Here is a 72,089-nt window from a genome sequence, read left to right as displayed (position 1 = left end):
GTCAAAGTCTTTAATGCTTGAGAAAATAGGATAAACAGGGATAAAGTTTTCAACTTCCACAATTTCTTTTACCTTATTTTTGTTGTTCTTCTTTATCCTTTCCAATACTTCTTTGCTTGGAGGCTTTACAGCATTGTAATTTACTTTATTCTTTTCACATATATCAAATGAAACATGTTCTCTTTTTATTTTATCATTCTGTTTCTTCATTCTTGGTGTGACTGGTGGATACTTTGAAAGTTTATCAACTGATTCTGGTTTCTTGTATTTTCTTCCTCTTTCAGTAGCTTTGATTTCCTCATCAGTGATTTGATCAGTTAAATCACTCAAGTCATCTTGATTCAAATCATTTAAATCAAAGTCATCTTCAGAGACTTGAACTCCAATTGACTTTTCATCTTTCAAATCTTTCTTCACAATAAACTCTCCTTCTTCACTCACCTCAACATTCTTATACAAATCCACAAGTTCTTCTTTGTCTTGAAAAACATTTTTGAATTGTTGTATATAAGCATTTCTTTTCTCTTTATCAACTTTTGGCATAAAGTTGTTATTGAAAGGTGGTGGTACTGCTTTGTACTTGTCTTCTTCCTTAACTTGGTTTAGAATTCCACAAATATTTCCAGTGGAGACCAAGTTCTTCAAGAATTCATTATCAGCTTGCAGATTTGTGTTCTGCACATTTTCTTCTATAATCATTTTCTTCAACCCATCTATTTCAGTTGTGAACCTTTTCTGTGCTCTGTAACTGTTTACACAGTCTTCTTCCAAACTTTTCATTCTTTCTTCACTCACTAGTTCACTTGCCTCATATGCATTAATGATACTTTGTTTCTTAAAACACTCACTTTCCAGCTTGCCTACTTTCATTTTTAGTTCATTGATAACTTCAGTTAAATCAATAGTATGAGCAGAATGTACCTGAGATGATGATCCAGTTTCTTTCTCAATTATAGCCATGAATGCCACATTTGCTTTCTTGATATTATCTGCAATGTCCTCTTCATGATTGCTCCAATCAAAATTTCCTTCATGTTGTGTAGTCACTGCCACATTTCCTTGATTTCTGATCTGGTTTTGGTTGGTTGGAACAGTGTTGTTTGAAATATTTTGAAGGTTTTGGTTGTTGTTTCTCTGAAAACCTTGATTCTTAGGTACTCCTTGATCATGATTGTTCATTTGAGGTTGGAAGTTGTTGAAGTTAGGATTATAGTTGTTGTTGGGAGTGTTGTTAAAGTTGGTGTTGGGTCTCTGCTGATATTGAGGCTGCTGTTGATATTGAGACTGCTGATTTCTTGGTTGGTTCTGAAATTGGTTCACTTGGAAGTTTCTTGGCATATTACATTCTCTTGCAAAATGACCAGGCTGTTGACAGTTATAGCAAACGGCCTTTGACTTGTCAAAACCAATTCTTTCATTTGGCCTTGATATGAGTGACCTACCAGTCCTGTTATACAACCTTTTGCTTCTGAGAGCCAACATAGCTGCTTGCCACTTCAAATCCATATCCTCCAAGTCATCTGCATCTATTTGCTCAAGATCATCTTGTACTACATTTGTGTGAATTAAATTCTTTGCAACAAATGCATTATATGACTCAGTAAACATTGAAAGCAATGCCTGTTTATCACTACTTTGACCATTTCCACCACTAGTGTGAGGAACATTCCCACTTGCCATAGAGGCAGAATCAGTGTCATAAATCAGCTGCACATTGAATCTTTGTTGGTTTCCATGATTACTTGTGCTACCACCAACAAATGATTTTGGAGTATCAAAATTAAGTTCAACAGGTTCTTTAATGATAGGAATCTGCTGTTGATTCTTGGTAGTCAAATTACCCATAGGTGCAATCAATGCATTTGAAACATTGAAGCAGGGTCTTTCCTCCTTAATCATCTCATTCTCTATCATCTCTATCTCTGCAGCTTGAAGAAAGCACACTACATCATCCAATTTCAAGTCATTGAAGTTGTGCTTCTGAAGGATGAATTTGCAGGCAGTGTACCATTCCTTTGGCATAGAGTTGAGCAGCTTGGTATTAAGGTCAAAGTCAGTCATGACATAGTCTGTGGTTCTGAGATCATTCACTATTGATAAGAACCTCTCCAGAATAGACTTCAGCCTTTCTCCTTCTTTATACTTAAATCTTTCTAGCTGCTGCTTCAATCTCTGCTTCTTGATGTTTTTAAGCTCAAAATTTCCCTCAAACATTTCAAGTATTGCATCATACATTGCCTTGGCATTGGGATGATGTGCAACCTTGGTAAGTATTTCCCAAGACAGACCTAGCTTCAACATAGCTAAAGCCTTGTCATCTACTTTTCTCATCCTTTCTCTCACATCAGCAGTTGCTGCCGGATTTGCACCTTCTTCAACTTCCCCTTGTGGACCATTCTTGATGGAATTCCACATATCAACATCATTGTAGCATACGGCTGCTTCAAACAAGACCTTCCATTTAGTTAAATTTTCTTGTCCATACAGTCTAGGAATCTTGTTAGTAGACATTTCTTGTTCTTCGTAACCAGACATTTTAAGAAATCAAAAGTAGTTTATTTGTAAAAACAGAGTTCGAAAAATAATCAGATCTGAAAACCGGTTGTTCAGATCTCAGTTGTCTGATACGATTAGAACAAGATTTATATGTAAAAATTAAAACTTTAAATAAAGTAAGGAAGAGAAAACATCAAATGATTGTAGATCTGGAAGAAAAATGAAGAACAGAGCTGTTGACGTCACTTTTCAATGTAACAGTGGTCTGCTTACGTCATTCTTCTTCAAATCTTCAATCAGCAACGATCTTTCAAAAATAGCAGCAACAAGCTCTGATACCACTTGTCAGGTCCTCGATTTCAGCTAGATCTTACTTAATCATGTCATAACTCACACAAATAGATGTGTCGACAAGGGAGTTAATGACGGATTGCTATATTTAGAAAGATTTCCGTTTGTTAAAGGCGGAATCAATAACAAACATACGATTTTTTAATTAATATTCAAAGGTAACCAACACAAACAAGATTCACTCAAAAGAATTCCATTTATATAATATTAATCATACAAACGATAATCTATTTAGGGTTTCTTGAAGGAAGGTTTATCCGTACGAATCCTAGGACGGCCGTCACTTTCAAGAAAATATTCTTTCTTATCTGAAAAGTGTAAAGGCTCAAATCCGTAGTTGGTCTGTAGGCGGCGTACCCTAAAACATTCTATTTATAGGCCTGCCGACCTAGGACAGTTTCCATTCCTTCTAGAAACCCCAAACATTAATACATATTCACATTACATAATCACAAAATATTCTAAGTGTAAAACAAGTCTTCCGGATAGACTTTGCATTAATCTTCATTCTCCTAGTAGGCTATGTACTCTGCCATCCTTCACAACTTGGTAACATAGAAGTGTGCCCGGGATCAGTTTCCGGGTAGACTTTACTTGAAGAGTATTTTACCAAGTAAAATACTCACCGGGTAGACTTCAGTCTTCTTGACTTTGTCAGACTTTGCCCGACAAACCCTTACGAGCAACCTAGTTCTTCAATGGTCCATCTCAACTCCTTGCTATGAAATAACTTATTAGCAAAGTGTACTCGACAGTACTGTTCCTTGCTTGAGTTGAACCTTGCCCGATATTACTTAAGGATATTACATTAAATCATCAAGCTTGTTCGGACCACTATTATTAATGAATACCTTGCCCGGTCTTCCAATCACTTGGCTTCATGGACTTGGTTAGCCAACAACTTACTCGGGAGTGAACTTTACTTGGCTATGAAGAACAGACTTGCTTGATAAAGTGAACCTTGCCCAGATTTACATAAACTAGTGAACCTTGCCCGGCAATGCACTAATTTGCAAACCCTGCTCGGATATCCACTAAAGAAGACTACTTGAAGATAACCTTGCCCGATAGACAAAATATAGTACCTGGCTAAGTAAAAGCTTGCTCGGAGGTCCAAGGTGTGCCCGGATCCATACTTAGCGAATTTTGAGGAGGTTGAGAAGATTTCAATCTTCCATATACTTCATTTTGGTTAAATCTTTGACTCAACAATCTCCCCCTAGATTGGAACACCTCAGCTGACCCAAAACATTTCTAAGGTTACTTACACTTAGTCAAAATACACATCAAATAAATTACATATTCAACAAAACATAAACATATTACATAATCAGAATTCTGTCCGAAGACATTACTTCACAAAGCCTAATCTATTAATCTTGTCTCTTCCTTGCATTATGGGTGGCTTGACTTCGGTTGACTATTTCTGATGAGGCTTTCATTTTAAAGATATTAAGGATTCGGTAGTGAGTATGACTTTCTGGTATAACCAAATCCCTTATATCCATCAGATCCTCAACATGCAAATAAGTCAAGTCTTCATCTTTCTTGATAATCCCCAGTATTTTTCTATGAGAGTTTCTCAGCAAGTAATGGTCATCATTTTCTTTGTATTCCACTTCAGTTATAATGCAATTTCTTTGTACTGTGTAGTTGGGGCGTATCATTCTTCTTCCTAGGCTTATGCATGTGTTCATATTTGACAATGGATTCCTGCCTCTGACATTCATCATATAGTCTCTTTCAGCAATGTCCATTCTTCTCAATTTTTCTGTCCTTTTTGACCTGTGAAGTTGAATCATTCTCCGACTTCTCTTTTCTTTTAAGAACTTGAATCCTTTGTCAGCCTCGTCTTTCAAAAACTTTGACAGATCATTCATCTGCCTTCCAGCCATCTTGTTTCTATTTCTGTAGTCATACAAATTAAGAGTGGCCATTCTTTCCAGTTGCTCTTCAGTATATTCACGAAAGTCACTTCTGACAACAATTTCTCTCAGTTGCATAATTTCCATAATCACCTTCAGTGACTCAGTTACATAATCAAAGTAGATTTCTCTTGGAAGATCCACATCAGATTGTGGTTTTATTGTTCTTTGTTGTGCAGATCTACTTGATTCACCTCTTCCACCTTGTGGATGTCTTTTTGAAATTGGAGGCCTGAATGGAATGGACTTCTTTGGTTTGCTAGGCTCCAAATTAAACGTTTTGATGTATATTGAAGTTACCATTTCAGGTGGGAGATTAGCCAACTCAACAACATCCTGTCCTGCTTGTTCTTTGAGAGCTAGCAATATCCTAGCTATCCCAGGACTGTTTGACAGTCCTGCAGGAACAAATCTTCCTTCAACAAAGCTTCTAGGGTTATCTCCCTCCCTCAAAGCTTTCTCCCAATTAGCCTTTTGTATGTAGAAAAGATCTTTCAAGTCTTGCTTCTCCAAGGCATTGAATGAGGCTTCATCCATCCCCCTTTGATTAATCATTATTCCCCTCAGAATGTTTATCATCTCTTCATTTTCCTAAGGGACAATGAGTTCATCTTCTGGTTCAGGTTTGACTTCTTGTGGGGTTGGGATATCATCTGATCTAACTTGTTCTTTCATTTTCTCCCTCAACATCTGAATTCTTCTTTTCTTTTCTTGAGGTTCATCAGATGGTTTAGATTGTTTGGTAGACTTTTCAGGTTGTGCCCTTTTCAGTTTTTCCTTTCTCTTCAACTTGTTGTATTGATCCTGCACAGATTCTCTTGACAGGCTTTCTACAACATCATGCTTTAACCCTCTCTCTAGTAAGTAACCACACATACCTCCATACTTTTTCTTCAAGGCTTCAATCTTTTCAAGCTCATCATTTTCTTTGACATATTTTTCTTTTACTTTCTCTGTTTCACTGTTGTAGAGTTCTTGAAGCTGGTCAAAGTTGAAGTGTGTAAAGTCCTTCTCTGAGTAGTTATGTTTTCTTAGATATTCTCTGAACTTCTGACTATCTCTATTCTTTTCTTCCATCTTTTTCTTGAAACCATCCCTCTCCTTGTCAAGTCTCTTTTGCAACTGATCATCATCAAGATCAGCTGAAGTTTCAAAACTTATGCCATACCTTCTCAACTTTACAACCAATGGATGACTCCTTTTGGCTTCCCTCATACTTAACTCAATGTTGGCTCTCTGCTCATCAGTCATTTCAAGTTGTGGAGACTCAACATTAACAGCCTTGGCATTCTTTCCTTGATCACCATCAGGATTATCATCATCATCCGAATCTTCAGACTCATCCTCCTCTTCAGATAAATCATTTACAGCATCAATCTTAGGTTCATCAGAGGGTGGATGCTCTGGTTCACTTCTGATAGACACATCAGGAACACCTGGAATCTGTTGACCTGGTTGCAGTGTTTGTAGTGGAATTTCCCTGATTGGACTACCATCATTATCATCATCATCAGGAGTCTCAATATAGCATTTATTCTTTTCATCCCATCTCCCTCTCTTTGTTTTCTGATCATCTTTTATGCCCTGATCAGTGGCTTTCGTCTTCCTTGGGTATTTCTTCTCAAATCTTTCCACTCTTTCATGTATTCTTGAGGCCTTAGCCAACATTTCTTCAACAGATTCTTCATTCTCCTTTTCAGGATTCCTTTCAGGCTCCTGTTGGTGTTCTTTTTCAGGTTGACTCTGTGGTTGAAACATGCTAACCACCATAGCCAACGAGCTTTCTACTTCCTCATCCCTTTTTAACTTACTCAAGGCATCAATTACTTCTTGATCAGCCACATCATCAAAGATTTCTTTTGCAAGTTTGGCTTGTTTGATCAAGGCTTCCTGTTCTGTCATTTCTTCAGAAGTCAGGGATTGGGCTAGAATTTCCCTATCCCTTGTTTCTCTTAGAATATTCTCTTGTTCTCTTAAGGCAGCATCAGCAGCAATAGCATCATCTTTAAACAACACATCTTTTTCTGGATATACCTTCATAGGCTCTTCTTCTGTAACTTTTTCCTTGCCTTTATCCATTCTTTTAGTCACTTCTTCCTCATCATCATTAGATTGTCTATAATCATCAATCTCCTTTTCAAGTGCTTCTAACTCAGGGTCATACTCTACCCTCTTGGAGCTTTCTGGTTGTTCAGTTTGAGTGATAGGCTCCTCAGTAGCAGTATTCGCTTCATTCATCACGTCAGTCTCTACTCCAGTTTGAATGTCAGTTAAGACATCAGTAGTTATATCAGTAGCAGCTACATTCTCTTCAACATTTGTCTTATCAATTCCATCCTCTGTCTCAACATTCTCTTCATCCCTTTTCACATTTACTATTTCATCATTGTAATCATAGTCCTGTTCTCCAACATCTGATCTATCACCTGCATATTCATCATCCTCAATTCTCCTTTCCTCACTACTCTCCTCTCCATCATCATAAACATTCATAATCAATTTCAAACTGTCTGCAGTCTCTACAACTGTTACAGTTTCAGTTTCAATATTAACACCAGAGACAGTTGGTATACTTTCATTCTCCCCCTGTTTTGGGGCAGCTGAGGTCTTCTCAACCTCCTACTCCAGGGATTTGATTCTCATTTCAGCTTGTACCAACTTCTCTATCAACATCACATTCTCCATTGTCACCTCCTCATTCCTTCTCTTTAGTTCAGCATTTTCTTTCAACAAGGTCAACAAGTCAGTGTCAGTAGGTGGTGTTGTAGGTGGTGATGTAGAAAATTGTTCATATTCAGGTTGTTCTGGGTTTGTGGTGTGGGTTTGGAATATGGATAGTGGTGGTGATTGTATATGAGGTGGGCTTGGAAAAAAAGGATTTGAGTGAATTGGGCTGGATGTTGGTGGTATTTGTGGTGTTGGGGATACAAGTGTTGATGTTTCAGGTTGGCTTATGGTTAGGGTTTGTGGTGTGGATTGAGTGGTTTGATGTGGTGGAGTTTGTGGTGGTGATGGTATAATGGGTTGGTCTGGTTGCTCTGGTTGCTCCCCCTGATCTTATGTACCAACAATCATGGCTCCTCCAGGTCCTCCATCATCATTGTCATCACCTCCATCAGATTCATCACTTTCACTTCCGGCAACATCTTCTCCTCCTTCCTCCTTTGAGCTTAACTCAGGCACTGGCATCATATTCAATTCATGGTCCAACAACCATGGCAAGATCTCAAATGGGACATTTGAGTTATACATATTAGCAACACCCGGATTTCTGATTCTTCTGCATGTGTCAGGATTCTGCAGTAGGTGTGTAATGCCAACAGTGGGTAGATCTTGTAATTCACTGTTGAAGATTATCTGTAGGAACCTTGGATATTGTAAGAATCTGTTCTTCTCGGCCTTCCTTAAGTTTCCTACTAATCCTTCAAATATCATCTTTGAAAAGTTGAAGGGTAGATCATACATAATCCAACAGTGGCATTTGCCAAATCATGACTCATCAAAGTCCATGATCCTTTCCTTGGGGAAAACCCATGTATCACATGATGGATAAGAAACCTATACAACATAGGGAACATCCCTTTTTGAAACTGTCCATCATGTATAGTTCCTTGATAACCCATCGTCTGCTCAAATATCCTCATCAAGTTAGGTGTGTTGAAGTTTATTGAGTTATGATCATCATCATTCAACCGCAAGCATCTTCTTATCATTCTTTCAGTTATGTGTATTTCTTGACTTGCAACAGTTGCTTCGATTCTCTTTCCATTTATGTCTTCAACAAGTTCTGCAGATCTCCAGAAATCCAGTGAATGATTTCTGTAGATGACAGGACATTCAGTGAAAGCAAAGCTGACATTCGATCGAGCCATCCATGTAATCATCCTTGCCACCGGCTCGTTGTCAGGTGTGACTTGTAATAGTGCACACATGTTGTGCTTTGGCTCGAAGGCATATTCGGGTTGATCTTCTGCCATATCTGAACAACATAATTAAACATATTCAAAGTGAAGTTAGTCATAAAGCTCACAACTTTAAGTAATTTCAAGTTATAAAAATGAAGAAGAAAGAGAGTAAAATCATCAAGAACATGTTATTTGACAAGTTTATAACCTAAACACAAAAACAGAGTATTAGTAATCACATACATAATCAAATCCCGAATCTGGATCACTGCAGAAACATAACACTATCTTCGCGGGAATCAGAACACTTACGGGCTCGTGTATGACTGGGTAATCACTTTTCTGCCTATCATTCGAAAAGATGTATGTGGAGACATGCACAGCTCAAAATGACTCTCCACAGTAAATCGAGTAGATTTACTTTGTATCACTTCTACTTTTACGAAACATAGAAAGTTACCATAACATACAATGACTGTTCTAGAGTCTTTTAGGCCTAATTACTTCACCGGTTAGGCACACAAAATCAGTTTATCTATCACTTTCCAAGGTTGGATCAATTTTCATTTTAACACCAATATTGAAACTTCTTGCAAAGTTATAGACTGAAAAATTATATCATTTCCCTAAAAAAAAATTTATTCAGACGTCCCGATTAAGTCAAAGTCTTTCGGTGAACGGCTATCCTGAAGATCCAGTGGATCAGCCGGACCGACCACATACGAATATCTGTCCCTCTGATTAAGTATGAACGACTAATTTTAAGCGAAAGAATAAAAAACCCATCATAAACCGCCCCGGTCGCTTTCAGTCATCTGGCTAATGGCTATCCTTATAGTCTACACGTAGATGTAAGGACCAAACATATTCATGGAATATATCCTTCAAACTTGAGCAACTGACATAATTGTAAGCGATAATGATGATGTAACACGAGGGTGCGGAATCCCCTATGTATACGATACGATTGCTAAGACGATGAACACGTTAATGATAAACAAACAAACACGTATATAAGAGAATACTTGTTATATTGCAAGGGTAATAACCAAAGAACAAACACGAGACACACAGAGTCACCAAAAGCCAGCCGTCAAAAGTTATGTTGAAGTGGGCCGAAGTTACAATATTTATACCACGACAACTTCGCCCAACAAGCTAGGCGAAGTTGTCATAACTTCGCTCAATACAAGTTCGCTAAACATCAAAGTAAACCAAACAAGTTCAACAAGAACAAAGTAACGATTACAGACACAAATAAACACAAGATACTGAACTACTGGCATCATGCACCAACAAGGTTATTTATTACCCTTCACCTTATTACCAATAGGCTCCTTGTTCTTCTCCTCCGTCTTCTCAGCAGTTGCAGGGATAGGCCTCTTAGCAGCAGCTTGAGAAACCTTCTTAAAAGCATAGGGATTGGAAGGCACCTTCAGCGGTGATAGAGAAGGACTTCTGGAAAGCTTCTCCACACCTGCAGGAGGAAAGCCGATGATAAAAGCAACGAGAGAAACATCATCATCCAATTCAACAGGGTCAACAACATTGGAGCTTGGAGCAGATGTTCTTTTGAATCTCTAGCTACTCCGAGTAGGAGTAGAAGCAACCTTCCTAACGTTACCTTTGGGAGGAAGGCCAGAAGAGGTGGAGGTAGGTACATGATCACAAGACTGACAGAACTCCTTAGTATTTTCAACAACGTTGAGATGACATGGGGCAACCTTAACAGACACAAAAGTAGCAACGGAAAAATCTCCTAGTGAAAGAAACTCCATAGCACTAATCTCTGCAAATAGGGAAGGTGAAGGTCAAACCTAAATAGCAAAAGAAGCTTAAAAACAAACATGGCATACCTTTATCATCCATAAAGATCTTGGGTTCAGTGTGAGGATTGGGCCACTTGGTACTCAGGCTTAGGTAGACTAGAAACTCCTCCGGTAAAGTTCGAAGTTGCAACACACAGATTGAAGGTTCTTGAGGAAGGTATGACAAGCTCTTCGAACTTCGGCTCATGAGTGTTCAAAGTAAGATCATGCTTAATCCACACTGGAGGAAAAGATAAAATAGAATATGATATAAAAAAGAACTTATCTTTCCATGGAGAAGTAAGGCCAACGGTACTCGAAATTAACCCAGTCTCGCATCTGGTCTTCTCCACAGTAAACCAGTTCCCATTCTTCGCAAGCTGAAAAATAGCCAATACATGGGCAAGAAAGTTTCATAACCCAAAGAACAACACACAATCTCGAAATACATAACTCTTGCTACACCAATGGTAGCCAATTGTTTAAGGGAAACATCATGATACTTTAAAACACTCTGAAAAAACTTCGAAAAAGGATATTAAAGGTTTGATTGATCAAAGTATCGAGTGTAAAGAGCATTTTTACCTTTCAGACGGCTCGAAATGAGAGTAGAAGGGTTAGGCAGTTCAAGCTTCAACTCAGCCCCAATCCCGAAGTCCAAACATAATTGATCAAGTTCTACCTGATTTAATTTTGAAAATTGGGTAGCCATGTCACATTTGGAACCCGGGGTAGGAAAAACAAGGATGGAAGACGGTTACTTTGGAAAAAAGGAGAAGAAATTAGGGATCGTTGGATTAAAAGGGGAAGCTACAATGGAGGAATAAGGGGGAAAATAAAGATGAAGTGTGATTAATGGTAATTTTACAACTTATAAGATGATTTTTGAAATTCAAATTCCAAAAGATATGGACAGGTAAAGGTCAGGACTGAACTAGCCACAACTGTAACCGTCAGCCGTCTAATGACTTCCTGACACGGGGGTCTAATCGGTCAAATGCAGCAGACACCAGCCATCAAAACTGATAAAAATAATAATAACCTACAGGTCACTACAAAGTTTCCAGCTTCCACCCTGATATTTCACAACGAAATGATGAGGTTGTTTAGCTTCCAAATTCTTAACCAGAAGTCAAGAAACATTTTTCATCTCTTGGGCTTCCCCATAATAAAGCCTAACACAACAAAATGGGTAATGCTTGGGTCTATGAAGAGGCATGCCGCTGAGCCCAAACACATTAAACACCTAGGGGGAAACATAAAGAAAAAGAGTTGAGTCAAAAGCTTTCATCATTGCAATCTGAATACTTCTAAATGGGGGCTGATGACGTGGGTACCCTTACCCACCCATAAGCTTAACAATAGAAAAGCATCTCGCAAGCTAAGAAGCTTAGGAATAAAAGAGTAGCAAGCATAAGTTGTCATATGGAGAAGCTTGACACTTGCCCAACAAGATTTCTAAGTTGACCAAGAAGCTCATGCTACAGTAATGACTTAAAAAGTCATAACTGACCAAAAGATGACGCATGCCATAAAGTAAAAGTAACTACAAGAAAAAATAAAAGTTGAGCGCAGGTTACACGGAAATTACATATGTCCAGTCTGTGTGAGCTGAAAGGAGAGCTGACATTTTATACTTAAGAAGCTTCAGCTTCACCAGAGAAGCTTCGAACTGCCTATAAATATGACACTCCACCAAAGGTATCATTCATTCTCATTCACTCTATTTTCTCTAGATTCTCTCTTCATATTTATCAACCTAAATACCATATTACTTATTCTCACGCCGGAGGTTGATCGCAAGAGACCCCCTCCTGCGGTGAGACTAACCGGTTGTGTTTTCTTTGATTCTTTGTAGGATAGGAAGCTTCGATAGGATCATACTCTTGAACTGCCATACTATCATTGTTTGCTATACTCGTTGTAACAATAGTGTAATTGTGAAATAGATTACTATAATCAATCATGCATGTTTATACTCATTATTTAATTTGTGATTGTAGTCTCTAAAATTACTTTCATACAAAAAGAAGCCCTACAAAATTTTCACCTCATATTTAAAGCTATTATCTAGTTTGGAATTAGATTGGTCGCTAATAATCGATTTATGTCTAGGTTGATACTAAGCCGCAATTAAATTCCATTGCAATGATATTCGGTTAGAATCCCCTGAGTTTATGTTTATTTAATTGTTTTTTTCGTCTAAGCTTAAATGCCTAGCAGCACCGTATTCACTTACCACTAATAATTATTAAAGTTTATAAAAATATATATGTTTTTAATTCATCATCTCTCATCACCATACCTCAGGTCTCTCTACCTCACCACCGTACATCCATACCAATTTCTACAATCACAATGTTGGATCCTTCTCTTTCGTCTTCAAAGTGTCTCCTTATTATAATTGATTGCAGACTTCTATCAGCATATTGACTGAATACCATATGTTTTTTATGCTTAGCAAGAGTTGGTACACGGAGAATTGTTGAGGATGGTTCCGTGTACAAGGGCAAAAGAGGTGTAATTCATGTTGGTGGCTATTTGAAAGTTTACTGGCGTATTTGATATCTATAGGCAACTATCAAATAAATAATCTAAACTTTCATCTCCAAATTAAATCCACCAAGAGTTAGGGCATTTTTTTAACAATATTACCGGTATTGTCGGCGAGACCACGACGTTGAACAAAAGAAGCGGTTGGAAAAGCCGATATGGAATATTAAAAATGCAGAAAGCTTGTTGCTTGAAGATCCGCCGGAGTTGCCGTTGAACCTTTAATCAAAGTATGGTCGTTCATGGTAGTGTATTTTATAGGAGATGATGAAAATGAATTAAAAATAAAATATTTTTTATTTTAATAATTATTAACATGCTATTGTGTACATAAAATGGAGGGATTTAATGTGAAAAAACAAAATTGAAGGACTTATGTGAGAAAATATAGAAAGTAAGTTGGTTTTTAGTACTTCCCTACTTTCTATGTAAGGCCCCAAACCCGGACGCTCTATTTTAGCGTTAGATTTACTCATAAGCTCAGTGTAACACAACTGAAGCACATGCAATTTGCAACTAAAACTAAAACTTTTTACATTTAATTTCATTCTCTAAACCAAACTTCAATATGGGTAGCTTTGTATGCACTTCAAGCTCACCACGACTATCTACAATACCTACATGCATACTAAAAGTTAGTTATACGCTGAGTGAGTTCTACCTTTGCTTTCTTTACATAAATGTATCTTTCTACAAAATAACTCACGACACAATCGAATCCGAAGATAATTATGTCATTCTTTACTTACCTGCACATCCTTGTTCTTTCATGCCTTACCTTGCATCAATTTAACATGTACATACAATCGCATGCACTTAATATTTGTAGCATTCGTTAGTTTTCATACCCGAAACTCGACACATTTGAATTTTTATTATTATTAACTAGTGTTTTACCCGGCGCGTTGCGCCGGGCAGATTGGTGAAACTCGAACGTTGGTAAACCCAAGCATTCTAAATCTTGGCTTTGTGGCGGTATGTCTACACGAATTCGGTCAGTTTTGGTTATATGCGTTATGGCATCGAAACTAAAACAAAAAATAATTTAAAAACTGAGGTGGACCAATAGGGTGGTGTCGGTCAGTAAATGTGACAACTGCCAAATTTCAGGTTAACTTCGTTAACTAAACACAGTTAAATCTTGTTGACTATGTCTGTAAACTCAGTTAGTTCTGTTAACTATGTTAATGAACTCTTATACATGTGGGGTCATGTATATAAACTCTTGTACATGTGGTGTCATGTATGCGTACATTTAAGTTAATGTGTCATTGGTGACTTAAACAAGAATAAGTGGCTAATTATAACTAGAATAATAAACTTGTCATACATGTTATGATAAACGTGTTATGTAGCATGTACTGTATATGATAAGTATAATGTGCTATGTGATTAATATGTTATATTATGCTTGATATATAATTATGTGATTTGTAAGTAAGCTAGGTGATTAAACAAGTTACATTATATGTCATGTTACATGTTGGTTAATTATATGGAACCTTAGATTATAATACATAGAAAATGTTTATAAATTATGTAACATGTCACATATGGATTAATAAAAATAACTTAAGGTGTTATTATTCCATTAAATCATTAGTAAAGGATTTTTAATAACAAGGAGGTTACAAACTATTGGAGTTCAAAGCCTTTCTCTTTCCCTTCTCTCTCTCTTTGGCCGTGAACCACACACCCACACACACACTTTCATTTTGTTTTGCAAACCCTCTCTTTCAATATCATTTTCATACACAAAAGGTTTGGTGATTATTGGGAAGCAAGGGAAGTAAACATTTGGATCAATCAAGAGGGTAGGTATTTATGTTTTGTTGTATACATATGAACCTTGTATCCAAATGATTTGGATCATAAAAGGGGATGATCAAAGTTTGATGAGTCAAAAGAATTTGTATGTGTTTTGGTCTAGTATTTTGAGTCTTTTATAAATATAATTGTTTTTACTTTACTTATGAAATCAAATGGATAATATTAAGACATGAAATTTGATTGAGTAAGAATGATCTTTGATGATTTAGAATCATAGGGATGTAAAAAACCATGGTTTTAGTGGATTGTGGTTTGAATCTGCTTGCTGGCAGACTTTGTGTCTTGGATTGTATGGTGAATAACTTGATGATACGTTTGTGTTTTTGGTCTATTTTTGATTCTATGAACATGTATTGTGAATATAGTTTTCAGAAAGTCGGGAATCTTAATTTTTGGATTTTGTTTGAGTACTTTTTATTAATTTATAAAATCATGATGCAAATCTGATTTAGAGGTAAAGTTTCTGAGTTGTGTTATAAATTGCATAACTTTATGTTGAAAATAGATATGGATATAATTCTACTTCTGGAATGTTGTAAATTGAAATAGAAATCTAGTCCAATTGGTCTTGCATCAATTGGACAAGTATGGAATTTTTGGCAAATATTTGTTTACTGATGTGTTGAAATAGAGTTAAAAGTTAGATTGATGTAGTGTGTGAAATAATCTGTATGTTTTGGTAAGTTATAAAATTATGAGAAAAATATATGTTATACATAATACATGTGAGTATATGTGTGATTTATTTGGTAATTTAATTCCAAGTTTTGATTGATTAGAAAAATCGGTTTTTGAATGATTGAAATGTGTTAAGGGTGATCAATATATTGATTAGTTAAAATGGTTATAAATTGTAGTATATTGACTATGCTAATTGGAATTTTGACTTTGTGAGTCAACTTGGAACTATTTGACTAAGTGGTTAGTCTTACTTGTGAAATGTTGAAAGTATTAGGAGTTGGACTTAGTCATAGAATTTCATGAAAAGTGGCTAAGTGCATATTACTTGATTGTTGTTAATGTTATGACTAGGAACATAATAAAAACATTCTAAGTCTAACGAATTGGTCAAAAGTCATCAACGTGCCGTCGGTCCACATTTTGGTCAAAGGTCAACATTTTGGTCAACCAGTCAACAAAACTCAATTTTTAGTCTTCGGTCATCGAGACTTGGACTTTTTAGTCAACGGTCAACAACTTGGAATTTTTGGTCAAAAGTCAAACGAAAAGTCAAACTTTAGTCAAAGTCAACAAAAGTCAAACTTTAGTCAAAGTCAACAAAAAAGTCAAACTTTGGTCAAACTTCAAATAAACAAGAGAATTGTTTTGATACTAAGGATTCTAGGAATCGCTTAGCAAATACTTATAGTGCTTGTGTGATTTAGGCACTAGAACAACATTGATTTAAGAAGTTGACTTTCAATTTGAACCGCATTCGAGGTGAGTTTCACTACCCCGCTTTTTACTTACTCCTTTTGGGGGGAAAGCATGCAACATACAAACTTTTTGGATAATTGTAGACTTTTTAATACCTCATGGGTACATAGTGCACTTAAACTTATACTGAAGTCCCCCATGCACATTGGACCGTTAGCAATTGTATATTGGTTGGGTAATGAAAGGTAGTACTGACAAACCCCCTCGGGGCTCTCGGTTAAGGGAGTCACCGGGCGTCTCATTTACTAGAAACACACTAGTCTTTTATTAGACTCCGTGGGTGGCAACAAACTAACAAGTCAGCCTCGGTCACAATGGAACTCACACTAATGTAACATGATTGCTAACGTAATTAACTAGCGGTATTACTAATGCATACATTATCCGTACAATATCTATGCTTTACTACTACACTGTTTACTTACTAAATGGTTGGTTGACAAACTTGTTTTTAAACTCAAACTTTGAACTCACCAACCGTCGTGTTGACCCGTTTTAGCATGTCTTTCTCAGGTCGCTGATAGTGCAAGGATAGGAGTTGCATTCATGATCACCAATAGACATTGCATCTTAAGTTGGAATCTTTTATTTAATAACGTTATGGCTTGCGCATGTTTTGGGTGCCTTATACTATTTGGTTTTGTTTAGGGATGTTTTTCCGTTATGTTACGCTTCCGCATATTAAAACATTAAGACATTAACTCTGAATGGTTTTCCCCAAAATATGGGGCAATAAAGTATTTTAAAATATTTAGACGTTGTTTGTTGTAACTAATGATTGAGATCCTGGTTTGTCACGCGCCTCGCGGTAAAACCCCGCATATGGAAATTGAGGGTGTGACAGATTGGTATCAGAGCCATTAGTTATAGTGAACCAGGTTGCATTCTAGTTAGTGATAAGTGAACTAGGTTGCATTCCTAACTATGACTGTACTTGTTAAGATAGTTGCAACACACACATATTAGGTACTTATTCGTGCACCCGCCTATGTTGCAGTATGTCATCATCCAACCCCGATCGTGCTCATGGAAAGGAACCCGTCACCGAAAGCGACGAACCATTGTCACCAACTCATCCTTCATCGCCTTTGTTAGTAGGGAAGAAGAGGCACCGTACCGAATTACCGGAGGGAGCAACGTCTTTAGGTGAATCATCTCTCGAACGCTCGCTTAGGAAACAGATGACATGGGACTGGTACCCGAACTATGTTTCTAGTCTCGTCTTGAAGGAGCATGTCCCACCTATGCCTATTTTTACTAACCCTTCGTTACCTAATGATCCAACTGCTGAGCCTACTCTTCCTATACTTCCGTGTCATGAATTGCAAGTTATGGCTGCTGTGGTGTCTTCGTCGGAACGCCAGCGTAGTAAAATGGAAGAAAACAGTTTAGGGATATATTACTTGAGGAAAGGCTTAGATATAGCTAAGATCAGGATTTCAGAACTGACAGATAGGAATAGGCAACTTGGGGAATACCATCGTGGGATGGTACGAGCTTTTCACAAGGTGAGAACTGAGGTTGCTGAACTGGTTGGTAGAGTGCAGCATTTGACAGGTCATCTGGGTCTAGCAGTTGATCGAATTAGAGAGTTGGAGGAGCAGCACGATCCTGAAGAGGATCCTGAGGAGGACCCTGAAGAGGAACCAGAGGAGGACCCTGAAGAAGGGCCAGCTGATAGTGCCGGGTCTAGGGTGACTCACTGATGATGGAAGGATTTTTTTCATGCTTAGTTTTCATAAACCTAGATGGGGAGGTGAGTTTCACTACCCCACTTTTTACTTACTCCTTTTGGGGGGAAAGCATGCAACATACAAACTTTTTGGATAATTGTAGACTTTTTAATACCTCATGGGTACATAGTGCACTTAAACTTATACTGAAGTCCCCTATGCACATTGGACCGTTAGCAATTGTATATTGGTTGGGTAATGAAAGGTAGTACTGACAAACCCCCTCGGGGCTCTCGGTTAAGGGAGTCACCGGGCGTCTCATTTACTAGAAACACACTAGTCTTTTATTAGACTCCGTGGGTGGCAACAAACTAACAAGTCAGCCTCGGTCACAATGGAACTCACACTAATGTAACATGATTGCTAACGTAATTAACTAGCGGTATTACTAATGCATACATTATCCGTACAATATCTATGCTTTACTACTACACTGTTTACTTACTAAATGGTTGGTTGACAAACTTGTTTTTAAACTCAAACTGTGAACTCACCAACCGTCGTGTTGACCCGTTTTAGCATGTCTTTCTCAGGTCGCTGATAGTGCAAAGATAGGAGTTGCATTCATGATCACCAATAGACATTGCATCTTAAGTTGGAATCTTTTATTTAATAACGTTATGGCTTGCGCATGTTTTGGGCGCCTTATACTATTTTGTTTTGTTTAGGGATGTTTTTCCGTTATGTTACGCTTCCGCATATTAAAACATTAAGACATTAACTCTGAATGGTTTTCCCAAAATATGGGGCAATAAAGTATTTTAAAATATTTAGACGTTGTTTGTTGTAACTAATGATTGAGATCCTGGTTTGTCACGCGCCTCGCGGTAAAACCCCGCATGTGGAAATTGAGGGTGTGACAGTAAACCTTTGACTTTGGTAAAATTCAAGTTTTATCGATCCCGGGCGTTGTGGCAATGAGTCTAAACAAATTTGGTTGGTCTTCGTCACGTTCATTGCGATACCGGAACTAAAAAAACCAAAACAAAAATAAAAACAAAATTGGTATCTAGTCAATTTTCGTTATTGTACCGATACTAAAACAAAAGTGCGGTGATTGTACGCAAATTCGGTCGGTTTCACTTAACATCACAACTATCCAGTCGATACTAAAACAAAAGTGCGGTGATTGTACGCAAATTCGATTGGTTTCACTTAACAACACAACTATCCAGTCAACACCAGAGTTAATATTGAAAGACAAACCATTCTATGTACCATACACAAAATCATAAATAACACAATTTAAAAAAACCGTCATTCGTTGCATGACAAACCATTCTACCATAGTACCATACTCAAAAACATAAAATAACACAATAAAAAAAAACCATTATTTTACACCATGATGGACTCGAACCCTGGATCCATCATGGTACAAAAGACAGAAACACCTTACCTTACCAACAAAGCCATCCCACCAACACCAATACATGGCTAAGTATCAAATAGATTACTACATATATAAAAACAAAAATAGGTCATTTTGTGGCACCAAAATTCTCTTTTATAATAATTAGATAATCGGATGTATGTTATTTATTACAATCGATAACTCATTATTTTGGTTGTTCTTTCATCATTTATTTCATTACACCACTCGTATTTGATTCGTTAGTTTAGTAAAATATTATAACTATAAAATATATGTAAATCCAGGAGCCACTCTGATAACGAATTTGTGGCCGAAAACATAATTGGCCGTCCACCCTCAATTCATCACCAATTATGTATTTAATTTACGCTTTTTGATCGTTTTTAATCAATAAATGTTAGCCCTAAACCAATTTAAGCCAACAACAACGAATTAACCCGATTTGAATTCCTATTTCGGTTTGGGGAAGGACAAGAAACTGAGCTTTTTTATAAATTTTAATTATCATCCCTACAAAGGTTAGACACAGGTGCATGTTTCGTTAACTCATTTAATCGGCCTGGGATGCATGTTCGAGTCCTCCATACCCGATTTTTGATATTTTTTAATCTTCTTTTAACAAGTTTTGATTAGTATTAATCATATATAACATTAGATAAATGTTATCTTAATGCATCAGATCCATGCTATGGTCATTTTTATTTATTTATAACTCATAATACATTATAAATATCCTTTATATAAATCAAATATAATAATAAAATATTTTACTACTCTCGCTTAATGAACCGAACTATATTAGATGTTTAATCAAATTTTCGTTTAACTTCCCATTGACATATATAAATATATTATGATGTGTATGATATTTATCAACAATTAATATTTATTTTATTTATTCAAAAATCAAACCAAAATGCAAATAATAATAATAAAAAAATAATATCAATAGTATTAACCCTAAAAGACTCCAAATCTTTTCTTTTAAAAAACGACTCATATGTCGTGTTTCATTATTTTATTTGTTTATATTCTCTAGTTTACCTATACTATTCACAAATTTTATGATAATTAAACTAATAATAATTTAATTGCAATATTACTTAAAACCCTACCGAATCCCAAATCCGTCGTAATTCTTGTTATTATTTTGTCATAACTAATTTATGTTATCATTAACAAATAAGAACTTTTGTTGAGGTATCCCGAGAAGCTCGACCGCTTTTATAGTAATTTTTTCACCATCTCATCACTTGTTCCACTCGTTAAGGTGAGTCTAGTTTTACCCAAGTATACTGTATTTACATTTACATTACTTATGTTTTTGACCGCATGAACCCTTTTTATCTTTTACACACTTTGGGGGTAGCATGTGTACTGTATTTACATTTACATTACTTATGTTTTTGACCGCATCTATTCAAACACAATTCATTATATGTTTATGTGTGATGATTGCATGATATATGACGATGCGCTATGTTCTTAAGTGTTTATTTTATGCTCGGTGGTTGGTATATTATAATCATCTATTCTCATCTAGTATGATCATACATTTACCCAAGTACATTGATTTTGTATCAATAGGAACGGGTCCCCATCTATTTAGTTGTTTACATTTTCATAAGATTTGTAATGCTCATCATTTACAAATGAATTGTGATTTACCTATATATATATATATATATAAACTTATGTATTCTAACCAACATTCGTGTTGATAAACTCTATTTTTATACATGCTACATGTACAAGTAATTGACAATGTTCAAGATCGAATAAATTAGTTTTACCTTAGAGTATTATTCAAAATTCAAAAACATGATGTATTTGTTTCTTATTATTGAATTTGTGTACTTGTTTAATATTAATGAAATTAAATAATTATTGTCACTTTAATTAGTGTCTTTTGAGCTACTGTCCAACCAATACGTTACGCCCCGGCATGTTCCACTGCCTTTAGTCTGGGTGTGATAATATTCATACAAAAAACATGATTTCATATTCATTGAAGGAACGTCTATCCATGTCCATAAAAGGAGCGTATGGCCATATCTATATTCATGTCCATAAAAGAAACGTTTGTCAATATCCATCAAAGGAACACATATACCTATCCATAAAAGGAAGGCCTATTCTTATCCAAAAAAGGAATGCATATTCGTAACCATTATAGGAACGTATATCTATAATTATAAAAGGAACGTATATGCTCTAATCATGTAATGTTAATGCGTATCTATAGAAAGAACAATAAACATGTAATCATTTAAGGAAAGCTTAACACATAATCATAATCATTTAAGAAATAATACCACGTAACCATTCAAGGAACACTAACACACAATCAATAGAAGGAACACATGTCCATTGAATAAGCATTCACATACCACTCATGACATTCATGAAGAGGACATGTATAAGGTACACCGACCTCCCTAACGTCCACATCATGACATGTTTACATTCTTCGTATCTACTTAACGTATAAGGAGTTAAGTATATTACATCCTTAAACCGCTTACATTTCCGTCTTAATATTTATATCTTAACTTTCTTGTAAACGAGTCTTTTCATCAATAACTTTCTTCATGAGTATGCATAGATCCCCAAACATTTAAAAAGGAAAAAGGGGTCTAAAACTCACCTAGATCCTGTTGCATTCTGAATTTTAGTAATTTCCTTCCTTAACCGAGCATGGCTAACTGTTTAAGTATTTCGAAATTGCATAATGCTTTTTCAAAAATTGAAAAAATTAGTAAAAATTGAGAAAATAATTCTTAAATTGCAAAAATTTGCAAAAAAAAAAAATGTAAGAATTTACCTTTTTTATGTTACGGTTTTTATAAAAGAATGCCAATTCTTTTATAAAAAATTTGAAAAAAAAAATAGGTGATATTAAAAATTGACATGTTAATGTTTTTTATTTATTTTGACCGTTTAAGTATTCTATATATTGATAAAGGGACACCGACTAAAGTTGAAATTTTGTCATTATCTAGCCATTTTCTTTTTATCATAATATAATTAATATGTTCCTAAGTTTTTTGTATGGAAGGGATTAATAATTCATCTATTAAATATTTTAATATAACCTAAGTATTTTTTTCAGTTTTTTTCTAAAAGAATTGGTGGTTTCTTATAATAAATAGTAACTTAAAAAAAGATGATTTCTTACTAAAATAAATAAATAAAAAGTACACATTTTGAGATTTTTTTTTTCACTTTTTTGCAATTTAAACAATATTTTTCTCAACTTCTACTAGTTTTTTTTTGTTTTTTCTAACTATTATGCAATGTTGAAATATTTAAAAATAAAAACACATAGACAACCTGCTATCCAGGTAAAAATCGTCCTGGAGTTTTAAAGATAATTTTGACAGTGAGGCATAACCTCGGAATAAGTGTGTATTTTTTGTGTACAAGAATAATATTAAAGCATTAAACAATATTTAAGGTACTGCAATCAATAATATAATGAAATAAATAGATGGAAGAAATTTTTGGAAATTATATAAGTAAATTACACATATGATGTAAATTACACTTGAGATGACGACAAAATTCCCGTATAAATAAATAGGTTCACACAACAAACGAATCACATAACTTATGAATATAATAATAGGTGAGGCTTGAAATCAATATTATAAAATTGATAAGGTGAGGTAAGAGTACAATGAGAATGAGGTGAGTTTTGGGGAATTTGGGTAGCCATGTATTAAAACATCAAAATAAAATTTGTACATGTGACTCCTATTAGATAACTATGTATAACACATGTTCATAGTCCCAATTTCTGAAAACAAAATGATCGTAGGAAATCTGTCATAGGTAGTTCATGATACAAACACGGTACTATTTGATAACCATTCACATCAACACGTATATGGTCCCGGTAACTAACCGGTCATAGACCACTTGAATTTGCGATAATAAATTGTGTAAAAATAAGTTTGTGTAATAACTGACATAATAGAAATAGATGGGAAATTTAATTCAAACATATATAACCACAAATTTTCATTCATAACAAAATTTGAAATTTAGTGAAGTCATTACATTATATTTAAATGAAAAGAACTAAATAAAATAAATGTCTCTTGCGTTGCATGTCTTCTTGAAGGGTGAGGTTTAGAATTGGAAACCGTTGATGTAACACATTTGTCCTTGAGTACCTCGAGTAACTTGGTTAACTTGAGGTTGGTTGGTTAGGATTTGGTTGGCTTGAATTGGTTGAATGAGTTGGGCTTGAATTGCTAGAACGGGTTGTGCTTGGATCGACTGAAGTTGATTCACTTGGGCTTGGTTGAATTGGGCTTGGGTGACTTTGGTTGGATAGACTTGGGCTTGGTAAGCTTGATATTGAGTGGCTTGGGTTGGGTAGGATTGAATTTGGTTCATGTGTGCGAGTTTTGGACATGCATTATGAAAACGGCTTAGATCTCCACAATTGTAACAAGCTCTAACAGTTGAGGATGCTTGAGAAAACAGTTGAGCATAACATAAAGTTTAGGGTTGGGTAACGGGGGAGGTAAATGGTTAAATCATGGGTTGGTTGAGCTCACGGCTTGTGGTAAAGAGGTTCCCAGATTGATCGCAATTGGTGCATTGACGACACTTGAGATTAGGCAAATGGTGAAATTTACACGTATTACATAATTGGGGGGTCATGTGTAGGGCTTCTTGGTGGGTTGGGCTTGTTGAGCTTGCGATTGGTCAAATACATAGTTTTGGGAATTGGACTTTCTTTTATTGTTGCGGTAGTGGGGAGAGTTGTTCTTGTTGTGCTTGAAGGATTCGAGCTTAGAGGATTCGGTTTTGGATTCTAGTGGCCTTAGGTGCAAGCTTATCACTGGGCATCTTGAAATTCTTCTGTATTAAGGTCCCGTGCAACAACTCGGGTTTTTCCATTTATTTCATAAGTATCTAGTATCCGACCCATTTTCGTTTTCGGGTAATATTAATCAATAAAATTTCGCATTTATCGACTAATTAAGATTTTATTATTGTTTACTATATTTGTTTACTTAACCATAACAACTATGATTTATATACATTTTTACCTCCTAACACAAGTTTTAACCCTCTTTGTATCCACATTTAAATTATAGGGACCAATCTGCAAAATGTGATTAAATATTTATTTTGATTCAGGACCCAGCAACCCAGAACCAAACCGGTTAACCCATACCCATAACCCGTATACCCATAGTGCTTCTTGAGCCTTAATCCATAGATCATATTGAAATTGATCTTTTTAGATTGTTTATACGCGTATTTCGAACTAACCCAACATGATTAATTAGGAAACCATGATCAATAATATACGTATTGTCATATACCACAAACCGTCATTAACAAATTATGGATATACGACTTAGAACCCATAATAAATCAATTAATCTTGTCTGAAGCTTCTTATTCATCTCGCGAATCAAACCCCCATACTTAATTGTATTATCGTAGCCTGTTTATACCGTCTTTGATTTTGTTCTTAGCCATCGGAGTTCTGCTCATCATTCGTCATCATATCAAGATTGTTTGAGGTAATTAAGCTATGTAACATGTTCTTTGATCATTATACAACGTTAACCCTAACTTTAATTGAACAACATAACACGGATTGATCAATTGTAGATCTAGGGTTCTTGATTGATTATAGGCTTAAAAGTGTTAATGTATAATAAAAATTTGTTTCATTCTTAAACCAACTGTCACGCTGGCACAGCTGGTGTGTGCTAAATATTCGTGAACCGGCCATCTGGCACGAGTTCGAGTTCCGGCCGGCCGTTTAGGCTTTTTATTTTTAAATCTTGACCATTTTTATTGTTATTTCAATTAAACTATAATTAATAATAAACATAAATAAATGTTATTTTATTAAACCGGCACTATTAAGTTACATTCTTGACAATTAATCCCGCTACAAGTTTTCTATGTATGTGTGTGTGTGTGTATATATAAAAATATATATGTGTGTATATATATATGTATTATAGGTAAATCTTGAAAATAATAAACCAGTATTATTTTATTAAAACCCGACACTTTTCATTCACGTTTCCTTATCGTTGAACGTTTTACAAACTTTTATCTTTATTATATATGTATTATTTTTTTTTAACAAAAGTATAATAAATGTATTATAATGGTTAAATACATTTTCACCGTTAATTGTCGTTAAAAGATTCAAAGTAAACTATTTATTTATATTATAACTTATCACATATTTTTAATTATTTTAAATGACTATTAGTTTATTGGCACTTTATTTATTTAAATATTATATTACAATTATTTAAACAGTTATTTACTTATATTATTTATTTAATATGATACATATTATATTTAATTAGTTACGCATTATTATCATTAAAATAAATCATTTATATATATATATATATATATATATATATTAATAAACATTTATTATTATATTATATCTCAGATCATATGATTATTATATTCAGTTTAACGATATTTTATAAATAATAAAAGTAATGTTTCTTATGATTTAATGATAGATAATCATACTGTTTTTACACTAATAATAACAATATAAATCCATTCGATCAATCAATAATATTATCCCAAACATAACTCAAATCACCTCGAAATCCTAAATTCATTATTCGTGTTTTATTATTTATAATTAACTCATAATATTATATTATTTAATTAGAAATCCTTGACGGTAAATCCCGAATGGGTTCATCATTCTCACATCATCATCATTGTAATTTCGTTCCTCTAATCAAGTGAGTAATCACTCCCTTCTTTTTACTTATTTAAAACCTTTTGGGGACATATGCGTATTACAGTACTTTCTTATTATTATTATTATCCACATTAGCAATTATTATCCTCGTGTGTATATCAATTTATGCCTAACTTGCTATTTTCTTACTTGCTTTATTTTTACCGCATTCGGAGAGGTCCATCATAATAGTATGATAATACGACCGTCGTAGCGGCCGGCGTCCAATTGCATAACAATGGTTTCACCGACAACTCATTCTTGGTAACCAATGCCCGATTCACATGGCAACGATTTAGCCCTTTCTTTATTATTTGTTTGAATTGTGTACATTCTATGGTTTAATTGTTATCTCACAAGAACAGTTTGCGTTTTCCTTTAAATATTATATTGTATCTCAATTAACTGGTGTTTTACTCACTCAACCATGTGTTGACAAAATTATTTCTATTTTATACGTATATGCAGGTTATCGTTTGAACTTGTTGCAAGATTTGGTGAAGAATTTAGAATTTGCTTATGTTAGAAGAAACGTATTCAAGACAATAAATTGGCGCCGTTGCCGGGGACACGGTTTGAAGCGTTTTAAGAACGACTCGAGTTAGGACTTGCCTTATTTACTATTTGTTTTCTTAATTGTTTTGTTGGTTAGTTTAAAATAGTTTAGTTAATTAATATTTCTTTTATTTATTTTAATAGTTGTATGCGACGTACTCGATCTCTAGGACCACTAGAAGTTGAAGGATTTCCCGAACCAGAGAGAGAGCTTCTTGAGAGACGTCGTACAAAACCGTCTTCTAGTTCATCTACATCCATCGGTAATACATTCTCTTCTCCTACTTTATCTGAACCCATCGTTAGGGATAGGATTATGGCCGACGCACCACCGAGGAGGACAGTCGCAGACCGGGCCCGTCCGGTCGATGCTGGCGCGAGATCCAGCATTGCTCCACCAGCTATAAGAGTTCAAACGACCTGGCGGATTCCATCGAACGTTTCGAACACCATTTCCCATTCTGCTCAATTTCACGGGTTGCTCCACGAAAACCCGCATTCACATCTCACACTCATCGCACGTATTTGCGACACGTTTAATCTTGCCAACGTATCCGAAGATGCCATCAAACTCCGCATCTTTCCGTTCTCACTCGTTGATCAGGCGAGTCTGTGGCTTGAGTCCCTCCCACAGGGATCCATTTCTACTTGGGCCGCCATGCAGACCCAGTTCCTGGAAAAATACGATCCTCCGGCTAAGGCCGCTCGTTTGTGTAACCAGATTCATTCTTTCCAGATGGAGGACACTGAGAGTTTCTACGAGGCGTGGGAGAGATTCAAAAACCTACTTGCTTTATGTCCGAACCACGGCTTGCAGGACTGGGCAGTTGTTGAAAAGTTCTATAACGGAGTGACTTACGCGACTCAGAATATGCTTGACACTGCTGCAGGAGGCAACTTATTGACGACAAAGGATACCGATGAGTGCATTGCCTTATTTAACAGTTTAGCCATGAGTGGATACCAGCGATCACCTTCTAAGAGCACCAAAACCGTCGACGCGTTATCACGCGGCATACATTCAGTCGACACGAACACCGCCCTCGCGGCACAGGTTGAGGCGTTAGCGAAGATTGTGAAGGACCTGCAGGTAAAAAGTAAGTTATGCGAGATCTGCAAAGGGGGACACGATACCGTTCAATGCCCCGTAGGTTTCCAGGAGGAGGTTGTAGACTATGTTAACCATCCGAACCGAAACCCTAATTCTTTTAATTCTTATAATTCGGGTTGGAGAGGTAACCAAAATCCTGACTGGAGGAACGGAAATCATTCCGGCTTCCAGCCGCGTCAGAGTCTATCTCAGGATTCCGGTGAAGGAGCGAGTGGTGGGGAGAAGAAGCCCACGCTGGAGGAGATGATGGCACAGCAGACTCAGATGCTGTCGCAGCTTATGACTCGAGAGGATTCCCGTTACAAAAAGACTCAAGAGAAATTTCGGGAACACGAGTCATTCATGAGAAATCATGGGGCGTCAATTCAAAATCTTGAGAGGCAGATGGGAGAGATAGCGAATCGTCTGAATGAGAGGCCGCCAGGTACACTTCCGAGTAACACTGAGCAGAATCCGAAGGCCTTCGCGAAGGCGGTGACGACGAGGAGCGGTGCAGGGGCACGTAGTAAGCCAGTGAATCAGGGGCCTGCGGTAGATGTAGAGGAGCAGGTAGACGAGGAGATTCTGATGGAGTTTCCACAGGCCAAGGTGCATCAGAGGCGAAGCCCAGGAAGTACAGCACAGGCCGAGGACCAGCCATTACCCAGCACACCAACGAGAGTCAACAAACCTAGACTCCCATTTCCCGGGAGAGTCCGCAGGGATAGAGATGAGGAGCAGAACACTAAATTTCTTGATCTCCTGAAGCAACTTCACCTTAACATTCCATTCCTTGAGGCACTCACGCAAATGCCCAAATACGCAAAGTTTCTTAAGGATATTCTATCAAACAAAGAGAAGTTAGCCGAAGTCTCTTCCATTCCTCTAAGTGTTGGTTGCTCTGCAGTCTTGCAGAGAAAGTTACCCGAAAAGATGTCCGATCCTGGGAGTTTCATAATTCCCTGCATCTTAAGTGATAATACAGTCGTCCATGCGCTGGCAGATCTTGGTGCCAGTATTAATCTCATGCCGTATTCTGTATATCGCAAGTTGGGACTAGGCGAACCGAGGCCTACCCGTATGAGTATCCAGCTTGCTGATCGTTCTGTGAAATACCCCCGAGGGGTGGTCGAGAACATGCTTGTTCGTGTCGACAAGTTCATCTTCCTGGTGGACTTTGTCATCCTGGACATGAACGATGACGATAGTGTCCCACTCATATTGGGCCGACCATTCCTTGCCACTGCACAGGCATTGATTGATGTCTGCGAGGGAAAATTAATCTTAAGAGTTGGGGATGAGAACGTCACCTTCGACGTTCGACAGTCACTGAAACACCCCAAGTCTGCTGATGACTCCTTATACTTCATTGATACCATCATGGAGCATGTCGGGGAGTTTTTCAGCGAAATTTGTGGAGGATCTGCCTCCGACACCCAGATTCTCGATAGGGAGATTCCGGAGATTGAAATGGTTGCCGTAACCAATCAGTCCTTAAATGACGACACCGAGTCGCATACCCCTGAATCTAGCGTGTCTGCTGAGATCGTACGAGACGATCCGATGGACCGACCTTCAGTCGAGACTCCTCCTTCTTCCTTAGAGCTTAGGGATCTGCCTGCCCATCTTGAGTACGCATTTTTAGATGGAGAGGGGAAGCTTCCAGTTATCATTGCATCTGCTTTGACGGAGGTCGAGAAGGAGAAGTTGTTGAGGGTGCTAAGAGAGCACAAAGAGGCAATTGCATGGAAGATTATCGACATCAAGGGTATCAACCCTTCGTTTTGTACTCATAAAATCCTCATGGAGGAAAATTTCAAAACTGTCATCCAGCCGCAACGGCGGCTCAATCCGAAAATGCAAGAGGTCGTAAAGAAGGAGATCATTAAACTCCTTGATGCGGGGATCATTTTCCCTATTTCTGATAGTGCTTGGGTGAGTCCAGTCCAAGTGGTTCCTAAAAAGGGTGGTATGACTGTCGTCACCAACGAGAGGAACGAGCTTATTCCCACGAGAACTGTGACGGGATGGCGAGTCTGCATCGACTATCACCGACTGAATGATGCAACCAGGAAAGACCACTTTCCTTTACCCCTCATTGATCAAATGTTGGAGCGTTTAGCGGGTCAGCAGTACTACTGCTTCTTGGATGGTTTCTCCGGGTATTTCCAGATTCCCATAGCTCCCGAAGACCAGGAGAAAACCACTTTCACCTGCCCTTACGGTACGTTTGCCTACAAACGTATGCCGTTCGGACTGTGTAACGCTCCAGCCACATTCCAGAGGTGTATGGTGGCTATTTTCCATGATATGATCGAGGACTCCATGGAGGTATTCATGGACGATTTTTCCGTATTTGGGAGTTCCTTCGATCATTGTTTATCTAATCTTGAGAGGATGATGTCCCGTTGCGTTGATACCAACCTAGTCCTTAACTGGGAGAAGTGTCATTTTATGGTTCGTGAGGTCATTGTTCTGGGTCATCGGATCTCGAGTGCGGGGATAGAGGTTGACAAAGCGAAGGTCGAGACCATTTCTAATCTTCCCCCACCCACCTCTGTGAGATCCATTCGTAGTTTTCTAGGTCATGCCAGGTTCTACCACCGGTTCATTAAAGATTTCTCTAAAATCGCGAGACCCATGACCAAACTTTTGGAGAAGGATGCTCCATTTGTTTTTTCCGAGCAGTGTATCGAGGCGTTTGATCTTCTAAAAGACAAACTCGTTAACGCCCCGATCATGGTTGCTCCCGATTGGTCGTCACCATTCGAGTTGATGTGTGACACGAGCGACTTCGCAGTCGGAGCAGTTCTTGGACAACGGAAGGATAAATATTTCCATCCGATCTACTATGCGAGCCGGACCTTAAACGGCGCACATGAAAGCTATACCACCACCGAAAAGGAGCTTTTAGCTGTGGTGTTCGCTTTCGAAAAATTTAGGTCCTATCTGGTTTTGTCCAAAATGATTGTTTATACGGATCATGCTGCTATTCGTTATCTCTTCAGCAAGCAGGATGCCAAACCTCGTCTTATCTGTTGGATCCTGTTGCTTCAAGAGTTTGATATTGAGATCCGTGATAAAAAGGGGGCCGAGAATGTTGCGGCCGATCATCTTTCACGTCTAGAAGGTGCTGAGTTAGGAGATTCGGGGGGCAGGATCAACGACCGTTTTCCGACGGAAGTCTCATGTTCGTTAAGGCACAGGAGGAGGGTTTTCCATGGTTCGCTGACTTCGCAAACTATCTTGCTGATGGATACCTCCCGAAGATGTCATACCAGCAAAAGAAGAAATTCTTTGCTGATGTTAAGTTCTACCTATGGGACGACCCGTGTCTTTTCCGTGTTGGTGCTGATCAGTTAATTAGGAGATGTGTAGATGCAAAGGAGGGATGGCAGATTTTGAGCCATTGTCATGTGGGACCGACAGGAGGTCACCACGGTGCGAGTTCGACAGCGAAGAAGGTATTTGATTCTGGATTCTATTAGCCTTCTATTTTCAAAGACACACATGAGTTTGTTAAAAATTATGACCGATGTCAACGTGTTGGTAATATCTCATCCAGGAATGAGATGCCTCAAAATGCGATTCAGGTATGCGAGGTTTTTGACATTTGGGGTATCGATTTTATGGGCCCGTTCCCGTCGTCTAGAGGGAACAAGTACATTCTTGTGGCTGTTGATTACGTTTCCAAGTGGGTCGAGGCCAAAGCATTGCCCACTAACGACGCCCGAGTTGTAGTGAGATTTTTAAAAGGTTTGTTTTCCCGTTTTGGAGTCCCGAAGGCCTTGATCAGTGATCGAGGTACTCACTTCTGCAATGCGCAGATGGAGAAGGCGTTGCAGCGCTATGGGGTCACCCACCGGCTTGCGACCGCCTACCACCCACAGACCAGTGGGCAAGTAGAAGTGAGTAATCGGGGAATCAAATGTATTCTCGAGAAAACGGTTGGTTCAAGTGGTCGGGATTGGTCCGACAAATTAGATGACGCTCTGTGGGCCTTCCGTACAGCCTACAAGACTCCGACTGGTTCCACGCCATTTCGGATGATTTATGGGAAGGCATGTCATCTTCCTGTTGAATTGGAACACCGCGCTTAATGGGCCCTTCAGAGGGTTAATCTTGATTTATCCGTCGCTGAGAGTACACGTTTCCATCAGTTGCACGAGTTGGAGGAGCTCCAGGATCAGGCATATGCATAATCATTTCGGTATAAGGAGCGGACGAAGGAACTGCATGATAGAAAGCTGAAGGGTAATAAGCAGTTCAAGTGTGGGGATAAGGTTTTATTGTATAATTCACGGTTGAGGTTATTCCCGGGAAAGTTGAAATCCCGATGGTCGGGACCGTTCACAGTCACTGAGGTTTTCCCATATGGCACCATTGAGATACAAGATCGAAGCGGGAAGTTTAAGGTGAACGGCCATAGACTGAAGCACTACATTGGAGAGCCGATAACTGATCAGACAGTCGAGGTGTTCTACCTTGACTCATTCACCGAGGATTAGTCGTGATGGATGCATCACTCGGAAGACAGCCCGAGTTGTAGAGTTTGTATTATGATTCTCTTTATTATCTGTTTTTATTTGTTTTATTTTTAGTTATATTTATAAAAACATAAAAATACAAAAAAAAAAGAAAAGAAAAATATAAATATTTAATAAAAATCAATCAAAAAAAAATTAAATTAAATTCAAAAACATAAAAATATGTTTATTTCTTATGTTTTTGTTTTCTGTTTTGTACGCCGCTACATGCGAGCAAGTTTGAGTTGTTACAGGTATTATTATGCGCATGGTAGCTCTGATGGCGTTTTGGAACTGGTTCACCCGTGGTTACGGCCGCGAATGAAATGCTATACGGTCGTTCGTTTGAGTCATACACAGCTGATGAAGAATTTGCATCTAAACAAGGGGAGTAACCCGTTCTCTATTTTTAATTTCTGTTCTTTAAAGTTTTTAATTTTATGCTTTACGTTTTATTTTTATTTTACTTCTTTACCTTGTGCTCATCGAGGACGATTTCGTTCTAAGTGTGGGGATGGGAATTTATTTTACTTAGTTGTAGAAAAAAATTAAAAAAAATAAAAAATAAAAAGTTCTCATTTGTTTTTCGTTTTCGTACGTTGTTCAAGTTTGTTAAAAAAATAAAAAAAATAAAAAAAAAATGTCCCTTGTTTTTAGTTTCTTTTGCGTTAAAGTCGGAGATGATGATTTTATTCGGAAATCGGGTTTTCAAACTACTAATAATATGAGATAAATAAAAAAAAACGCACTTAACTTGGGATGTGTCGGTAGGCTCAGCCTTGAAAATGAAAGGGCAAATTTGATAAAACGGTTAAACGGAAATCTTTTGTGGGTTAAGCGTTTTATCCGTGGAAAATAAGCAATGAAAGGTCGGGCCATACTCAAGCCTCAAATTTTGGTATGAAAAATTGGAAATATCATGAGTTTTTAAAAATCTGAATACGTTATCATATGATGCTTGGGTAGGTTTAACGTTAGAGTATGTCGTGTAGCCTGTGATATAAATCTTAAAATTATAGTTTAGTGTTTTACACCTCATCGGCGTATGGTTTTATAACCTTAAATCCTGTATTGATGGAATGCTTCGGGTCCGGAGACCATGGGTCTGTATGCAATCTATTTAGCTGGGTATTCACAATTCCTAAGTGGGGTTGTGAATATTTAAAATAAAGCCAAAGAGCAAACCCTTATAAGTCTATAAACATGATCACAAAAAGTACGAAAGTACAAATAAACTACAGACTTGATCATCCACGCTGTTAGTCATGTGGGGTCCCCTTGCTCGCGTCTCATTACCATTAAGAAACAGACCACAAGGGACACGCTACATGTAAGCCCTACAGATAAAATTTTGCATACTCACCTATGGTTATGGATTTGGGGTATTGCTTGATAACGGGGGTATGTCATGTTGTGGGGAGCACTGGCTATAAATAATTGAACCTTAATCATATCTAATGGCTGCTTGGTAGACTTTGATGCTTAAGCTTAGGTGGATAAACAATACCCTTGATCGTCTTAACTATTCATAAATATTGAGCAACAAAGTTTTAATTCTACTAACTTTGAGGTTTAAGTCAAGTTGGGGTGGTCTGGTCTGGTAAAAGCAGAAAATAAGCGGGTCTTAATTGTGTAAACCACTAAGTAATATTATTGTCGGATCTTATTTGTCTCGGTAAAGATTAAGGCATGGGTTTAGGTGGACAACAATATCGATGATCGCGGTTTTTGCGTTTTTCTGAGCTTTAAAATCTAACCTATATGTTTGATTTGACTTTTATTTTCCGATTCTGATCCAACTGCAGTAAAATCTTTTTCAGGGACGAAAATTCTTAAGTGTGGGGATGTTTGATGTGTTGAATAACACACATATATTTCCTTACAATTTTATAATGTTTTAATGATTTAATATCAAATTTATGTAAGTTTAGGGGGTTAAGTGCAAAGTTTTACAAAATTGAAATGTTTTGTGTATGTTATGGAAAGATGTGGAAAAAAAGGCAAGAAAAAGAGAACTTGGAGGGTTTAAGTGTCAAAGTTTCAAAGTTTAATCAAGGCCCGACCCAAGCCCACATCTTAAAAGCCTAATAACAAGGATAATCAGCCATTATCTCATCACTAATCCCGAAATCAAGAAAAAAATAATACCCAAAAACCCTAACTAGGGCAGTCCGATCGGACAGGCTACCGCCGGCCAAAAAAGAAGAAAAAAGGGAAGAAAGGAGGCTGTTGAGGGGCTGTTGGCGGATGGAGAAGGAAGAGGAGTCTTGGGGCTGCTGCTAGGGGCTTCAAACAAGCATAAATCTCAGCCATACTCTTAAGTAATCATCTATAAACTTTACTTTTTGTTCAAGAACCCTAACTCTATTGATTTGGTCTTTTGATTTGAATTGTTTAGCAATTGATTGATAGTTTGACTTATAATTGATTGTGTTTGGATCTTGAATGAGTTTTATAATGTTTATGATGATGTTTGTGATGTTTTTCTTAAGTATGTATGGCTGTCCAAAAGTGATGAGTAGCTAAACTTGTTTGTTCTACCTAGGATAGATGATTGTTGAGTAGTTTTGACTTGTTTAATGGATTGTTAATGTTTAAGACTTAAATTATTGATGTAAAGTTTAACTAAACCATAAATTAGATTGTGTGTGATGGCTGTGTTTTATTTGTTATTGCTTATAATCCTCTTGCATTAGTTAATTGAATTGGTTTTGATTAATTGATTGCTTGTTAAACTCTTTACTTGGTGTTTTGGGTTTATTTGCGGGAAGTACAACCGTAGGGATAAGTGGGTAATATATAATCTAAAATCAGTTAAAATACACCTTCTTTGAGATCGAGAGGTGATAAGAAGTAATATTGTCTCGTTGCTTTTACTTGTTAGAATTAAGACCGCGCGAGAGCTGGTTTTTGTCTTGTCAAGTTTGAGTGTTTATGTGCAATTAGTTGGTTTAATTTGGGTTAAGTTAAATTGTTCCTATATCCTTGGTTGCGTAGTATTCGTTTCCATTAGGCTAGTGTGTCGGTGAGACCGAGAGGTGAGTCGGTATTTGAACACGTTAATAATTGTTTTTCCGGTTTATTCTTTAAAATCAACTAAAATAATTTAGAGATTGTTAGAGAGACTGAGAGGTAATTTGACTTTCTTAAAACAAGTTTTGGTTGTGTCATCTTTTATAACCGGTGTCGTGAATATTTTCAATCCATTGTCTTGTTATTTCTGTCAACATGATTCATTCCTAGGTAGACGTTTTTACATATTGAATTTAAATCAAAGTTTTCTAAAAGTGTTTTGTCAAACGTTTTCGTTTAGTTAAATTAATTTAAGTAGTTAAATAAAATCTTAAAAATTAAATAAATATTATTTTGGTAAGTCTTGGTTAGAGTTGTCTTAATCATAAACGTTTTCACGTGTCTTTGAGTTCGACATCCAGACTTCCTTGATGCTATACTATTTATGATCGGTACACTTGCCGGTTTTGTGTGGTTTCTATAGGATTTTCGTTTTTATAAATTTAAAGCTTAATTGTGATTTGTTCTTTATTTATATTATACATTTTCACACATCATAAATCAAGAGTTGGTTAGATCAGAAATGTTAATTTTCTTGTTGCCTTATTTTTAATATATGTATTTTGTATTTGATTTATTTGTTTATTTAAATAAATTAAATAGATATTGTCATATTTTAATTTTCATGATAGTACCTTGTGAGTTGTGAGCAATCAGTTCGCGCCCCGGCATTTTCGCCTTAGGTTGGGGTGTGACATCCCGACCTTAACGTGGTTTTCGGTGGGGGTGCTGGCTAGAGTGATGGCGTCATGAAGGAATTTTGGGTCACGGCTTAGAACGGAATCTTGGATTTTTATAGCAACCCGAGATGTATTTATCAATGGCCCACTCCAAAGAAGTGACCAAATGTGGGATGAGAAGGATCAATTCATGGAATCGATTATTGTAAGCGGTATTATCACCACATTCTTGCCTTGAATTCCAAAACTCCTCTTCCAACTTCCGGAGCTCATATTTTGGGCAGATGCTTTTGAGCATGAGTTTCTTGAGATCGTCCCACGGCAAAGACATGGCAACCTTAGCCCCAAGAGCATACTTTTTACCAATCCACCAAGTGAGGGCACTCTATTTGAAGGTGCTTGAGGTATAGGTGGTCCTTTTGTCTTCTACACATGCACAATGGAGAAACACACTTTTCATAAGTTCGAACCATTTAAGGAGGGTGGTAGCACCCTCATCTCTAACATAATCGGTTGGGTTTGCACTTGTGAATCGCTTGAAGGAGCAAGTAGTTGGGTTTTCATTCATGGGGGTGGCAGCGGCGTTCACGGTTTGAAGCTGAGAGATGATTGTTGGGAGGGATTCCACGAGTCCCTTAACAATGCGGGATGACATGCTATGACCATAGTTGTTGGTGTGACGGTTATGGGTGATGAGGCGGGAAGAAGACATGCTACAAGGACGAAACGTGAAAATTTATTAGGTTTTGGGATAATTGTATAACTACGCGAAATTTTAAGTTTTGTGAAAATTCATGAGGGTACAAAATAAAAATGCATTAACCATAACTTGGAGTATTGATGAAATTGATAATTAAATGAAACAGTAAAACTTAAATAGTAGGTTGAGACGTACGTGAATCATCATGAGTTTTTCCCAACAAAATGAGAAAATAATCATTCATACCAAAATCAAAAAATTTTAAAAAAAATCTCATTGTTGAAATATCCATGTATCACCATGGCTTAATTTTTCAACAGCATATTTAAAATTGTTTAAAATCGAGATGGGATCTTTGAGATGAATGGTTGGGGTATCCATGTATCACCATGGCTTTTCCCACCCATTCTTTCAACTAAAATATCATAAGGAAGAACCGAGTTTAACTACGTATCCCCGTGAATTCGGTTACGATTTAAGGGTGTGATCGTCACATAACCAGGTTTGATACAATGAGGGTAGTAGATTCAGTGTGATATGCTTTGGCTTAATAATTTCCACCCTCACTGAACACTCCAGGAAGGCAATCGGGTCTCGCGGTTGATTGAGATTTATTTGTCACACGAATCATCCTCAAGGAAAGGGGGATAAAAATGTGAGATTTCTAAAGGAATTTCTCGATTAAAAATCGTCCTGGAGTTTTAAAAATAATTTTGAGAGTGAGGCATAGCCTTAGAATAAGTGTGTGATTTTGTGTACAAGAATAATATTAAATCATTAAACAGTTTTTAAGCTCTAGGCATGCTACTAAGGGACCCTATGTTTGCTACTAGGTCGTTCAAGGGGCAAACACGTAAAGGCATATCACGTATAGGGACCCTAAGCATGCTACTAGGTCGTTAAATCTAACCACCTATCTTATAGCCTTCGGCTCTGATACCAATATGTCACACCCTAACCAAAGGCGGCGGAACATGTTGGGGCGTAACGTATTGTATTAATTGGACAGTAGCTCAAAAGACACTAATTAAAGTGACAATAATTATTTAATGTAATTAACATTAAACAAGTACACAAACTCAATAATAAGAAGCAAATACATCATGATTTTTTTGTATCTTGAATAATACCCTAAGCTAAAATTAATTCTTCGATCTTGAACAATGTCAATTACTTGTACCTGTTGCATGTATAAAAATAGAGTTTGTCAACACGAATGTTCGTGGTAATGCATAAGTTTTAGTTGGGATATATATAGATAAAAACCATAATTTATATGTTAATGATGAGCATTACAATTCTTATGAAAATTTAAACAATTAAGTAGATGTGGATCCGTTCCTATTAATACAAAATCAATGTACTTGGGTAAATGTATGATCATACTAGATGAGGATGAGATACCAACCGCCAAACATAAAATAAACATTTAAGCATATAGAACATAATCATAGAGCATGCAATAATCACACATAAACATATATTGAATTGTGGTTTGAATAGATGTAGAAATAAAACATGAGTAACATTGAATAAGGTATACATGCTACCCCCCAAAATATAAAAGATGGAAAAAGGGGTATGTAAACTCACATTGGATTTTGGGTTGAAAGATTGAGATCTTGGTTAAGCGTGTGAATGTCCTAACGTGTAACCCCTAAATGAAAGTAATAGAGCTAGTTTTAGTTTGTTATTGATGTATAATTAACTAAGGATTATAATCACAAGATGATATGATAACTTGTACTTGAAAAGGGAAAAGAAGGATGAACACAGAATTAGGACAACTTGCTGTCACAATATAGATAAATTATTAAAAATATGAAAAATTCCCAAAAATTATAAAAACAAACTCCAGTCAACTAACTCAATGTGTTAGGAACAACTTTCATTTAGAAAGTTTGGTCATATTCGGACCCGAGATTGGCTAAAATAGCCTGTCTTCTAAAAGGGTACAGATCTGCGCAGTAATTTCACTTTGACCACTATGGAGTCATAAAACTGAATTTTAATGAACATAAAACGTTATTAGAACGAGAACTCAATGTGTGTAGTCATAGGCTTTGGTCTTGCACCATTTAAATTTGTGATGATAAAGTTATGGCTCAACCTTTGTTTGCCAAGAATCATGTAAATTCTAAATCGTTATAATTATTAATGTCCTTTACATTTTGAAATGGTTTTTTTATGGGAATAGATTATAAGCCATTGATGGGGTAATGAATAAATCATATAAAGAATATGTATCATCAAACCCTTATGGCTATTGTATAAAATAAAATCTAAATAAAACATAAAGTTACAAGGAATGTAAGAACTTTGTTAATGTGTGACCATTGAAAATCATCTTACAACCTTTAGTTATTTGTCTCCTCCACAACACACACCATGGTATATAGATTATGTGGGATCCTTGACATGAATATATAATGGCTAATTTGCAACCATGTTAATGTAGAGGATGACAAGAATAAATGAAATCTTAAAGATAGTACAACTAGTGTTACACAACAACTTGATTACCTTAATTTTTTACAACATAGTAACAATAAGAAAAATGAAGAAGATTGAGACGAGAGAGGAAGAAAGGAGAACATAAATTTTTCTTTGAATTTCAAAGAAGAATAATAATTGTACAAAAGAAAAGGAGGGGATGATTGTCTCATATAAATAACAAGATTTGGAGGGACTAACTTACGAAAGTTTGTTTTTGTATAAGTTGTAAAAGTTGGAGAAGGGGAAAGGGGGTAGGTTGAACGGTTTTTGGGTCCTTTTGGGTTGTATTATATTGTATTTTTAAGATATCCGAAGAAACATTTGCTACAATAATTAATTAGATATAGTACTTAGGCTAGTTCATGTTTAAAGGTCCATGTAACAATTTATTGTGTTATAAAATTAAATAAACACACTTATTAGTTATAACTTATTATGTATAGGCAAAATACACATACATAACTTATTAGGGACTTCAAATATCGAGTTAGGTTATACGAGTTTCCAAACGCTTTAAATACGTAACACCAATATAAGTAACGATGTGAGGTAACAATTTTCGATTCATTAAAAAAACTTGCGAATATGTTTGCATAGTAAATATGATATAACTTAGTATCAATGACCAATAACATGATTAAAACATAGACACCCAACATTTCATTGATTATAAATGTTTAAAATCACATTGAAAATAAAAACGGGTCGGGTTTAGATTTGGGTTTGAAAATTAACGAATGTTACAAGTTTCATAATCAAATTCATAGATACACAATTAATGTTATTATATGTTCTTCTTTATATCACATAATTGATCAACATGTTCGATAATGAGTATTACAATAGTTGTGCCAATACTCTTTCTGGGTATTGAAGGATCACTAGTACTTCTACTTTTTTTTAAGCTTTGCGATAATAATTTGAATAAAATCACAAATAGTCAAAGCCTACTTGGTTCGATTTGTGTTTAAGATGATTTCAACATTAAGATACTTTGCCATTGTTAACCATTCAGGAAACAGATTACAAACATGTCGTTAAATAGAACTATTTAATCTCATTGATACCACATGTTATACCAAACACCATAGACAACTAATCGACTCCTATAACAACTTGATTCACTTTATTGTTGCTACCGGAAAAAATATCAAGTGTATTATTAGTGTTACTAAAAATGTGTCATTTAAGCAATTATTCGTTTTATGTTACACGTATCTTAAAAATAAATTTCCATTATAAGTAAAATTCCCATTATAAGTAGTTCCGTCATTTAAAATGGTGGAACAAAACTTTCATGTCACCGGACAAGAGCTGATAACACATGTATAACTTTTAAGATCTCTCATTTAAAATGACGGATCACCTAGAGAGTATAAACACAAAAAAATTATCTCCTAACCCCCCCCCCCCCCCCAACAACACACACAATTTCTTCCCATTAAGTAAAAAAAATCTAAAAACTCGAGTTGATTGTTGTCGAGCTCATGAACTCATATAAAGGGTTGAACCGAATTCGAGCTAAAGGTGGATCGCGCATATAAAAAGTCAAGTTAGATTTGTTTGAGTTTATTGGCTCAGCATACTCATTGGCTAGTATGATTTGAGATTGTTGTTAACTTGTTATTTAAGACTTTTTATTATAGAAAAATAAACGAAATTATCCAAGCTAAGAAAACAATCAACCTGTCAAGTCGCGAGCCGACTCGAGTTAGAAATAGGGGCAGAGCTACCTTTGTGGGTTTGGGTTCGCAGAACTCTTTTTATTTTCGATTTATATATAACCTATAATAACGTATTAACGAGCGAACCATTCTTTTTTACTATCAAATGCATTAACATTTTAAAAAATATTAAAACCCACTAGCTTGAAGATTCATCCTCCAATCGGAACCAATTTTATTAAAACAATGTGGTGTATTGTCTGGTTCTATCGAACTCATACGAGAATTTCTTGTAGTCTCTCAAGCCGAAGCAATAGACAAGTATCACCGACATTGGCACGTTGTTGGAGGTTAAAGATTCATTTTCGTTATGGAAGAGGGTGACAGTGGTGCAATGAGTTCCGGCGGACTTGGAGGGGTAGAAAGCGCATCAATGGGTTAGAGATAATGAACGGTGGATTTAAAGAAGGGTACGGTGGGGTTTAGAGTGGTGGAGGATTCGGTTAGGTTGTAAATGGATATACAGGTGTGGGTGATTTGGGCGAAATGGTATTCTAGTAATATAAGAAAATCTTGCATAAAAAGTTTGTATCTTATGATCTATAAAAGGAGCACTAATATTGTCTCACAAACAAAAATTTGTCAAATAGTAATAAACTCAAGCATCGAAAGATACCAAACTATTAAGAAAAAATTCTCCGCTTCATCACTTGTTAGAAACAAGTCAAATACAAGCTTAAGTGTGTGTACTAAAAGAAATAAAAAAACAAATTGAATCAAATGAAAGCAGAAGAACCTAGGGGTCATGTGCCCCCTAACCATGGTGCATTGCCCACATATTGAACGTAGCACTTGTCTTTGGGTGCTTGTTTTATGGTGTACGGGAACATTTTGTGGGCCCATCATTACGAAAGCCCAAGTCTGAGTACCAATTGTGTAAGGTTTGTACTGTTGAATAATGAGTCCAATGGAAGTCGATATGGGTCCAAAAAGGCGCTTATCATCTTTAATGGGGGTTCCTTATGGGCCCGAAATCATCTTTAATGGTAGGGGTGTACAAGGACCAGACCGGATGAGAGTTTGTCCGTGTCCATTTGTTAAATTTTAGACGGACAAACAGATGGTTTATGAACACTCTACTGAACGAAAATTCATGTCCGTGTCCGTCCATTAAGAAATTGAGTTTGTCTGTGTTCGTCCGTTAAAATTGTAAACAAACATTAACGGACAATAATTGACAAACATACTAATGGACAAACGAACATGTGTAACATTAATGGACAATTGACACTAATGGACAAACATAAACAATCACGTATTAATTCCAAACATAAATCCAAACAACTTCACCTACACATTTTGAATTACATCATATAATATCTAAATACACTTAACATATATTAAATATTAACATAAAGTGGATCACTATAAGAAATATCAGACATATGTAACAAAAGTGTGTTTAATAACACTAGAAATTACATAATTAAATTACAATACTGGATAGTTGTAAACACTTAAAATACCGGATGGCGTTACCGGACGGATATTACTGGGCGTATTCGGACGAACGTTACCAGACATTCGCGAACACTATCGAACGGACTTGGCCCTTGTCCGTGTTCTTCCGTGAAGTTTACCGAACAAAACTTTTTTGTCCACATTCAGTTCTTTTATTAAATGGATGAACATAAACGAACTTATGATGACCGTCCGGTTCATTTAGAGCCCTATTTAATGGTTCTTATATTTCCTCCTCATTTTTAGGTTCATTAAAATTATAATATTTTCAAAAGTATTTACCAAAAAACTGCTTACGTAACACAGTAAACTAAGAGTTAAGATTGAGAAGGAAAATAAAGACAAATTCTCACAACATGGTTTGTCTTATATTTGCTAGACAAATTCTCACAGCGGGTTGACAGTTTGATTGTCCCATTTTAACGATTTGAGTGTATTTTGCATTTTTGTAGTTACTAGTTTGTATTTAAATTTTAACATTAAAGAGTAAACGAACACGTTAGCGAGCGTTCACGAACACCATTGAACGAGCATGGTCTCTGTTCATGTTCATTCATTAGAGCATTCTCATCCAATCCATCAAATTTTGTGAGTGAAGTTTTTATAATATAGGGAGTGGTTTAGGTGTTGTGAATGAATGCGAAAGAAAATGTTGTGATTTTTCTCTATATTTGAAAAGATATTGTAGCACCCTATAATTTTTTTAATAATTGTTTAAGTGGTTCTGAGTAGAAAGAGGGAAAACGTAATGATAAAGTTATATAAAAGTATTATGTAATTGAACATGAGAGGGAAAGTTAAGTGATTTTTAGTGTAGTTTTAGATTTAGAGATATGAGACTTAAGTTTAACAGATTCCTTGTTCATATATTAATGAACAAACATAAACGGACTTCCTATCGAACAGTCACCGAATATTCGTTTTGTTTAGAACCCTAATAAAGACTACTCGATGATACATATACATAATTGCGTATGGTCGACCGACTGACCGACATATGTACCATGTATGTTTGCACAAGTGATTGGAAACTATATTTAGCAAAACACGTGTACCACGTGTGTTTGGTTGTTCGTTGTATAGGGATGTACGGGGGCTTCAAAGGCTCATTTGTGGGTCCTAGATGTAGCCCAATATTACATAGGCCCAAGACCGTTACAATAATGAGAAATATAGCACCAATCGTGCATTGTTTTACAAAAGGTGTGCACTAATGACTAATGGGTTCAATGAAGGTTCCATATGGACCCAAAAGTGTTTATCTAGTGTGAGACATGAGTTAAGGAGTGGTCGGTTTAATTAGAGGTTCTTTATTGGCCCAAAACCATTGTTTATTTCTCTCTTTATTTTAACGCATTATAAAAATGGCATAAAAGAACTTGGCATGTGTTGTAGCCTTATTCTTCTGAATGTTTTGAAACTAGCCTAATAGCGTATATTATGAGAGAGGGATGCAGGGAGAAAGAGTATTTTATTAATCAGGTGTGTCAAGGTCTTTCAAAAATTCTCCATCTAAAAGCTTGACAGTTTCTCTCGATGAATATGAACTTTTAAAGTTGAAATGTTGATAAATGACTACTTTTTAAAACTTATATCCTTCTTTATCAGGATATCTCTTGATTTGTACTATGCTCAATCCGAATATTTTAGTCCATACGTAATAAGCATAACTCCATGCATTTTTCAATCCATCATGGATTTTTTTTCATCTTGATAAATTATGCATGAGCATTCACTTTATGAACGATTTGATATCTAATATTATGTGTTAGATAAATAATAAAACCATGAGGTTGTTTGGGTTTACTACATTCCTTGAAATGATTATGACAATGCATTGAAGAAAAAATATAATCTATATTAGGTATTAATAACTACAATAATATATATTTATGACATTGAAGTATTGAAAACGTTACTTTTATAAAGTATTAAAAAAATTGTTGTTTTATGTAGTGGTAAACCTAAGACTTGAAACCTTATCATTTATATGTAACGAATGCAATCGCGATTTCTGTTAGTGATATAACTATAACGGTTAGATGCTTATGACAATATGCAAACACCATCACTCTTGTCGTCTTCCACTATTTCGTGAGATTTTCAACTTGTATGAATTAAATCAAATGGAAGGTACATTTACAGATGATACTCAAATGAAAAGTTGATAAGCAAATAGTTCTTGACTTGAAATATCACTCTTGTTATCTTCCATAATTTCAAATAACAATTTCAGCTTTCGGGAAATTTCCAAACAAACAATTTCAACTAAATCTTTCAATTTCTTAGTTAACTATGTTCAACTAAAAATATTACTCCCAACATATTTTGGTTAAATAACTTGAGTTGTTTATATGTTTTGTGAAAACTGGATTTTAGAAAAGATATATGCTACTTACGGGTTTATGGGCTGGATGGCTGATGCTACTTATGGGCTTTTCTTCGGTTCCATTCCATTTGTTGAAGGTGTTCATAAGGTTCGTTATGCCGGTGTGCTTATTCTTGTTATTTTATGAGTATTAAATGGTGTTCATCGCGATGCCGATAATATTTGAAGTTAACTTTCTTGACAAATTAAATAAATGTCATTTTAAATATGTTATTTTATTGTATTATAAGCTATATGATTTTTGTTGTTTTAGTTCCGGTACATAACAAACGCCGACCAAATTCATGTCTAATCGCCGTTGCAATGCACATGGTTATTGATCGAATAAACGTCGGTTTAGATATGATTTTTATGTATCATAAGCTAACCAATGTCACCGAATTTATGTCACTTTAATCACAACTTGTACGTGAGAAGATAATATTGTTTGATTAGTGTATTCAAAAAACAAACTGACAAAAAGTTCTTCAGCAAAGTTTATATAAACATCAGTTTAAGGGGATTGTTGAGTCTCGAATTTGAGACCAAAGCTTACCGAATTAAAGATCACAATATGCTTGATGTGACAGGTCTGAATATGATGTTGATATGGGTCTAAGATTATAAAAGACGTTGGGTCTGCAGATGATACAAGATATCGATAACATTAGTCTAAGGGAGAGATTGTTGGATCTAAAATTGTAGCCAAGGCCGGCTCCGAGAATTGAAAAAAAAAATTGGGCTGAAGGCGAAAAATAATTTGGGCCTTGTATAAAAACAGGATTATGTTGGTTTAAACAATTTAATTTTGAAATTAGCTTCCAGGGTTATAATTTATGATTTGGCTTGTATAAAAAAAACTATTGTATAATAAAATAGGCTTAAACATGTCTCCAATGAGACTATAACTCCCAACCTTTTGGTTGAAAGTCACTCTTATTTGCCACTGGACCAAGTTAGTTGTTGTGCAATTGAGTCTAAACATTAAATATACATATCGTTTTCCATAAAAATACATATAATATTTTTCACAAAAATAAAACATTCAGGTCTAACGAGTAGTCGAGCCTATGGCCGTCGAAAACTCTGCCATGGGCCACGGCCTGCCTTGATTATAGCGTAATGTTATTGATAATTTGATATTATCAAGCCACATCAATATGCCAACTAGAGGTTCACAAACTAATGAGTTAACCGATTTCAAACTGGAAACTTAAGCGGTTAGTAACCAGGCACCACTAACCGGTTTTTACTCGGTTCTAACTGCCGGTTAAAAACCAGTTTATATTATTGATTTTCGAAACGGTTAACCGAACCTAGCTGGTTAGCCGATTTTTTTATTTTATTTTATAAAAAACGGTTTTTTTTTTCGGTTATACCGGGTAGGGTTATTTTTTTGTCTCAAAACCGGTTAGTACCCGACCCGATTAACCGGTCTAACTGGTTATTTCCCGTCAAATAATTAACCAGTTAGAAAATTAACCGGTTATCAGTTAACCGGAATGTGCACCTCTAATGCCAGCAACAAGATGCCAACGTTAAAAGTCAAATGCAAAGGTTCAGACGACGGTGTGAAGTAGGAGCTAATGGTTTATACGACGACAATATTCCGGTCACATATTTAAATACTTTGTCATTACAATTGACAAATATGGTGGAGTATATGTTTTAGTCAAACTTGAAGACTTTAAATAGAAAGTTGTAGAATCTCTAAAACTATGTCAAGTCAATATACTGACTAATTAGTTTTTTTTTTTTTCTCAATTTCATCAATTATATTTTAATTAACAAATGACTTCTAAGTTATCTAATTTTCGTTCACTTTATTTTTTCTAAGTTATTTAATTTTCATTCAGTTTTATTTTTCTATGGTTACTTTTGTTTGTAATCTTTAAATGACACTGAATATAAAGGTGTGTAGTTTTCTTTTCACTGCATTCCCGTTCAATAAATTTGTTTGAAATTGAGTCGTATTAAAAAAAGAGTACCTGTATACCAAAAGTCTATACAAGTGTCGATACCATAGCGGTACTTGATCCAAACTAATTTCAACCAAATAATATCGATATCAATATTCTCAGAATGGGTATCTATATTCGTTATTATAGTTTTCATACCTGCGTTTACCTTTTTTACTCCACATTCCTTTATAAATCATATTTAAAAGAGAGTTGTATTCAATATAGTAAGCTTTATTGGACTTGGTGCTAATATTCGTTGTTATGATTTTCAAGGCTTTATTTAAAATTTATTTTCTCGACATGTTTTTGTTGAAAAAGGAGTTATATTCTATATAATTTTTTCTATGGTGTCACAGCCCATACAAGTGAATCCAACTGAACATGAGTGCCTGTACCATCGGTTTCAGTGTCGGTGTTATAAAAACGATTCACATTCATTTTTACTATTTCCAATTGATGTAAATCACACGTCGATATCCTTGTGGGTATATCACGACTTTAGCTTTGGGTTTCTCATCCTGTTGCTGTTGCGAGAGCGTGTACCGTAATGAATCGAGCCAATACCGACCAAATTCCCGATGCATTGCGCAAGAGAATCCCACTAATTACTAGCTAGATACTAAATTATTCCGGATTTATACAAATCCGGACATATAATAACTTGCAGGCACAGTAAGTCCAGAAAAGTAATATACAAGCCCATTAGAAGTGAGTTGACTCACTAGCGGATTAATGTTCCATAAAAGGAAATCAACTTACAATAGTCACAAATTAACATTGATGACTGCAAAACATCTGATTTATTTTTGCAAATTTTTGCAGTAAAAGTTTAGCGCAACCGGAAGATGTTCATCACGGTCCACACGATAATAAATATTAAAACAAAAACAAGCTAGTAAAACCCACAATGACAATATAAGTAATGATCTAACCGTTGGTTTTTGCCGGTGAACCCTTGGTGTCAGGTGACTCGTCATATGCTATTGAGATCAACTCGGATCTAAATTTATCTTTTTCATCAGTATTTACAGCCTTGGTGACATTTTTAATATCAGTTTTAGGAAGCTCGGGTGAAGTTGTATCAGTATCCGGTAGAGAATAAGCTAGCGCGATTAACGACTCTCTTGTTGAGTCCACAGAAACTTCACTTACACCTTCTCTTTTAGCCATATAACACCTAGTCCTGTTGATATATATTACGATAAGAGTCGAGCCAAAATAATAAAAATATACACACCAATTTAACCATGGTTTAGCTAACCAAGGTGCACCAAACTCAAGATTTGTGTCACATATGAAGAGAGCGAAGATCCAACTTGAGATATTAAGCATCTTTAACTATTATGACACATAGTTTCAAGCCACTTGGTGCAATAACATAGTTGACTAATAACACATTACTATTAACAACTTCACACAAATAGACACATTCATGACCTAGAAAACCCTTAAGAAACGCTCACAAGCCTGACCAATATCCAGTGGGACAAGATAGAGCACAGCTTATGCAGCCAATAACGAATAGACTATTTGACGGTCCGTTAAAGGTAACAGAGACTATGAAAGCAGTTATTTGTTTTGCTCAAGTCTGATTTACTTGACGTGTCAAAGTCAACATAATATCAAGAGTCAACCACAAACATTGACAACAAAACATGCAATTGCATATAGTTAAGGTGAGAAATACAAGTTAAATTATACTTCAGCTTCATCATTACTTAATTTGTGCCGGTACCAAAAAAAAGTTTTTGCATTCCACAAGCAATTATTTCAAGTTCACTCATTATTAGTGTGCTAAATAAAGATGACCAAGTACTTAAGTTAAGTGTCATGCATTAAAACGATTATGCCTATCTTAAAATCAATTATTTAAGCATACATATCACTGCTTAATTGAAATAGTCACAAAAACTAAAACATTACAAAAATAAATTAAAGTACTTTAACAGATCAATTAGCAGGTTTACTTTTAAGAACCATTGACCCGTTAAAGATCAAACACAATCCAAATTTACCAATTTATCGGTCAACGGTCAAATTTGCCACGTCTAAACGCCTCACAGTCTACCCTTCCAGCTTACCAGGACAAATATTCCCATTGCAAAAAGCGTTTTCTCTTCCATCCTGCAGACTCGCACGAGTCACCATCCTCCACTCCATCATTGACCAAATCCTTAACTTGGTGCCGCCACACGAATCCGTTTCCGTACCCGTACCAATAACCACTTTTAACTGTAGAAAAGAAACTCAATTTACCTCTACTAAACCCTACAATAACCACTACCTCTAGATCTTACCAAAACGTCTACGTTTCAATCCATATCAAACCAAAAGCTAAAATTAACAAAATCATACTATCAATTAACCGATCTTAATACCTAAAACAAACCAGTTCAATCCACACAACATTAACACAATTAAAACCCCTAACTACAAAATTACCTTCAATAAACTCAAACCCAAATCAGTTTCAATCATCAATTCATCAAAATCAGTTCAAAAAAAAACAATAATCACTAATCAAACAGACAAACCCAGATCAAAAAACTTGTAAACAGATCATTATAATCTTGAAGTTAAATAATATTAAGAAAAGTTAGGGTTTTGGATGATACCTTGTGTGTGTGTTTTTGTAGACTTTTGCTGGGGGTGTGCTGATGCCTTTTTTGGAAACGATGATGACCGGCAAAGTGTTGAATATATACCGACTTTTGGTTGGATAACATTTTAATTATTTTCTTGTAATAAACTTCATTTAATTAATATAATATTATTGTTATTATTTTATTAATAGTTTTGGTTTCGACTAAAGAACTCTTTGGTTCATGTGTCGGTGATAAAGTGGTAAAGGAAATATTTGGTGTTTTATTTAGTTCGGTGGCATCGAGTGATGATATTAGACTAAGTGAGTACGTGACACTCACTAGTTATATCCTTCACTGAACAGGTTTTATCTCACTGTATTGTCGTGCCTTCGGATGAGGGTTTACGGGCGTTGGCCTTAGGTGAGGATTTTTCTCCGGATCAAAGAGCGAGTGTATTCCGATGTGGTGAATTTAGTTAGTAGCTCATTTGAAAGATTAGTCGGTCGTTAAAAACAATATAATTAAATTTCGATAAGTTATAATCAATTTGAAATTACTAAAATTATCATTTGAAATATGTCTGTCAGTTGTGATTTTTATTACTGAAATAAAACAACAACAACAACAAACGTACCACTAAATCCCACCAATAGCAAAAGTTATTAGTAGGGTCTGTGAAAGGTGTGATGTAGACAAACCTTACCTCTATCCATGAGGATAGAGAGGCTGCTTCTAAAGAGACTCCCGGCTCCAAAGCATGCAACATACATATACACATATACAAATACAAAACATATAGTGATAAAGTGGCGTAGGCAAATACCAACCCATATGAAATCATAGAATCCAAATAGACATACCAACAAAAGAACAAGCATAAACAAAATCCCCTAAAATGTAGAAGAGACTACGTCCATACGCTAAAGGTAAGTTTTAAAAGCGGCAATCTCTATGGCTCCTTAACCTTAAGCATACGTCTCCATGAAACCCTATCGTGGACCATGTTCTCAGAGAGGTGTAACTCTAGAAAATTCTGTCTAATCCGCTCATCCCAAGTTAATTTGGGTCTGCCTCCACTCTTCCTTCCTTCTACATTGAGGGTTTTCACTGCTCTGACTGCGATGTTACCTATCTTCTCTTCACATGTCCATATCATCTCAGTCTCCCCTCTTTTATTTTTTTCACATATACTAACAACTCCTAGTTGTTCCCTAAAAATCTCATTTGTTATTCGGTCCAACCTTGTGTGCCCACACATCCACCTCAGTATCCTCATATCCGCCACCTCCATCTTACGCGCTTGTGTTTTCTTGATAGCCCAACAGTATGTCCCATATAACAAAGCAGGAATAACCGCGATCCTGTAAAATTTCCCTTTTAATTTAGCTGGGAACCTCCTATTACACAAAACCCTCGTAGCTGCTCTCCACCTAGACCAGCCCGCCTGAATGCCATGGGGTTACGTCATTGTCCATCTCCCCAACTCTTTGTACAAACGATCCTAAGTATTTGAACTTAGTAGTTTGTGGAACCACTTGACCCTCTATGGTGATTTGAGAGTCCTCGTCGTCTCCAGCACCACTGAAATCACAATATATATATTTTATTACTGAAATCTCATGTATATACCACAAAATATATATTTTTGATAAATAAATAATATTAAATACAATGTGAATGAGAGAGAAGAGAGGGTTAGTTTTATGGTAGAACACACTAAACATATTTCTTTAGGTGAAGGAAAGAGAAAGAGAGCGGGGATGAATTGTGAATAAGATGTGGATACATGGAGACTTCAGACCATTTACTTGTATTGTGTGAGATAGCTAAATCAATTTGGTTGCAGATTTTTATTTGAAATCATATTCAAATACTGTTAGATGTGAGCTCAGTTAGAGAAATGTATAGTTCGGAGAAAACCAAGCTTATTTTTTTTTTAAAAAGGAGGCGTTGCATACGGTTATTATGGTCACAATATAGACTATTTGGAGGTGCGGAAAGAAAGAGATCTTCGAAGGTAGGAAGCACTAGGATAAAAGAATAGTGGGGATTATAAAGGAAGAGACAGACATTCTTGACTGTACATAGGTAAGTCACCTAAGATGCATTCATACTTCTAGTAGGGGGCGGTCATTAATGTTACGTATAATTGTATATGTAAAACGTTCATTGTTGTGTTTGGTCTCTGTTGACCAACTTTGGTCACAACACAGTTTTTCGGTAATAAAAGTATAGTCGTTCAAAAATAAGAGAAGGAAAGGGAACAAAAGATGGTGGGTTTCGACTAATTTAAAGGTTGTGAGCATTCATTTAGCTCAACTTGTTTTTTAATTCTTTTTTGCTGGACGACCAATTTGGATCACTGACAACCACTTGATATTTCTGATTGCTATAAGAATTATTAGTTGGACTAGATTTTAAGACTTGTTATTCCGGATTTTCTTAAACCATATGCTATAAAGTATATAATAACATATTTTTCATTGTTTTTTTACTTTGAGATCATTACCATATTTCTTATCTACATCTTATTATACTATTAAAACAAGCAAGAGTTTTCACATGACATCATTCTAGGGTATCCATCTAGATGTCAAGTAGATGACACATGTTTCCTATCTTAATAATGTCAACTACCCCATTCATATTATATGAACCTTAACATTAAAAACCCTAATAAACATTTTTGTTTTCCTCTCTCTCTTACGATTTAGGCAATTTTCCCTACAATTCCTTCTCCTTCTTTCTCTTCGGCCCTCTCAATAGCGTTCATGGTAATTCCTGACCTAAATATTCATTCAGGGTTATTGCTTCATGAATCGTCTCTTCCAATAATCATTGTCATTGGTTCCATATTTCCTAACCCTAATCAAAAGCTCCGTTGATTCCTATTTATCAATACCTGCAAAATTGATTATTGTCTAATCAACACCCATCGCCATTTTCAAATTTGAATCCCATGTAATACCATCTCTGATTTTTTGAGATTTCTTAAAGTACCTAGTATTTCATTTGTATTTCTAAATTATTTGAAATCCAATTGAGTTTTTAATTAACGTTCGTCTTCAATACTCTCATATCTCATTTATTAATTCTAATCTCAATATCAATGACCAATCACTATTGTTTGATTTATGTGATTATGATCCTATTTCATGGTTTGTGTTCATCGTTTAAAGATTTCAATTATTTAGTCAATTAGTTATTTGCACATTGTATCAATTAGATTAAATTAAATGTAATCTTATTTCAAATTAATTACTTAGTCAACTATTTTGTAAATTTTCTAAATATAAATCCTTAATTAAGTTTTCCATAAATTAAGTTTTACATAACATTTTTATAATCAACTGTATTTTGAACTTTCCATCATTGAAAATTTTTAAAAATCAATATATAATTTGAATCATGTATTGATGATATGTATTATACATCCTCAAATTAACTCATTCGGTTTTCAGCTATATAATATCACTTTTACTAATACATTTCACGCTGCAAATCAGTACAAACATTCTCTTAACCTTCATTTACATCCAAGGTTTGTAATTCTTTTTCTTGAAAGTACAATGTAATTCCTTTTGTTATATATAGAGAGAGAGAAAAAGAAAATGATTCAAATAAAAAACAATTGTTTTATGAGAAGTGTGAGAGGACTTTAAAATAAAATACACCACCTAAATAGGACACTATATCATGTAAATAGGAAACTATACAACTTTTAGAAACTACCAATCTCAAACGCTAGATCCTAGATCCAAAGGTCTACATCTATTCTTATGATTCTCACAAAATTATTGTTTTTTACGTTAACCCTACCCTATATATATATATATATATATATATATATATATATATATATTTGATATATCAATGTTGTTAATGTAAACACTCTCATCATTTCTCAAACAGGACAAATGAAGATTCATTAACTTACATCTCAAGTATTTCAAGTGGGTTTGCTCTCAAGATTTATACAAATTAAATAGTTTTAAGTTTGATACATTAGATTTTTTGTGCATTAAATAGATTTCTGCACATTCATATACTGTGATTCTGACTCAATTTAGCTATTACTAAGATATCCAATGTGGAAGAGGACAAATAACCTTTTATGAGGATACTTGACCTACATTTGTTATGTGGCGCTCTATTTACTTTTTTTTGTTTACTACTAATATGGCAGATGTTAATCTTATCATTGTAGGATGTTATTCTATATCAATTTTTTGTGCATCAGTTGAATTTTATTCATTTTGAAGTTTCTTATTTGCTTTAAAATCAATTTTGTATGCATCAGTTGAATATTATTTGTTTTGAATTTTCTTATTTGTTTTAAAATTTAGAGAGAGGCTATGGATTTGAATAAATTTGCACGTGAAAGCTTGCAACTTTCAATTTTTTATATTTTAATCATTTATAATTATGTCTAAATATCAAAATTAATGTCTAAATTAACCCCATTTTAATATTTCAAAAATCAAAAAACTTTTCATACTATTCAACCTTTTAAATTTGTCAAATTTGCCAAATTAATTTAATAACATATTTAAACCATATTAAATATTTTATTTGACAAATTCTCAACAAACTTTTAAAGTTTTCGATACTCTCCATTCTCAACAAGTTTATATTTGACCATTTTATAGTTACGTCTTAATGCCAAAATTAATGTCTAAAATAAACCCTGAATTTTAATATTTCAAAATTAGGTTTGTGGCCCGTGTATCACACGAATAGAAATTAATAAATTCGTCAGGTAAAGGTAAACATATATGATTGTTTATTAGAATAAATATAAAATTATGATTTTATGTGTAAAAATGATTTTAAGTAAATATTATGTTTTTTTGTAATTAGAATAAATTGGATGTGCACTGATTGCGGTGCGAGCATATAATGTATATATGTGTGAACCATTGGGTAGGCAAAAGTGAAATTGCACTAATTTTGACGTTATTTTACTAATCTCATGAAAATAACTTAAAACTGGCGGAAGGTTAATCAGACATCATGTGGTGGCGTTGATAGCCGAAAGACAAGGGTACATGTGCCAATCAGCCGGTGTCTCGATGATTGAGTGTTATGTGCCTTATGTCCAAAGCTTGATGCAAAACTACTATCGAGCCGGGGGTCTCAGAAGCAGCCTCTCTATTCCTAAATGGTAGAGGTAAGACTTTCTACATCTTACCCTCCTCAGACCCTACCATGATTTGTTATTGGTGGGATATACTGAGTACGATGATGATGATGATGATGACGACGACGACGACGACGATGATGATGAAAATAAATCGGATGAATAGAAAGTTATGAGAATTGCAGGTTCACAATTTAACAATTTAATGTATTTGCTAGTAAATTTATTATTATGTGTATAAGATTAGAATATTACATAATCGTTAGACGTAAAAATTTGTATTAACACTTAAAATATAATATTGAAAAACATTAAGTTAAAAATAAATGTTACGTCTATGTTATTAGCATGCTAATTATGAACGAAATTTGAATGAAATTACAAATAAAGAAGGGTGCTGCTAAACGTACCCTCACTTACACCATTTTTACTAAACACACACCATTTTTACTAAGCCCAAGGTTCAGTTTGCGGATGAGCCTGTTATCTTTGGGGCGGGCCGTAGTAAACAGGAGACGATTCCGGCTCCTACTTGGAAGCCCATTTCAACTTCGGGGGCTGGCCCATCAAAGTGTCCGATGGCCGTTGACTCAAATCATATGGAGAGTGCTTCACAAAAGAAGATTGAGGATCAAACCAAACCGCATGAGCTTAAGGTTAGTAACAAATTTTCAAACCTTGATCAAGACAACTATGTTGAGGATGATTATGAAATATTTAAAAGGGATGTGGATTCTGAGTCAGATGGAACGACCCGTTATATGACAAATGACAGTTTAAGGAGCAAAAGGAAGAACATGCATAGGAGAAAGCCACAATATCATTGATTGTAGTGTTTCTTAGTTTGTTTGGTTTATGTTTCTTATGTTTCTAGTTTGTTTTACTTTGGTTTGTGGTCTCCTCCCGTCCAGGGTTTTATGTCCAGGATAGGGGAAATGCACTTGTTTGTAACCACTTTTTTGTTTAAGTAAATTTTACCAAGGGCAACGCCCTTTTACCAAAAAAACCCGAACCCTAAACCCGAAACCCGAAACCCTAAACCTTAAACCCGAACCCGAAACCCTAAACCCGAAAACCTAAACCCTAAACCCTTCGGGCTTAGTATTATGTTTTCATTTTGTGGTCAACCTCCTCCATGGTAAATATCCAGGAGGGGGAAGATGCACTAGTTTGTATTTTTCTTTTTTCTTTTCAGTAAATTTTACCAAGGTCAATGCCCTTTTACAAAAAAAAAACCCTAAACCTGAACCCTAAACCCGAAATCATAAAAAAAAACGTGACTTGAAAAAAAAATATTAAATACTTAATTTTGTGCTAATTTGGTAATTATATAATTTTAAGGGGTGATATAAAAGTTGATTTACAGGAGGGGTATGCAAAGCAACCAGGGGGTACGTTTAGCCTGACATATTAAAACATAAATTTTAATTATAATTCAAATTATGTAATTCAATAATTATTAAAATTGGTAAGACTCTATCTGACATCATATGTGGATATGTTAGAATGATGTCATGTGTCTACATTATTTTCTTTTAATAGTACAGTAAGATTCAAAAAAACTTTTCATTTTTGTTTGAAGTTGACTAATTAACTAATTTGCTGTGAAATCTTTTCATTATGACGAAATTATTTAGAAAAATTAGTACAATACCATCGTATTGAGTTTATATATTTTTCTATATATATAAAAGTTAACCCTAGCCTTTGGATTTAATAGACCAATTCTCAACAAAAGTGAATCGAGTCTTTGTTTATATATATTATATTTTATGGACTAATTCTCAATAAACTATAAAATATTTTGATATTCTCCAATCTCATCAAACTTTACATTTTTTTTATGTACAATTTGTAATTATGTCTAAATGTCAAGATTAACACCTAAAATAAAGCACACGTATTTTCCATAACCAATTGTATTAAATAATTTTTTTAAATATCATATAAGTTCCATATTATAAACCGCATATACCAAAATTAATGTCTAAAATAAAACCCGCATTTTAATAATTCAAAACTTAAAAAAACTTTCCATTTTTCTAGAAGTTGAATAATTAACCAGTATGCTATTAATTTTTTTCATTATGATGAAATTATTGTCAAGATTAATACATAGTCACTGTGTTCACCGTACAAAAGGATAATATGTTTCTTGTATAATGTTTGAAATCCTAATCCTATGGCAGATTTTAACATCATATAATGTTTTGGTATTTATTTCTTTTTTAACCAGGGCCTTGATTTTAGCATCAACTTGATCTTTATATAAACAATTTGACATTACTCATTCTACACGGGTCACTAATTTGTTTATTCGTTGATATGTTAATCTTACTACAATATTAAAACAAGCCTATGTAAACATATTGCATTATTCTAAAGTGTTCATATAGGATGTCACATAAGCATTTACCTAATATAACACTTCTTAATAATAATGAATTTTAATAAATAATAAATATTTTCACAAAAATAGTAATACTTTTGCTTGCAGTTACATTCTTTTTAATCATGTTAATTATTAAAGTTGTGTTATAACATCACTATTTCTTCCTCTCAAGTGCTTCAATTTCTATAAAAGGCTACTCAGTTTAAAAAAATTAATTTATATTAAAGGTATTCATTCTACCTATAATTTAGACGTTTTAGCAATACTATAAAATAATATAATGAGGTTTAAAGATATAATATTTGAAAAGGTATGGCTTATGCTCAAGATTTGATATGTATGTACATATATAATTTTGTTATTATTTATATTATTTGCTTCGTGTTATACACCCACTAATCATCTACTATCAAACGGTAAACTCATTGCTTTAACACTATTACAAGTCTTCATGTGACTTCTGTGCTTTTGATCCAATTTCATTCGTAAAACATAAGATTTATGTAAACTTACCTATTGATGCCATTTAAAAATTTACATATTGTTTAAATATATAAACATCTCTTCATATTAGTGTTTTACTAAATATTCAGCCCGTGTAATATACAAGTCTCTAATTTGCTTTATAAATTTATATTATATGCATATAAATGATGTTTTAAATAATTTTTAATTGTGTGTAACACGAGTACTATACTAGACCCACTTTTCTAATAAAGTAAGATAAATATGACATGTGTAATTGTAATAGCAATCCCTTCCTTTGGATTCACGCTCATTTTTTCTGCTCGCCCAGGTCTGATTTGACCCACTAACATACCCAATTCCTAATTTTTCTCGACCATACTCAATTGGGATTACAAACTCCATTAAAACCCTACCTAAAGATTTTGGTAAAGTTTCACAGAAAATGTGTCATTTAAAGCTTGGAAGGAATTTTTTAGAGTATTGACCAATGCCAATGTATCTCAACCGGTATTTATCTTACACTCATACATTATATAAATGTTTCGTTAAAGTTATCAATTTTGTTTGTTTTTATGATATGTTTAGGTATTTGTCATTGCTTTTAAGTTCTTATGATATTGTTAGCTCTTTATTCTTACTAGGTTATGCTATGGGTTTGTGATTAACTATTTAGAGATTGTTTTTCAAGAAAATTACCTTGCAAGCTGGAGTTAGGTTTAAGTTTTTTTTTTTTTTTTTTTTTTTTTTGGCATAAACGGGGGAAATTGACCCATTTGCTAGGGTTTTGTGATTGAATTGTAATTGATTATCTACTTAAAAGTTTATAATTTGGATGTCAAAAAGTGCTTTAAAACATGTTTTGTTGTTCAGAGCGGGTTTCGGGCAAACAAGCCGGTATAAACAGATATGATTTAGTATGGGTCTAAAGGGTTCCGCTCAAAATAGTTTCTGGTCAAAACAGGTTCTAATCAAAATATGTTCAGGCTAATACGAGTTATATTCAACATTCTTTAAACCAGCTGCAGTCAACACATGGTCAAAGGGCATAATAGTATTATGGCAACAGGTGATTTCACACTTGACAGCTACAAACAGAGTCAACTCAGCTTCAACACCAACTAAATATGAAACAATGCCTTCCAACATCATGTCATCAACAGAGAGCTATGCCAGAGGCTTCATCAAGTAAGTTATTTGATTTTTGTTTTTAATGGTGTTTATTTGTTAAGATATATTTTCTTTGTGCTGATTACACAAGAAATTCAAATAATGGAGATTGGCAAGTAGAGGTGTATCAAAAGATGCTGCACATTTTTTTCAAGTCCATTACAGTAGCATACATAAGCACCAACAATGGCATTGTATTAAGCTTTATTTTAATTTAAAAGAAAAATGAATATTACAGTTATAGTTCTCTTTCTATTTATGTAATTTGAACATGAATTTATGATCTTAAATTTTTATGTGAAAGCTATGAAATGTATTACTTTTACTATGTTGATGCCTTATATCGGTTTCTTTCCCCTATCGTTAAATCATATCCGTAATGATAAAAGCTTCTTTGAATCCGGTGCACCCCATAACTTGGTTTATCGGTTCAAACTAAAAACCTAAAAGACTGGCCCGTTAAAAATTTTCAAATGATTCGTACCTTCGGAATCAAGTCTGGTTCAGTTATGAAACCGTGCGTTTTGTATCCTAAATCTTGGGCTATGCCTCTGAATTTTAAGAATATGAGTTAAATCTTTGTAGCTTTAAAGGGAAAAAAAATTAAAGAATACATAGAGCAAATCGTTATCGTACAAATAAAATATATAGATGTAATATGTTTTTTTCACATATAGTATGTGCTTATTGTCTAAATTTCTTTGTATTTTTTATTTTGATTATCCCGTATTTTACACGGGGTCTAAAACTAGTATTCTAATAAAAGAGAATAATTTGTGACACATGTCATTACCAAGTTTCATCTAACAATATTTTCCCCCTAAAATTCTTTACTTTTATATCATTTGAATTAATTAATCTATAATATATATAAACGAAAACATAAAAATCCTACGTGTCGCGATGTGGTCACTCCCCCTTTTTTGGAGTCATGAGATTTTCTTAATTTTGAAATGAAGGCTTCTCATGCATTTGACCCGAATTCACGGGTATGGGTCTTACCAAACCCAGATATTCCTTAAACGGGTTATAACATCTCATTAAATTAAAAATTATTTTCACCAAATTATTGATGTGAAAATCCTATAAAATAGGATATACTATTATTTATAATCAAGAAACAATTTTATAGTAAAAAAATAAGCGGGTCTTGGGTCTTACAAAACCCAGATAACTTTTAAATCGGGTTATAACATCTTAGTTATTTGTGAAACCTTTTTATCATCAAACTATAAGTATATTACAAATTTCATTACAATAAATAAAATTAAACCCAAAGAATATATGAATATTAAAAACGAGTAATGTAAAACAGCCCCCGTAATACAGGGGATAAAAACTAGTTAATATATATTTGCTATATAAAAGTCAACCTTAACGGATTATATATACCTAAATTTTATACTTAGAATAATATTTTAGTTAGAAAAATTAAATTAAGGTCCAATACCATCTCCAAATTTAAGTCAGCTCTTTTTTATATAAAATCAAATTTAATTAAATTAGTTTTTTATATAGGGTTGAGTTATTCTATAAAGGCTAATAAATTATAAAAATGAGAAGGATGAGAAGCCATAACTAATTGACACGTGTCAAGTAAGGACCAAAGAAAAAAGGGTATAAAAGTAATAGTACACATTTTCTCTCTCCACATGCAAATTACATGTTAAGTCATTCATCATTTTTAAACGTCTATATCTTTTTCATATGATATTTAAAAAAAATAAAAAATTCATCATAATAACAAGCGTTTTTTATCTTTAAGATGAATATGATTTTGTTATATAAAAATAAAATAAAAATTACGTCATTGTGTATTTTTTTCTTACCATTGTGTCTTTTTTCGTCATTGTGTCTTTCTGTTTGTCTATGTATTTTTTCGCCATTGTGTCTCTTTTGCTTACCATTGTGTCTTTTTTCGTCATTGTGTCTTTCTGTTTGTCTATGTGTTTTTTTCGCCATTGTGTCTTTTTTGCTTACCATTGTGTCTTTTTTCGTTATTTTGTCTTTCTGTTTGTCTATGTGTTTTTTTTCGCAATTGTGTATTTTTTGCTTACCATTGTGTCTTTTCGTCATTGTGTCTTTCTGTTTGTCTATGTGTTTTTTTGCAATTGTGTCTTTTTTGCTTACTGTTGTGTCTTTTTTCGTCATTGTGTCTTTCTGTTTGTCTATGTGTTTTTACGCCATTGTGTCTTTTTTGCTTACCATTGTGTCTTTTTTCGTCATTGTGTATTTCGGTTTGTCTACATGTTTTTTTCGCCCGTCTTTTTTGCTCACCATTGTGTCTTTTTTTCGTCATTGTTTCTTTCAGTTTGCCTATGTGTTTTTTTCGTCATTGTGTCTTTTTTGCTTACCATTGTGTCTTTCTGTTTGTCTATGTGTTTTTTTTCGCCATTGTGTCTTTCAACTGATCATTGTGTTTTTTTTAAATACTAATAACACCGTTGTGTAATAATATGTAAATATAATGAAAAATACCAACAACTTATCGAATACATAAAACACAATGATGAATACATATTGCACAATAACTTGAAACGTAAAACACAATAATGATTACATGTAACACAATGACCTGAAACGTAAGACACAATGGTACATACATATAACACAATTACCTGAAACGTAAAACACAATGGAATCTACATATTACACAATGACTTGAACGTAATACACAATGAAAGTAATACTATTTTTCTCAACTTAAGTGAATGTTAAGCACAATGACTAAAACACAATGATAAGTAGAAAGACAAATGTTGAGCGCAAAGACACAATGATGAAAAAAAGACAATGATTTAATCATTGTTTTAATTTTTATCTTTAAATTGAGTACCAATTAAAAAATACAATGACCAAAATCTATAACACAATGCATAACAAAAGCCAATTAAAAAACACAATGGACAACCAAATAACAAAATATAGAAAAACCCGTCAACTCTTTTTTATTTTTATATAATAATATGATTTATATTAAAGATAAAAAAACGTTTATTATTATGGTAATTTTTTTTTAAAAAATATCGTATTAAAAAGTTATAGACGTTTTAAAATGATGGAGGAATTGTCATGCGCCTTGCATGTGGAGAGAGAAAATTATCATAAGTGATTATTACCTTCATGCCATTTTCACCAATTATTAGTTTTAAATTAATCTCTACCATCCAAATCTAAGATCAATGGATTATACTCCATCTCATCATTCTCATTTTTGTTGTCCTTTATATTTTAATTTTACCCTCTTTCCATAAACTAAAAAAATTATTTTATTCATATAAACTATACTATTATATTAAACGTGAAATATAACACCATATTAAGATAGTATAAAAGGTAAAAAATTTTATATTAAGCGTTCACTATTTTATTAAATAGATCTTATTACAAATAAATTAATCAATAAACAAATATTTGTGAAATTTTATTAATTGGCAATAAAAAAACTAAAATTAATGTTTTCGGTTAATAAAGTTCGTTTTCTTAAAGTCGTGAAATTTTAGAAACATTTTCTTAAAGTCATGACATTTTAAATATTTAACACGACAATTGATATTCTAATTTAAAAACATTTTCTTAAAGTCATGAAATTATATATTTTATATTTTCATTGTTAAAAGTTACTAAGGCTAAAGGTAATGGGGCTTGGTTGAGCCCCAGGTGAGCCAAGCAAAATCTGATACGTAGGCGATGACATGACCATGGATCAAGCCCTTCAACCAAGCCCCAGAGGGTGTAGTGGTCCAGGTGATCAGGGGTTTGATCTAGTTTTTTATTTACTTGATTATTTTAAATAATACATAAAATAATAATATAAAACATTACATTAATAATAATATAAAACATTACGTTAATACTAGTCTAATACAAGATCATCGGCTCTTCTATCCCATAAATGCTCGACCAACTCATGCCGAACGTTGCCGTGTAACTCACGGCTCTTGATGATATTTATGTTGTCGAGTCGTTGTTCATTGGTGATCGTCGATTCTTGTCTTGGAATATCACCTTGATAGTTTTGGCAAATCACCTTGATAGTTTTTATAGAAAGTGTGGATTTTTATTTATAGGTAAAAAAAAAATAAAAAATAAAATATATTTGACTGGCCAACGGTAAGGTTGACCAGTCAACGGGTCCAACGGCTACATTCCCCCCCGCGGTCACAGCCACGCCGGCCGGTCACGCCCACCCTCATCTGAGGGGTGTAGCGGTGTTCGCGAGCCACGTAGGCGGCCGTGCCCACCGCTCACCCCCACTACCCTCAGTCTAACTATATTTATAAAAACATATTATAATTTTTGGTATGGCTTAGTTTTTAAAGTATGATACTAATGGTGTATTTAAAAGTAATTTTATATATATTACTAACTATATATCTACCATTTAGTGTTTATATAATGTTATAATTGCTTAATAGATTTCGCTAATTCTTAAAAAGAAGTTAGTGTCATCCAATAATTTGACATGTATTCTATATGACAAAATGACAAGTTTTCTTAATATCCGATTCGGGGGGTTTTTCGTATTTCGTTAAACTGATTCGTATTTGATTCTAATGTTAGATGTGTTTTATCTTAATTGAATGGTATTATTGTTGTTTTTATGATGTGAGGCTGGGTTATGTTTCATTTTCAGTAGGTAGAATGAGTTAATTAAGCTACATCTTTAACTAAAAGGAAACCAAGTAAAAAATCGTTCAAAGTGTGTTTTTCAAGTGTATAGTTACTTTTTAATTTTCTTTATGAAAAAAAATAGATTACTTTGTAGTATTATATGTTGTAATGCTTATCACACTATTAGGAGCACTATGTTATTTTTAAGATTTATTTAACAGGTTCCACTAATTTTGATTTGTAAGGCATAGTCGGTATTTGATAAACAGTCTTCAATTTCAGTATAAGTATAGATATAATACATTTTCACATACAATATGTATCTATTGTTTAACTTTATTTGTATTTTTATTATTTTGTGTCATGTGTTTTACGTATTATATACGTTTATGTAAGGCCCCGTTCCCTGTGCCCTACTTTGGCCTTGGATTTACTCACAAACACAGTTCTAAATATCATAGTTAACTAAAACTTTCGCGACATAAATAAAACTTCAAACATTCGTTACAAACATTCAAACTTGTCTTTAAAAATATAACATAAAACATCTTATTTAACATCATGGCAAATATTTTTGTAGATGCCAGCTTCTTTAGATCCTGCCATGTGCCCCCCTCAAGCTAACTGCTTCTGTCTATTAACCTGCGTGCATACTAAAAGTCAGCTATGCTGAGTGAGTTCTAGTTAAAGCAGGTAACATACAATACATTCACATACTTACTCACACGTATCCGTAGATACATATTACTTACTTAACTTGCTTATCTTGCTTTACATACATACTTATACGTTTTAAAGAGTCTTTCACCATATAACCTCACAAATATTATTAGGGTTTGCCACTTTTAAAGAGCCTTTCGCCCTATAACCTCACAGATATTATTAGGGTCTGCCACCCTCCTTCACAGATGTTATTTGGGTCTGCCACCCTCTTATTGTCAATTCATACACACCTTCCTTTTCTTTTTATATTTATATACTTTCATACATACTCTCAATCTTTTCTACATCATTCATATATCATACATACATCATTCATAGACATTCGTATATCATACATGCATCATTCATAAACATTCACTTAATATACACTTACCACTTAAGGTAAGTGTGTTAACTGATTACATCGAGTATGCACACAGCTGCGAAAACATGACAAAGAAGTGGGGCTAGAAACTCATCTGAGCTCGGTTCATTTCCGAGTTAACGGTAACTCCTCTCTTTAACTGGGCGCGGCTAACTGTATAACAATTACACATATCAGTTAACTACTTCTAACTATATCATACTTCTAGGTTATGGTAACCCCTAGCTACGGGGGTCCGAGGGCAGCGCCCCTGGCAGCAGGGTTTAGAGGGGCGGCAGCCCCTAGCAGGGTCCAAGGGCTAGAGCCCCTGGCTGGGGTCAAGCTACCAGATCAGGTTGGAAAAATTTTATTTCCATTAAAGGTCCTTTACTAAAATTTAATCAAAACCAATTTTTTTTTATTAAATACTTTACATCATATGCTACCGCATTCGTTATGACGAATGGTTCCATTCGTTATAACGAATGGCTTGATCTGAGATGAACGAATGACTAAGGCCATTCGTTCTTTCTATAATACGAATGAGAGGCTCATTCGTTACAAGAGCATACGAGTGTATGTTATAACGAATGACTTGATTCGCTTTTTTATCATGATGAATGGGTGGATAACGAATGACGAATGCCATTCGTTAATTCTGTAAGACGAATGAGAGGTTCATTCTTTATAAAGACACGCTAATGTATCTTATTCGTTATGACTATTTAACGAATGACCAGCGATTCGTTTGACATAACGATTGAGCATCAAACTTATCCAATCTTTGACTCAAGATGTCAAAGTCAAAATTGTCAAGAACACAATTGGTCAACGGGACCAGATTTGCGATTAAACCTCAAATCGCGATGAAACAACACAAATTTGGTATCAATAGGCTCGGAATCACAATGCCTACTAACCCAAAACCACCAAACATCTCAGGTTTAATGGTGTATTTGATCGATGTGTATACCCGGTTCATTATACAATCGATTAGCCTATCAAATGTTAATAGATTTCACTGAGAATCATTGCGTTTGTTTAGTATTTATCATTTGTACGGATCTAGGGGTACTAAACGAGCCGGACAAGTGTTTCGTTATAAAACGTACCTTTAAGCGAATCAGTTTACAAATGCGATCTAGTCTTGATGTAGGTTTTGCTCGTCACGATGCTCTAACGCCCACCAGCTCGGGTCTTTTCCTTCGGATCTTGGTTCGGGATATAAGAGGGTGTTTGTGTGTGTTTTTGAGAGTGTATGGAGGCTTAGAGATAAGAATGAGGGTTTTAGGGTTTTAGGGTGGTTTAAGGGGTTTATATACCCTTAAGCCCATGGACCTAAGGCCCATCACTCTCCCTTATTCCATCTTTTAATGTCTAAGCCCACACTCAAATATTTCATTTATCTAAACTAAAAACGACACGTTAATAAATAAACGAAATTTCTTTTATTTATTTTTATCAAAAGTAGGATGTTACAGTTTACTTCATATATTATAACAAAAATGAAAGCCAACTCGGTGGTAATTCTCCCTGCTTTCATAGTTGCATTTCATTGACGATGTTTTGGGTTTGAATCCGATGCCATCTGTTCTAGAATAGTTTTGTTCTCATGATTTATTACTTTATACCATATGTTTTACGTATTAAACTAAGGGGGGTGTTTAGGATTCCTTATTTTTACCTCCTTATAAGTTATAACTTATGATAAATTAAAAAAAATGTTTGAGTTTCCTTATCATGTGAGATGAAATATTGATAAGTCACACACTTGTGACTTATGACTTCTTCTTATAAATTATAAGGAGGTAAAAATAAAGAATCCTAGAACACCCCTAAGTATATTTGATGTCAAATACCATGCTAAGTCATCAAATCACACCCCTAATACCACTACGCCATTGCCAACATGGGTGCCACTCCCAATCTCACCAACACACTAACAACTAGCAGAGGAAAATGAGACGTTAAAGTGGGGGCTTTACAAAGAAAAATGTAACATCCTAATTTTATGAATAAGTAATAAAATATTTTATTTAAATGACTTGTGTGTTGTTATTTAATTAGGTTAGATAATAATAACAGAGTGTGGGCTTTGAGAATAAAAGATATATTAAGGGAATGTGATGGGCCTTAGGTCATGGGCTTGAGGGTATTTAAACACCATAAACCTCCATAAAACCCCAACACCCTCATTTCCATCAACCTTGGCCCCCATACACACTCAAAAACACACACACACAAGTACTCTTCTTCAATCCGGATTCAAATCAGAGCTAAAGGAGGGCAAATTTTTGTTCAATCATCACCAAACAACTAGTGAAACAAAGTCTGAAGCAAAACCGAGCCATTAGAGGTACGCTTGTAGTTTTAAGGTCATGTATTTCGTGTCGGTTTGCCAAAGGCTTTAGTAGGATGATGAATTGAACCTCATATTGTTAGAAAAACGTAAACTTTGAAAAAAACAAGTTGTTTGGGATGAGTCAGAACGAACTACTGACGTTCGGACCGAGTTAAAGTAAGAAAATGAAGTTGTTATGGCCCATAACTCGTTTCATCAATAAAACGGGCATAACGGGATGTAAGAAAGTGATTAGAATGGATCGGCATGAAAAACCAGATTCGAATCGAGTTCCTGATATACTCGATTCGTTTGGAGGAAAGAAGAATTGAATCAAAATGAAACGAATTGAACCGAAATGAAAAGAAACGAAACGAGAAACGAATCAAATTGAAACGAGTCGAATCGAAACGAATCGAATCGAACTGAAACGAATCGAATCAAATTGAATCTCGATTCGATTAGAAAGAAAACTCGATTATATTGGATTGAAAACTCGATTCATTTCGAATGAAACTCGACTCAAATGAAACTCGATTTGTTTAAACTTCAGTTTTGTGATGACTTTTTAGTAAAGGCTTATTAATGAAAATAAAATTTTTCCAAGGTGACCTGCCAGCTCACCCCTGCCAGGGGCTTTGCCCCTTAGACCCTGTTAGGGTCTGCCACCCTGACCCTGTTAGCTAGGGGTTTCACTTACTTAGAATGTGATCTAGTTAGGGTAGTTAATTGATACTTATAATTGTAACACAGTTAGCCATGCACAACTAAGTAGGGTATTACAGTTAACTCAGAAAGAAACAGGACTCAGGTGAGTTTCTAGCCCCTTTCTCTGCTATGTTTTGTGGGTTGCGTGCATACTCCTATGTGATAGGTTAATACACTTATTATATTTGGTAAGTGTGTGATATGTTAATGTGTATGTATAGACGTATGTTATATATATAAAAGAAAGAAGGTATGTACGGATGTATGGTTGAATGAGCAAGAAGGGAACAAACCCTAATAATATATGCGAATGCAGGGAACAAACCCTAATAATATTTGAAAATTTAAGGAACATACTCTAATAATATCTGCAAACTTAGGGACTAGACCCAAATAATATATGCGAAGGTTATAGGGAGATAGACTCTTTATAATGTGCGAATGGTTATGTATGTACTTTGTAAGTTAAAGTAAGAAAGTAAAAAAGAATGAATGTATGAAAGAAATGTAAACATGTTAAGTATTTAATATGTACCTTCGGGTATGTATATATATATATATATATATATATATATATATATATATATATATATATATATATATATATATATATGGGATATTGGTTTTTAATACTCCCAACTTTCCCTCATTAGTAGATAACACTCCCAACTTTCTATTTGTCACCCACCACTCCCAACTTTCACCCTATTTTCCTGTACTACTCCCCGTCTAAATGAACACTAACCTCATTAATGTTTTGGACTAAAAATGTCATTCAAATTAGTTGAGGGGGTGAAAAAGAAAATTAATTTGTCTAACATATACCAAATTTGCCTCCAACCAACCCTAGATCAAGCATCACCACTCCATCCTCATCTATTACCACCACCACTACACCTCTGGTTCAACAAGAACCCATCTACAACCTATCGATTCGAAGTAATCCTCTACTCACCGGAAAATGAGTTGCAGGTTTCCAGCGAACACCATACCCATCATTTCATCACCCACCGCCCCAAAACTGCAACCCCCGCCCCCCGCCACCACCAGTGTCTCACCCAGACACCTTCTGGGATCGCCTGCGTGCCGTAAAAACGAGTTGCAGGTTTCCGGCGAGCACCATCTTCATCATATCTCCACCGGTACGCAATTTTTATGATATCCATCACCTTTTTACACCTCTGAACATCTTCATTTTCTGAAAGACGAGATAGCCGGAAATCTCAAATTCGCCGGAAAAAACGAGGTCGCCGAAAATGGAGGTTGTTGAGGTTGTACAATTACCACCGTCCTCGTCTTGTCTTTGTATTGGGAGTTCGTCGAAGAACAGGGAAGCCAGACCAGATCGTCACCGGAAAATATGGCATACCATATTTCTCCATCTCATCGACCAATCTCTCTCTCTCTCTGGTAGCTTATGTGTGTTAAAAATAAAATTTCTGTTTTACCCCCTCAACTAATTTGAATGACATTTTTAGTCCAAAACATTAACGAGGTTAGTGTTCATTTAGACGGGGAGTGGTACAGGAAAATAGGGTGAAAGTTGGGTGTGGTGGGTGACAAATCGAAATTTGGGAGTTTATCTACCAATGAGGGAAAGTTGAGAGTATTAAAAACCAATATCCATATATATATATATATATATATATATATATATATATAAACATACATATATATATATATATTATATAAGTATATGAACGTAATGTATGCTATCTGATTAAATAGAACTCACCCAACGTAGCTAACTTTTAGTATGTACGCAGGTGAGTAGAATGAAACAACTGGCTTAAAGAGGGACCCATGGTAGAAGAATAAAGAAGCTGGCATATGAAGAAAGGAAGTTATGATATTGTGAGATGTATTGAACATAAAGACATGTTTTAATATTTGTTTAAATTTAAGTTATGTAATGAATGGCTGACATTTATGTTTCTACGAAAAGTTTTAATTCACTTTGATAGTTAAAACTATGTTTATGAGTAAATCCAACGTCCAATGTAGGGCACCGGTCTTAGGGCCTTACAAAAAAATAGTTGGCAACATTAAAGAAAAACCCTATTTTTGTCTCATATTTGTGATCTAAATATAACACAATACATATATGTAGCACTTCGAACATACTATACGTTATTAAACGTGAACGTATACGTGTATTAAGTGTTATTGGAAAAAAATGGTGACAACTAAGAATTTAACTTAGTTAACTAGATTAAAGTGTGACAAGGTCTTTTAAATAACTAAATAAAGTATAAGGTCTGATTGTATACATAAGCAAATTTAATATTGTAAAATATAAAATTGGGGAAATACAAACACATGCGTGTGTCGATCATCAGGAGAGGTTAAAACTCTAGCTCACCTAATTCTCCAAAATTGAAAGACAAATATGTGCTAAAACCCTTGCATGTTGGTAAATTTGTGATTATCTCAACTTGGTGATCCTAAGGTATTTCTCGAAATCATATTTGATGACAGCAATGAAAGTTGAAAACTAGAATACTTGCAATTAGTAAATGGATTATGTAAGGCCCCGTTACCGGTGCCCTACTTTGGAAGTTGGATTTACTCATAAACACAGTTATACATATCAGAGTTAATTAAAACTTTCGCGAATAAGTAAAAGTCAACCATTCATTACAAACATTTAAAACTTGTCTTTCAATCATAACATAAAGTAGCTTATTACAACATCATGATAAAATCTTCTTTGAATGCCAGTCCATTCAATTCATGCCATGTGTCTCCTCCTCAAGCCAACTGCTTCAATCTATTTACCTGGTTGCATACTAAAAGTCAGCTACACTGAGTGAGTTCTAGTTAATAAGGTAACGTACAATACATTCACATACTTATACATACGGATCCGCAGATACATATCATATAACTTACTTATCTCTTTCTTTCATACATACATAACTACATGCTTTCTTTCTTTCCTTTTTTTCATACTTTTATATTAAATCTTACTTTACATACTTCTACGATGTAAAGATCATTACGCCATACGACCTCGAGTATTATTAGGGCCCGGTTTCCTTTCTGCCTCGAGTATTAGTAGGGCTCGGTTTCCTTTCTGCCACGAGTATTAGTAGGGCTCGGTTCCCTTTCTGCCTCGAGTATTAGTAGGACCCGGTTCCCTTTCCGCCTCGAGTATTAGTAAGGCCCGATTCCCTTTCTTCCAAACAACCATACCATACCTTTCTATATATTCATAATTATAACTTTCATACACGCATACACCATTCAAACATCATATATAAAAATCATATCTTTAAACTATCACCTGGCGGTACATGCAATATCTGAAAACCGTTCACGCACCGTCAAGAAGTCATTCATACATAAATCATATAAGGCATACACTTACCACTTAAAGTAAGTGTATTAAATAATCACATCGAGTATGCACACATCCCCGAAAACATAGTAAGGAATGGGGCTAGAAACTCACCTGGATCCTTTTACGCTCGCGTTAACGGTTAATACCTTCTTTAACTGAGCTCGGCTAACTGTACATTAATTACATGTATCAATACTTGCCCTAATCACATTCCTTAGGTTTCAGCAAAATGGTTAAGTCTGGTATATTCTAATGGCCTTGTAAGGCATTGCATTCGTAGGCATGGCCTCGTATTCGAACACATTGTATTCGAATACCCTTATGTTCAAATAGAATACACTTTTAAATCTTCCTTTCTTTCTTCCTTTACTGTATGCGAGTGAGGGTTAATTAGAATACAATTTGTATGCAAATTTAGTATATTCGAATACATAATGTATGCGAATACACTGTGTATTCGAATACATGATGTACTCGAATACAATGTGTATTCGAATACATATTGTATTCGAATACACATTGTATTCGAATACATATATTGTATTTGAGTACATGGTGTATTCGAACGCTGGTGTTTAGCTTCCCCATAAATTATACTCGAATGATCATATTGTATTCGATGCGTATATTTTACGCGAATCTGCCATGTATTCGAGTATATGAATTGTATGCGAGTATGCCATGTATTCGAGTACATGTATTTGTATGCGAGTGTGCTATTGTATTCGAGTATATGAATTGTATGCGAGTATGCCATGCATTCGAGTATATGTATTTGTATGCGAGTCTGCCATTGTATTCGAGTAGTCCATTGGTTAGCATACAATTACTTGTATTTGAACTTAATTCCTTTCTCTATGTATTCGAATACACATATCCCGTTCTTGTATTCGAATACTTCAATGTTTTCGAGTTGGGTTTGTTCCCACCAGTGTATGCGAATGACCAGATTGTATTCGAGTCCACTGTTGGGTATTCGAATAGTAACTATATTTGAATACTTTCATCAAACCCCTGTACCAACCTTTATCGCCTCTATTGTTATATATATTTTAACATCTACGTTTATATTATGGTTCCATATCACCCTTAACCCGTTACCTTATCCATTTTCGCATAGGACCTAACCCGTTTATCTATAAAGCTTGAACCTTTATTAGTTTAAGCTAGATCTAGGGTTTCTCATACGAGCCGTATATACAATCATGTTCATCTAGTCCATTTTTATCATCAAGTTCATATTTTTATGATACATCTAAGCCCGCTTTGTTCTAGGGTTAAGTTTTAGGGCAAACCTTTCACAAAAAATGTAACCTTTATACGTAAAGAACATACCTTTTGACGTTTCTAGGCTATGGGTTAGCTTCCCTATGCTCTCACGAGTCGTATCTAGCTTGCAAAACCAAGATTTTCAAGAATCTATGTTTGGTTTTGGTCTTGGATCCTCCCCTTGGTCGCA

General features: G+C 34.9%; 1 protein-coding gene across 1 annotated transcript; it reads right to left on the bottom strand.

Annotated features, from left to right (window-relative positions):
• Window positions 1-47,493: 47,493 nt before the first annotated feature.
• On the bottom strand, window positions 47,494-50,682 carry LOC143573478 (uncharacterized). The gene is made up of 4 exons (XM_077058346.1): window positions 50,367-50,682; window positions 49,422-49,514; window positions 48,888-49,038; window positions 47,494-47,989 (listed from the first exon to the last, which is right to left on the bottom strand). Exons 1-4 carry the CDS (start codon window positions 50,680-50,682, stop codon window positions 47,734-47,736), a joined length of 816 nt encoding a protein of 271 aa, XP_076914461.1. The 3' UTR covers window positions 47,494-47,733.
• Between the last annotated feature and the right edge of the window lie 21,407 nt (window positions 50,683-72,089).

The sequence above is a fragment of the Bidens hawaiensis genome, unplaced genomic scaffold (genome assembly GCF_021521415.1).
Source record: "Bidens hawaiensis isolate Kalapana, Puna unplaced genomic scaffold, B.hawaiensis_p1.1 tig00026454_1, whole genome shotgun sequence".
In the NCBI taxonomy this organism is placed as follows: domain Eukaryota; kingdom Viridiplantae; phylum Streptophyta; class Magnoliopsida; order Asterales; family Asteraceae; genus Bidens; species Bidens hawaiensis.
Note: the sequence above shows the minus strand (reverse complement) of the source record. Positions and strands in the feature narration are given on the sequence as shown.

Bases quoted from the DNA above. Each gene is read 5' to 3' on its own strand.
- LOC143573478 (XM_077058346.1), bottom strand. From the start codon at position 50,682: ATGGAGGTGGCGGATATGAGGATACTGAGGTGGATGTGTGGGCACACA. The intron at 49,515-50,366 runs GTATGCTTAAGG...TCCAACCAAAAG, and splicing joins CGATAGGGTTTCATGGAGAC to TCGGTATATATTCAACACTT. The intron at 47,990-48,887 runs GTAAGCTGGAAG...ATATATCAACAG, and splicing joins CAATGGGAATATTTGTCCTG to GACTAGGTGTTATATGGCTA.